This window comes from Magnolia sinica, chromosome 12, assembly GCF_029962835.1.
Source record: "Magnolia sinica isolate HGM2019 chromosome 12, MsV1, whole genome shotgun sequence".
Taxonomy (NCBI): Eukaryota; Viridiplantae; Streptophyta; class Magnoliopsida; order Magnoliales; family Magnoliaceae; genus Magnolia; species Magnolia sinica.
The window spans coordinates 34,814,919-34,887,007 of record NC_080584.1 but is presented as its reverse complement, the minus strand read 5'-3'; the positions used below and the strand labels follow the sequence as shown (position 1 = coordinate 34,887,007).

General features: G+C 40.3%; 1 protein-coding gene across 4 annotated transcripts; it reads left to right on the top strand.

The window, feature by feature from the left end:
* Positions 1-20,592: 20,592 nt before the first annotated feature.
* LOC131221217 (uncharacterized) lies at positions 20,593-56,033 on the top strand. 4 transcript variants are annotated; one of them, XM_058216398.1, is made up of 4 exons: positions 20,593-20,718; positions 31,166-31,261; positions 31,348-31,505; positions 55,352-56,033. In XM_058216398.1, exons 2-4 carry the CDS (start codon positions 31,187-31,189, stop codon positions 55,446-55,448), a joined length of 330 nt encoding a protein of 109 aa, XP_058072381.1. In that variant the 5' UTR covers positions 20,593-20,718; positions 31,166-31,186; the 3' UTR covers positions 55,449-56,033. The 4 variants fall into 4 exon arrangements, with proteins under 4 accessions (XP_058072381.1, XP_058072382.1, XP_058072380.1 ...); XM_058216399.1 differs by having other exon boundaries at positions 20,593-20,722; positions 31,179-31,261; XM_058216397.1 differs by having other exon boundaries at positions 20,593-20,722.
* The last annotated feature ends 16,056 nt before the right edge of the window (positions 56,034-72,089 follow it).

Sequence of the window (72,089 nt, the reverse complement as noted above, 5' to 3'; positions counted from 1 at the left end):
CAATGCCTTATTGTTCCACTGAGTTGATCACTCACTCCCACGTTCTGGGGCGGTGTTAAACACCCACCAGACTCTGTCTTAGGTTCTGATGTTGCAGATGTTGATGCGACTTCTGAGGCAGAGCGGGAGATAGATGATGATGAGGCTGCTTTCTCTTATATGCAGTTTTCAGACGGGTTCTAGCGAGCCTTGGTCTGATGCGCGGGATGCTGGGATTATTTTTGGGAATTTAAATGATGTAACTTGATACTTGTAATTTTGTTAAGTAACACTTTCATACGACCTGGTTGGTGAATGTACTTCAGGGATTTACACTTGTACACATATATTTTTATAAGTCTTCTGCTTGCTTTCTTCACTTATCCCTGAATTATATCTGTGTTTTGGCTTAATCTATTCCATGTTTTATGCACTAATACAGTCAACATACATCCATCATTAAATATGTTGCATAAGTGATGTTTTGGAACTCGGGAGCTGAGTTATGCTCGATCCCCGAATTTCAGGGCGTTACAACAATCGCAGTCGATCTCTGCCTTCATCTCTGTGAGCCAATCCATACCGAGAATGACATCATAATGATGTAATGGGGTGACAATCAAGTCGAGGAGCACTATCCCGCTCCTTACATCTATCGAACACCCCTTACAGATCTTAGTAGCATCCGAGAAAGTCCCCGTGGCAGTAAGGATTCTCACCCCAACCATAGGACTAGTTTCCAACCCTAGTCGCTTGACTGTTACGCATGATATGATAGAAACAGTGGACCCGGTGTCCACTAATAAAAAGACCGGAGTACCTAGGATATGTGTCGTAACATTAAAAGCCATAGGTGGCGTATGTGCTATCTCTGATGCTTCAGCTGTAAGTGAGTGCACTCGAGCCTGCTGAAAATGATTGGGCTGAGGTGCCATAGGCTGTTGAGGTGGCCTAAATCGAGGTGGAGGGGGCCTGAAGGAAGGATGTATAGGTGCTGTCTATAGGGGTGGAGCCGATAGAGCCTGAGGCGAGGGCAGTCGATTCTCTGTGGTAGCGAAAACCCACTATCTCTCATGCGTGCAAAACAGCTCTCGGCAGCATGACCTGGTCTCTCACAATACGTACATGTCACACCAGGTCGCCTCATCAGAACTAGTGGCGCCGCGATCCTGGGAGGAGAGCAGGATCTCTTGCTAAGGAATGGTCTGCTCGGCATATCTGGTCGTGGTGTAGGGATCATAGGTCCATGAGAACGTGACAGTCGATCTTCATCCTGCTCCGCCCACATAGACATGTGTACTAGCTCAGCATAGGAGGGTATGCTAGCACAGCACATCTTCGAGCGAATATCAAGTCGCAGGCCTTCAAAAAAACGCCGCATCCACATCTGCGCGTTAGCAAGTACTGTAGGGACGTACCTGCCCAACTCTGTAAACCGGTGCTCGTACTCTGTCACTGACATGCCTCCCTATCTGAGGCGCAAGAACTCATTCTCCTTCTCGTGCCGGTACGTCTAGGGATAGTACTTCTCATGGAAGCGGAACTCAAAAGCTGCCCACGTCGATACATAGTCAACTGCAACGGTCCGCAGGACACTATCCCACCACAAGCTGGCCTCCTTTTCAAACATAAAGGTGGCCAACTCGACCTGCTCCGGCTCTGTACAGTGTAGCATCCTCAGCATCTTAAAGATGCAGTCTAGCCAATATTCGGCCTCCTCGGGTCTGTGAGAACCCGCAAAGGTAGGAGGCCGCAAGCGCTAAAATCGCTTGAGGAGGCCACTCATACCCAAGTTCCCCGTAAGGTATATAGCAGGTGCAAGTGAAGGCACACCCTCATCCTAAGCGGAAGGCCCTACAGTTCCAACAGGGCATACAGATGGTGAAGGTGGAGTCGCACTTCCACCCTGAGCTAGGGCCCTTGCAATCGTGGTCAAGAGCTGCTAGTGCTACTAGTGCATCATCATCATCAACTGCTCCAACCTATCAGTAGGTGGGGCCGACTGAGAGTCATGCTGCGTCAAAGAAGACGCAGGGTTTTGATCACGAATCGGTGGTGTGTAGGGTGGCGGCCCAACCGTAGGACCAATAGAAGGCTGAGGCTCAGGCATAGTCTCACAAACGGGCCCAAACCAGGGTCCGTACGACCATCACTCTGGTGAGGTGCCTGGTCCATCGAATCAATAAGTGTGAGGCGTGCCGTGCTCCGCGTGACCTTAGGTGGCATTCCCTATATAAAATAGGGTGCAACTTGCGTAAGATGTAGCATAGCAATACACAATCCTTTAAGCATTCCACACGACTTCATAGCAAAAGAGACCGCATGCATTTCATTTACCAAAATTGCAATTACATGAGATACGTCATAATATGAATCATGACAGGAAACGCATATGAGCTATTACAAGTAAAGCTGCAAATGTTAAAACAAGCCAACATTAAAACACACTCTCTAAGACAGCAACAAAATAAACTAGGGCGACGACATGGATGACTAGACATCCGAGTCTGGCGATGGAGGAGGGGCACCCTTATCCTGTAGGCAGCACAGGATGGACTTTAAAGTGCGAGTCACTTTCTTAAACTTTTGTTTCACGAGGCCCTGAAGGTCCATTTTATCCTTTCGTAGGACAGCCTGACCTTCCTCAAGTCGAGCTAAGCGAGCTTGAACAGTGCCATGCTCTGGTGCCGTAGGAGGGGAGTTCTCATCCGTATCTTGGGCCTCCTCTTCTTCCTCGCTCTGCTCTTCTTCTATTTCACCTCCCCCTTCTTCCTCGCTCTGCTCTTCTTCTATTTTAGCTCCCCCTCCTTCCTCACTCTCTTCCTCTTCACTCTCTATCTCATCCTCACTCTCATCAAGTCGGGCTTGTGGTTGCCGTGGCCCGATTCCCATCTGATTGAGAGTCGCTTCATTGATGTAATGGATTGGCACCAGCTTTTTCGCCCCAAGTCTGTAGCCAAACTCATGTGCAATCTTACATATGAGTCGGCCGAATGGGAGCGAATCCGACCTCCTGTTAGAGCGTGCAGTGAGAACTATCTGTCGCAGAACATACGTAGGCACACACAGCTTCTCTTCCTGCCCCACTTGATATAGAAAATCTACCATCAGGCGCGTGCACTCACTGCGGTTGCTCCACCTGGGGTAGACGTTGAACGTGAAGATGTGGTGAAGTAAACGGAAGTCGCCAGTTATATTGGTCGCTAGAAGCCTATTGTTAGGTTGCCACTGAACCAGTTAGCCACAAAGGGTCTATGTGCGGCGAGCTCTTTCACGTGCACTCCTTAGATTCTTCTCACTTGCATGTACCTCGCCAAGAGGCACATTCATAAGCCGAGATACTAAACCAACGTCAATTGTGGCTTCTCGATCTCTTCCACAAGGGATCTTAAACTGCAGGGGCTCCAGCGTAGGCTCTCGAATATGGGCATAGAAAGCTCGGACAGTGCTCACATTGGCGCGGTACTCGCCCTCAAATAACGGACCCCACCCGGCCTCTTCCAGGCGCTCGAGCAAGAAGTATTCCCCCAAACAGCCTTGTATCCACATGAGCTTCAAAAAAGACTCTATGGCCCTCATAAACTCCATGCGACAGCTCCGCCAATAGAGTCCTTCTGACCGGAGCCTGGGGATCAAGATCCCGTTTAGTCTGAAACTCCCGAGTGACGCTCGTACTCACAGTGGCACCTCTCGGTCTCCTCGAACAAGTAGAGCGACTAGGCCCAACTTCTTCCACAGGAGCTCTTTTCTTTCCCATGATGGAAAGAAGGGCGGAAAGAGAAAACAGTAGTCACAAGCTCAAAAAGAGCCATTGAAATGGAAGGAAAAGTGGGAATAAGATGGTTATGGGCTCACAAGATCGTTGAAGCACACAATGATATTTGTGTGTTCCAAAAAGAGAAGGAATGAAGAAAGGTGAAGGAATGAGGAAGATTAGAAGAGGGATTGTTGAGTTTTGGAATCTTGAGCTACAAAAAGGGGATGTGTAGGCTCAAATGAAAGGGGATAAAGAGGAAAAATGATGGAATATGATAGGTTAGTGAGTTTACATAAATTTGAGACTCAAATGGAGGGTTTAAGAGCTCAAATGAGAGAATGAAAAGGGTTGGCAGCTGTGGTGAAGGTTTTTTTTAAAGGGGTGATACAAGGGTTGCATGAAAATGAGAAAAGAAGCGTTTAGAGGAGGGGTTTGAATGGAAAATCTGAGATTTTTTTGAGAAAAGGAGAACTTGGGGTGGTGGTTTGTGAAGGAGAGGTAGCATAGGAGGGGTTTTAATCGACCCCACATGCGTGCGTGGGCCCACAGCTCCCAGGACCCGTCGGCCCGAGCCGGCCTGCCCAGCCAGGCCCGTTTGGTGGCGAGGCCTCGCCAAACCGGCGAGGTCCTCGCCAGTCGCTGGACTATCCAGCAAGGGCTCACCCTTTGGGCGAGGTCCTCCTGCCCCCTGGGTCCCAAAAAGGTGTGGGTCCCACCCTGGGTCCCCCTGGAAGTGTGTCGTTTGGCCCCCGACTCCGTTTTGACTCATTTCGGGTCATTTCGAGCACTTTCTGATGTAACCTCGTCTTTTCTCGATTATTGAAGGCTAGGATTGGGTAAATCATGGTCTAAACTCATCGATTGACGGTCTAGGGATGATCTGGGGTCGACTCAAGCGATCACGGATGTGTACAGACCCGATCTCGGCGATCATTTTTGGTGAACTTTGCCAATTGGCAAAATCAAGGAAACCTAAGCTTGTGTTTACATTTCTCTCGCACCCAACTCAGTTTTAAAGCTAAGTCTTTGTCTACGGTAGATTGGCAACCTATAGCATAAATTAGGTTAGCTATTTCATAACTTACACTATCTAAAACCCTAAAATAGATTAGGGTTAGGTTTTCTTACCTAAGAACGGAATCGAAATCGCCTGTATAACGATACAGGAGTGGTGGTTGAGTGCGTAGAATAGCGAGATCGAATCCCAGGAAGAATCTCCAACTCTCACTCTCACTTTCTCTCTTTTCCCTTCTCTTTTCTCTTCTCTCTCTCTCTCTCCTAAGGTTTTATCAAATTCGTATGGGGTGAGAGGGAGAGAGTTTAAGGTCCTTATATAGGCCCAAGTTTGATGGGAATGGCCCCAGGGCCAACGTATACTTAGGTTATATCCAAATATGGACTGTTCCTGTCCAACAGAGCACTTATGGTGGCCCCTTTTTCATGTGCAGTCGGACTTAAGCTCTCTAACCATGGATCTAGGTCAGGCTGAGTTTTCGTTCCGATCGGATTTACAGATCAGCCGTGGCAGACCAGTTTCAGTTCAGCGATCATGGTCACTCGATCGGGGTCACAAGTACACCTACATGTGTGGGACATTTCTCCTGATCCAAGGGTGTATTTGGGTCAGATTCTGACGGTTTGAATCCTTTTATTTGGCCCGCAAGTGACACGACTCAGATTACTTAAATTTGGATTTTATTTCTAAATATTTTCACGTTTCTCATACTCTTTACTCCGGGCTCAAGTTGTGCAGTTCTAGACACAATTAAAACTTGATTTCAGAGGAATTTTTCAAGTCCAATAATGCGGTCATATCCGTATAGTTTCGGGGTAATCGGACTTTCGACGTGCGGTCTAGGTCCGATACGGAGTTTCGGTGTGCTCCCGAGAGCAACCAGGTTTTGAGATGGATTCTAGATTTCAAGATAATGTAGCGTCAATGATTCTGCACGTTTTGGGTCTTGCAGATCATATTTAAAGTGATTAGTGCTAATTTCAAAAGCACTCTAGTTTAGCACTTGCTAGCATTAACCTAATTTCTAAAAGGTTTTTGGTCCTGGGTGATTTCTACCTTAGGTGGTACTCGGGTCTTTGTACGGATTTTTATGAGACGTTACACATGTCTAGAAAATACCAAGCCTCATTATGATCTTTGTCAAGAAAGGTTCTACCACACATCATCTCTATGAACTGACGGGTATCCATGGTGAACCCCTTTCGGAACGCATCAATCACCTGTCATGGTTCGTAACCATGATGTGAACAAGTAAATAAAAGGTCTTTGAAGCGCTCCTAAGCTTGGAAAAACAGTTTATTCCCCTTTTGGGAGAACGACATGATTTCCTGTTTAAGTGCATTTGTTTTGTGCTTGGGAAAGAATTTTTTCAAAAATATCTACTTAAGACTTGTAATGTAGTGATGGTATTAGGTCTTAGAGAGTTGAGCCATGCTTTGGCTCAATCCTCTAGAGAAAATAAGAATAACCTAAGCTTAAGTGTATCCCTATTGCCATTGTTTGCTTGTAATGTTGTAATTATTTTCTCAAAGTCCTTGAGGTGCAAGTAGGGGCTTTCAGAATCCAAGCTATGAAATTTAGGAATCAATTGAATCACACCTGGTTTAAAATCAATGTTCCCTGTGTGAGCATAGAACACTATCCAAGATGGTAAAGTTGATCTCTTAGGGTGTAGACGTTCACGTAAAGTCCGTGGTTGGTTTAACACATTTTTATGAACTTCATTCTCATCCTCAAGAGGAGGATTAGGTTGATTTTCTCTGTTTTGATTTATAGTTAGATCTGGCATATTTGGATTTGGATTATTAACTGGGTCCGTCATGAAATCCAAGTGATGTTGAGTGCCTCTTCTAAGTGAATGATCAAAGCCTGGAACTAGTCCGCCTTCGGAGGAGAGTCGATTGTTTTAATCCCTACTCCAACCGGAGATAAACCATCCACACTACACAACACAACAAATACCAATAATTCAAATAGAAAGTATGATACTTAAAATAAAAATAAAAACTTAACCAACAACCTAGGCGGCAGGACCAACTATAAGGGTTCAATCCACAAAGCAAAAATAAATCAACAACCCGGGCGACAAGGCTGATCATAAGAGTTCAATCCACAAAGCAAAAATAAATCAACAACCCAGGCAACAGGGCCGACCATGAGGGTTCAATCCACAAAATAAAAATAAATCAACAACTCAGGCGGCAGAGCTGACCATAAGGGTTCAAACCACAAAGCAAAAATAAAAAATAAATCAATAAAAGTAAAACTAACGCAGAAATTAAACTATGTTAATTTAGAAAATAGATTCAGTGGATGATCTTTATGATTAAACAACAACTCTAGGACAACCATAGCACTTGGGTGATAAAATCCCAAGCAGGGCAACCATATGTCATAGTTAGTGCTTGAAAGACCCAACTGAATTTACTTTCAAAGAAAAACAAAAAATCTATAGAAATTTTGGAGGGTTTAGAAGAGAACTTACCTTAGTTATCTTGCACAGATCTAATCTATCTCAGTCTCTCCCTGGCAATGGCGCCAAAAACTTGATTGCTTACTTCCAAGTGCAGAGGTTCGTAAGTTATATCCCGTGAATACAAGGTCGATCCCACAGGGAGATGAATTGCGAGAAGGAGAAAATCAAATACAAAACAAACTATGTAATAAAAATTAAACTGATGATTTGATTTTGGGAGTTTTGAATGGATGTAATTCAACTGAATTAAAACGACACCCAAGCTTCAAAGTTCCACACATAGGTTAATGTTCCAAAATCATGATGACTTGGATAACACAGCTAGGACCCGAGCACTATGGTCAGCCTAATTGAAAAATAAAATAGTTTAAACATTTTAAATAAATGATATAAAAGATTAGAAAATCATGGATTTGCACCATTAATATATATTCTCATGCGCCAGTGATTTTAAGTATTCAATATCCATGAGATAACGAAATAAAGAAATGTAGCAGGTTGAGAACATCTCCCATCTAAGAAATCTAACTAATCCAGGTTAAGCTTATCCATCAATATGGATCTCATATGATGGAAACATATGAATTTTACATGAGGATAAAAAACCTAAACCTAAACAATAGATAACATGCATACACCATTCTTCTCATCATTAAAATAATCAATCATCATAACTATGAAAACATTAAACTAATGTACTTCCCTTCTAGCTTGGGCTAGAGGGAACTTAAAAAAACATAATTAAATTGTAAAATAGAAAAGCAACAAGAAAGAAATAAATGCAAATAGAAAAGATCTAAGAGAAAAAATAATTTATAAAACTTTAATAAAATTGAAAACTCTCTAAAAACCTTAAATCTTTCTCTTAAATGCTTTGAATGATGCTTAGGAATGCCCTAGGAAGCCCTATTTAAAAGTGGGGAACCTCAACTTTCGTAAGAAGTTGGAAAACTCTAGAAACCACCTCAAATTTACGCAGTTTCTCAAAATAGACCTCACACTGTGCAGTTTTTTCAAAATAGACTTCAAAGTTTTAGAATTTGCTTTTTCAGGACAATTTTAGGATTCTTCACTTCAAATCTTTGATTCTCTTCATTCCCCACTTGGTTTTCTTGAATCTTTGGCATGTAAATTTTTCAATCTTGGTCTCTTAAAATCCATCCCTTACCTTAGTGATTCTTGAGCATTAAATCAATACTTTTTTCAATCCAAGCTCTTAAATTTACCTTGCAACACAAACATGAGTAAAATAAAACATTAGGCTGATTTATGTTCATAAAACCAAGATATAAATGGGAAAAATTATGCAATATTTGAGTCTTAACAACATGCAGCACCCAATGTGAAGGAATACGACAACAGATCGCCTTAAGGGCTCATAAATATTATTCTTGCGCATGCTCCTGAAATTCGGGAAGCACCATCAAAATACATTTGCAATGAACTAGGGGATTCAATCAACAGTACTTGTTCATCTATTAGTTCGTCAGAGATTATTTCATTATTTGAGATAGGATGAGCTACTAAGAAATCTACAACTGCTTATCCTTTCAATACATTTGTTGGTTCATAAGAGATTGTATACTCCGAGAGGAGTAACATCCATTTAGCTAGTCTTCCAGACAACATTGGCCTTGTCATTAAGAACTTTATCGAATCGACTCGCAAGATGAGGATTATATCATGGGAAAGATAGTAATGCCGCAATTTCTCCACTGCAAATATTAAAGACACATATTTTCTCGATGGGAGAGTAATTACACTCTGCACCTATTAAGGTTCGGCTTAAGTAATAGAGAGAAATTTCTTTCCCTTGTTCACTTACTTGGGCTAATAAAGCCCCCAGGGAATTTTCAGCCACCGATATATATAAAATCAGAGGTTTGCCTTTTATAGGGGCTAATAATTCCAGAGGTTGCTTCAGTATCTCTTTAATAGAGTCGAATGCATTCTGACATGTCTGGTCCCATATGAATTTTGTTCCTTTCTTCATCAAATGAGCGAATGGTTGGCACCTTCCAGCTAAATTAGAGATAAAGCATCAAATATATGCCAATTTTCCTTGTAAGCTTTTTATAGTTGTTTTAATGTCTTCGGCCATGGCATATCTTTAATAGCCTTGATTTTTCCTAGATTGATTTCAATTCATTTATGCCCGATGACAAAGCCAAGGAAATTACCAGATGATACACCAAAGGCACATTTTGTCAAATTCATTTTCAATTGTTTCTTTCTGAGCCGACGAAAAACTGAAGACAAATGTTCACGATGTTCTTCATGATTATTTGACCTGACTACCAAGTCATCGACATAATATTCCATATGTTTATGCATCATGTCTTGGAATATATTCTGCATTGCCCTTTGACATGTAGCATCAGCATTTTTGAGACCGAAAGGCATGACTTTACAACAATAAATTCCAAGAGAAGTTCTGAACGCGGTCGCTTCTTCATCTTCAGGTGCCATTCATATCCGATTATACTCAGTATATCCATCCATAAAGGACATGACGACATATTTTATTGTGATGTCAATTAGCAGTTCCGTTATAGGCATTGAAAAGTCATCTTTCAGGCATACTTCATTAATCTTTGAAATCAATGCATACACTGATTTGTCTGCTTTTCTTTTTCACTCGGACAATATTGGATATCCGCTTAGGATATTTGACTTCCCTTATGAAACTGACTTTGATAAGCTTGTTCACCTCTTCTTCTATTAAAGGAATTAAATATGGGTGGAATCGTCTTTGGGCATGTTTGATCGGTTTCTTATATTTGGAAATGTTCAGTTGGTGCATCGCCACTAATGGTTCTAAGCCTGGCATATCTGCATATGTCTAAGCAAACACATCCTTATTTTCTTCTAATAATTTAATATATTGATCAGCTTCCTATTCGGATAAACTAGCATTTATGTGTGTATGCCGTGGTTCTTCTGTTGTTCCCAGATTTACCTTTCGTAGAGTGTCGACCGTTGGCTGCCCCCCGTCTTCTATCTGTTATGGAGCTATTTTGGGATGCTTGATTATTTCAGGATCTGTCTCTTGATTGGTTAGTAGATCAGTAGTGATCATATTTACTTGTGCATGAGAAGATGATGCTCCCAGTCCACGAAATTTCTCTTGTTTCCTTTCATTCACACCAACCGGGATCTATATACCTTTGGCATTATTTTAACCCAGTCGATTCTTCACAATCAAAACCCATATTTTGCATAATTTTCCTATTGATTGGACTATATCTCTTCAGATCTTCTGACGTCAACCTGTCGTGATTCACCTTGTCATTAGTCTCTACTTCTGTTCTTTTTTTCTGGAGGAACATAAAATTCAATTTGTTCGGGATTCTTTGAGCTGGACTTGACGTAAAACCTTTTTGGCATAACAGGAAACAACCTACTTCTTTCAGCATGCAGTATCGGTACTGTATAATTTGATTGTAATACCTACATACGTTCTAGCGACAATAATATTAAAGGGGGCTACCTAGGCTGTCTTAAATGTTTCAGAATGAAATAGAATTTCTTTTTCTTATCTGCTTTCCCAGACAATTCCATTTTTAGAACTTTGTTTTCTATTGCCTGCGCTTAATTGTCTTCTATTGCTACACCTCCATCATCTCTTTTCTTGTCTTCTATCGCGAATCCATCATAATAGCTTCCATCTGCGAAAAATGATTATGCCTCTGTATACGGTTTCGTGTTGGCCATCACTATATATTGAATTTCGTTCCTATAATATTTGAAGCATTGATGCAGAGTAGATGGTATGATGTCATATTAATGCATCCATAGCCTTCCCAAGAGGAGGTTATATGTTGTCACGGCGTTAATAACATGGCATACAACATTTGTATTCGATTCTCCTATTTCCAATGTCAACGTGATTTTCCCCAATGCTTGTTGTCCGTCCTGATTGAAGCCCTAAATCATCATCCCACTAGGATGCAAATGAGAATGACGGTATCCGAGCTCATTTAATACCTTTAATAGTAATAAATTCACTGCAGAACCATTATCTAGCATAATTCCCTTGACTTGCTTATCAAGAATATGGCTGATAATCATCAACGGCCTATTATGTTCTTTGTCGCAGATTAGATCATCATCAGAGAAGGTAACAATGGACATACAATCATTTTCTTCCATTGTTTTGGGCACATCCAGCCTTGCTAATTCTGTACTTTCCATTTCAACGAGTAATGCCTCTCTAATAATATTATCGGACAGAGCTTGAATCAATGTCTATCTAAAGTCCTTTGACAGTCGTAACGCGTCATATATGCTTAAAAGAGTGGGGATGCATTTCAAATGACTCACAACGTCATAGGTTACTCTTTCAACTTTGTTCTTCCCTTCCTTTTCGTTATTGGGTAGTGTTTCAGATGCTTCTTCTTACATTATTTCAGGCCCCTGCTTCCGAAGCGAGCTTGTTATCTTTCTTCCCGAATGCAGTGTGATTACCGCTGCCTTACACGTATCTGTCAGCGGTATCTTGGTTGATTCATCAGAAGTCTTGACAGTAATTGTATTGCAACTTTCTCTCATCTTTCTTTTATAGTATTCATGTGGCATGCATTGTTCATGTTTGCTTTCTTCATATTGTCCTCTTGTGTGCAATGTCTCGGACAGACAACATATTCACAACTACTTTTCTATTTCTTTCTCTCTCTTTCCCTATTATGATTTCGTCTCTGTTTATCATTCTCTGCAATATATTTTCCAGCACGAAGCAATTTTCTATTGGGTGTCCCAGCAAACGATGATAATGGCAGTAGTTCTTTTCTTTCGTCTTCTCAGCTTCGTCGGAGTGCTTCAATATGCATTAGCATAATTGCTTGAATTCATGCATGATCATGACATACATGATGATGGAAATACCACAGTCATGCCGTATAACATGAGTTGGATATTGATGGCAAAATGTGCATCTATGATGATGACTAGGCTATTCTTAAAAAAGGATGGGACACCGGAAGTGTGAAATAGTAGGGGTAGATAGAAATCCCTTAGGTTGAAAGTTCCTAAACCCTGATGTTAGCTAGGGATTCCTCACTATCGGGCTGAGTGGATACATGGGTCATGGATTTAACTCCCACTGATGAGGTCGAGTTGAGAAGATGTGGGTCCAACCTGCTTAAGAGTTGAGGTGCAAACAGGGACTGCTCTGACCCACCAACGAGGAGAAGCGCGAATGAGGTCTGCTACTTGCGTGCCGGGTGAAAGTCCACCACGGGACGAGTATGCGAGGTCAATTATTGGTGCCCTGTGTGCATGCATGTGTGTCGACCATGGTGTTTCTCGAGATATGCAGTTGCCGTGATATTGCATGATAGCATGATGATGATGATGTGATTATAGATACGTGTAATACAGTTATGGTCGTGGTAATAGAGATATGAAAATATGACTTAGTAGTGCTGATAGCATTGACTTGGAGTATCATTATGATGCATATGCATTGCATTGGTATTGGCATCATACCTTATGTGCTCTACATGCATTTCATCATATGTGACTTCTTCGTGGCATATTTTGCTTATATGTAGGATGCACCACACACACGTGTGTACTCACTGGGCTTTAAAAGCTCAAGATTTCCTTTATAATTTTTTCAGGACAATACTAGAAGCAAGAGTAGAAGATGATGCCTATTGCGTTATTTTTAAACACTATGTTTCCGATTCATTTTGATGGATATATATCGTTGTGAAACAATTGTATTGTAAACATATTTTATAGTGGGAAACTGGTTAATTTGCTTATGTTGGAAATGTCAATCTTTATGCTTGATATCTATAAAATAAATTCCCCTAAATTTTATAGACAGGCGTCGAACTCAAGACTTGATGTATGAGCGCCAGGTGCCGAACTCGGAGTTCGATGCGTTGCGATCTAGGCTCGGCCATCATAGATCGGCTCTATGGGAAGCCGGTTTGGAGTGCGATAGCTTAGCCCTCCATCATCTTCCGCATACTTTGATATCTGTATTCTTGTTTTATGCATTGTGCAGGCGCGCGCGTGCACACACACACACACACACACACTCTATTAAGCTTCATAAGAGGCTTATACATGTTTGTTTACGCTGCAGGTGATGATAGGGCGTATCAGCAGCATTGAGCTTGGAGCATGAGCCTAATTTTTTGAATTTTGGTTATATTTTGTATTTCCCTTTCAGCACTGTACTCAACGATTATATTATTGGATACGTGGTGATAACGTTTTTGTGACTTTGGTACACTTATACTTATGCTCCTTTACAAAAAAAATCACCTTGAAAATCTTTTGTGTAGGATCCCAGAATCGAAACTTAGCATATGGGAGCTGGGAGCCAAGAATGTGGTACTACAGAGGCTATCGACACTGAATTCGGCGGTTGGTAATTTAGTGAACTCAGTTCCCGAGTTTGGGGTGTGACAAGAGTTGGTATCAAAGCATAACTTTGGAATACCTGTGAACGACATCACATATCTACTAATAGTCTTAGATTAGATACCCTGCACTTGCACTGCATGACTGTTGCAAACTTAGAATGATTAGGAGACCGAGTTCGAATACTTAGAAACTCACCTTAGGACCCTTTTACAAACTTAGTTTGAAATCGTATTCACTATTGCAAGCTTAGAAACTTTTTGATATAGCTCCCTAACGTGGGTACATTCAAGAGTACCCAAGGCTAAAAAGGTCCATTATTCGTTCCTGTAGGACATGGCACCCAAGAGGTTGAGGAGTGGGGCTGTCACATCTCAGTCAGGTGCGGCCCTAGCTACATCAATGAGTGCGAACCAGTTTCAGTAAATACTGCATGCGATGACCTCTATGCTTAGGGGTGCACATCGAACCAGTAGAACCGTGGAACCAGACCGGAACCGACCAAACGGTCCGGTTTGGTCCTATTCTAGAGTGCACCGGTTCTGGTTCTGGTTCCAAAAATTAAAGAACTGTTCAATTCTATTCAGTTCCGGTTTGGGGGTATGTAGAACCGAATCGAACCGTGGATCCGAACTATTAATTCGAATTATGGATCCGATCCATGGAACAGAACTTGGAACTGAACCGTGGAACCGAACCTGGAACCGTGAGTTTACAATATATTTTAGTTGTATATTTGACTCATTATTTATGGTTCACAATGCACTCTTTGCTTGTTTTCATAAATGTATTTTTTCACACCATATACAATATCTAAATCATTCATTAAGTAGATCACAACACGAATGGACATGGGCTAAATTGTAAAATAGAACATGCAATTGGGCCGAGTTATAAAAAGCCCAGAACCGTGGAACCGATCTAGAACCGAACCGGTTTTCACAGTCCGGTTCCGGTTCGGTTCTAGGGTGCTAACGGTTCGATTCTGATTCCGAAAATCCTAGAACTATAAGGAACGATTTGGTTCCAGTTTCACCTCAGAACCGGACCGAATCGAATCGTGTGCACCCCTATCTATGCTATAGAGGCAAGATATGCGATCCACTGATACACTCGCCTAGACCGAGTAGGAGCGCGCGATCTCCCTTTTATGCGACTTTAGACGGCTTAATCCCCCATGCTTCAGGGCGAGCCAAACCCGATGGTAGCAGAGCGGTGGATATCGGAGGTAGAGAAGATCTTTAACACGATGAAGTGCATGACATAGTAGTGAATCCCTCTGGCAATATTTCTTCTACAGGGTGAAGCTAAGCATTGATGGGAGTCGATTACCTGATGTAACACCCCGGACTTTTCAATACCCGAGTATTGAAAGTTCTCGAGTGTTACCATGGAATCTAACTTAATACATACACGTGTACGATGCCAACTAACTATCCTAAACCTATACCTATTCTCGAACACGAATCTTACCATTAAGAATGATTTTTATCCATAAATCAGGTCATCCGACCGTTGATCATGTGGTTTGGTATATGTACCTTCCCTTAAATGAAATGAGTCAATAACTCTTCATACATAATGATTTAGATGTAAGTCCTTTTGTAAGAATTGTTTATAAAAGTACATACAACCATGTAGAACCATTAGGTTTCACAAAACTCTTAGATTAGCAATAATTATGAAAATGTTATTGACCTAGACCCCTAAGTTCTAGATCACATGGTTCTCATGATCCATTTCATGTAAAATTTTATATCAGGCCTAATCATCCTAAATTAACCATACACATCAAATTTCAACCATTAGATCATAGTAAAATAGCTACTTGACCTCTACATCCGTCCGTACGCTTATCAGATCGAGATTCCGACTCATTCATCTTGTTCACCCCACATGAATATGCTTAACTCACCATTAGAATTACAATCTGAGGAACTTGCAAAGGTGAACAATCACACGAATTTAACGGTATACGTGTTTTACCCCTAATCACTCCAAAAACCCACTTTATGTCCATCCATTTACGAAATTGATCGTACATCCCCCTACATACATGGCCAGATTGCTAACCATCAAGTCCCCTGATTTTTAGCAAGTCATTTGACCATCCGTCTTATATGGATCTTCCAAACGAGTCACACAAATATCATGGTAAACCGATCATCATGAAGATCTTAGGGTCTAGGTCCAAACCACCCGGTAACTTATCAATCAGAGGTGTAAAATATTATTTTGAATTACGAAGGGTGTTAGTCATTAAAGGAGCATCTTGGTCATCCTTAAGAGATCGGATCCCAAACTTGACCAATGAGAAGAGCACGAAAAACGGGAAATACCTGCCCAATTTTAAAGTAATTGAACGGTGCATTCCAGCAAAACAAACATTAGAAGTTAGTTGGGAATTTGATGGCAATTTTGTAAATATAATTAATACCATGGAAGGCACTATTTAATCAAGTCGTATGAAAAAGGTTTCAATGGTGAATGTTTACTGATAGTCGGTGAGGTGGTGTGGCCCACCAGAGACTTCGAATTACTTCATCTTTTGGGCCGATGCCTAACATGACCCCACAAAACTTATGGATGGAGTGGATCTTCTAAAAACACATCTTAGTGGGCCCCACCAGAATCGTAAACCAACTAGTACCTCCACTCGCGATCAAAGTCGCGAATCAACCTCCCGTCCGCAAAGTCGAACTTCCAGGAAGCTATAACCGGACGGACCACATCTGTTTGAAACGTGTCATGGCCCATCATAGCCGTTCCTTAAGGTGATCCAAACCGTTCATCAAGTTCAGGGGCCACCTCTGTCTCAACCCTAGGTAGTCTCACATGAGACCGTACACGTGTGTGTACATGATTCCCAGCAAATAGCTCTAATCTATGCCATTGACCACACACGCACGCGTGCGCCGAGCCGAGTCCGCACCTTTGTAAAGGGTGCTTATGCACCACTTCGGTGTCTATATAAAGACTTCCGATTTATGTTTGCAAATACAAAAATTCTTCTCTCTTATAAAATACTCTCTGATATTCTGTTTTAAGCATTTTGATTGCCGAGTCAACTCAGCCTTGACTCAATTCAATAAGTCATCTTTCTCAAATCTTATTTTCTTTTTTGGTTCTCGATTTTAATAGTCTATTTAATTCAACCAAATATTTCAACAGTCCTCACGCTCCATAAATCCAACCTCCTTCCTACGTTAGAGGGGCCAATAACTCTAATTTATGCCATTGACCACACACGCATGCGCGCGCCGAGTCGAGTCCGCACCTTTGTAAAGGGTGCTTATGCACCACTTCGAAGTCTATATAAAGACTTCTGATTTATGTTTACAAATACAAAAATTCTTCTCTCTTATAAAACACTCTCTGATATTCTATTTGAAGCATTTTGATTGTTGAGTCAACTCAGCCTCGACTCAATTCAATAAGTCCTCTTTCTCAAATCTTATTTTCTTTTTTGGTTCTCGATTTTAATAGTCTATTTAATTCAACCAAATATTCCAACAGTCCTCACGCTCTATAAATCCAACCTCCTTCTTACGTTAGAGGGGCACAATAGGAAAAGAAACGTGAGAGAGAGAGAGCTCTGTCCGATCAGCGAGAAAGCGAGAGAGAGACAGAGTAATGGCCAATTCTCCTGTTGGACGTAGCAGGAGGAAAGGAAAGAGAAAAGAAAGAGAGAGAAGGGAAGAAAGAACTGACAATTGACAGCAACTCGCTGAGTTGCCTGGACCGGGCTGGATTCCTCTGAAGTTTCAGGTAAGCTCTCATGTCCACCTGCGTGCTAAGATCCGGGTTTCAACCATCATGTGAATGTTATCAAGTCTAACCTTGTCAACTCGGTGAGGAAATTCTAAAGGTTTGGGATTAGTTAAGCTGAGTCAAATTGCTGACCATGGTAGTCCTTTCATCTACTAAAATCATACCCATGGCCTTCCTTAGTGAGCCAAGTCCTAAGCCTAGATCTTAGGTCAAATCCTAGTCGTTGGTATTAACAATGAGAGACTAACCACTCTAAATTGTCTAAATTCATGATAGAACTCAATCCCACAAAGTGTACACAAAACTCTAGCAACCCTTGAGGAAGATATGACATTAAAGATTATGCAAGTTATGTACAGATTGAAGATCTAGTGAACGATCTCCCTAAAGAAGATTATGTTGAAAGATTAAGAAGACAATTCGTGATTTAGTTTTATACTTCCACTGCGAACTCGATAAATGTAATAAACTCTCATTGGGAAGGCATTTGATTATCCTTTTTATTTTGATGAAATATAATCAATACAGTTGATTTTATTCTTGTGAATATTACCTTCATGAATGTATCTGGATGCGATCCAAATGGAAAAAAAAAATAGGGTGCGATTTTCAAAAGCATCCAAGTTTATACATTATTAACACCTGGTTTTCTTGGACACGAGTATGAACTTTGGCTGTGAAATTTTGGGCTGTTACACCTGAGTAGCAAGGGCCAATTTTGAGTGGATCTAGGAGGATTTTGTGGACTGGTTCGACCGGAAGTTCTTCCTCAAGCATGTCCCTCAACAATGCAGGTTAGAGTTTGAGACTTTGGTCCAGGGAGATATGACTGGTCTTAGTATGGGGCTCGGTTCATTGAGTTGTCCCGATTTGCGCCATATCTTATGGCCAGGGTGGGGCGAAGGGCCTGTCGTTTTAAGGGTGGGTTGCGCCTTGGCCTTCGGAGTCATGTCATTGGGCACAATCTCCCTACGTTTAAGGAGGTCGTGGAGCGGGCCCAGATCTATGAGGTGGCGTGGGCCAATGTGTAGCAGATCCACAATCAGGGTGAAGACCGGAAGAGGAAGACTCCCTCTAGCAACAGCTTTGACAACCACAAAGGTGCACAACTCGTCCATCCTTCCAAGCGCTAGTAGCACCAGTAACACCCCTAACACCACCATAGAGACAGTTCTCTAGTGTTTGCAACAGATGTAGATGAACGAGGAATCATAGGCATGAGTGCCCCCACCCACAGTAGCAGCCAAGAGCACTTTAACGGCCTCCATAATAGCCTCCCCCAGCAGCAGCAGCCGCAACAACATTAGTATCAGCTGCGAGGCCCCAATAACAGCAGTGGCAACTTATCATCCGCCGAGACCTCCCCCGCAGCAGCAGAGGTAGCATTATAGGCCGCCACAACATCAGGCTTAGGGCGTGGTAAATGAGGCGTTGCCACATGTCCTACAGAACAGCCACATTTATGAGGGGTCACACGTCGCTTTCATTTTTTACCAAAGGTGAAGTGGTGTGGAGGGTAATGTTGTACCCTATTTTTAACTGTTTCTTTGAGAGCCAATTAAAGAAAGACGTAATTTTTCACGAGATGTGTAGTGTATTTAAAATCTATGGAGATACCCGAAGAGGATTTTGCAGGTATACAACTGGCATCTATTGAGCGATGCCACATCATTCATAAAGCAATAGTGGCCGAGCATAATGTGGTCGAGTTAGCAAGGAAGCTTAGAGTGATTATATGTACGATGACAAACTAAGAAGAAAAAAAAAAGGCTCAAAGAGGTCGGTAGTACTAAAACAGTTATAGCAACCGTCAACACGTGGGAAGTATGTAGGTGGTTGTGTTAAGGCTATAAATAGCAAATGAGTTCAGTAGAAGAAATCGTCCTATACCAACCAAACCAAACCAAATTAACTTTTCAATTATCTATCATTTACATTCCTTAGTGTAATCTTTACATTTATCTACCATTTTGATTCTTTAGTATAATCTATAGCAGTAAACAAGTAGTTGTTAACTTTAGTTATAATTTAAGTCTATGCTCATACAGTGGATTTAGTTCAAGTATCAAACAAAATTCTTCGTCTAGATATGTGCTTTGCAGTTGTTCTATATGGCTGATTGTAAGAATTTATCTTTTGTTTTATCTGTATTAAAGAGAAAAAGTCTTTTCATATGGAAGACAGATGTGTGACCCATTTTTAGAGGACGAACCCCACCCTCTGACAATCACAAAATCATCTTAAGCAACACCGTGCAAGTGGTTGAATAGGCAACCGATCTTATTAGATTGTATCTATTTATCTTGGCGATTGGGGTCAAACTGTTCGATTTAAATTGAGCCACACATGAATTTAACACACCTACACTAATTGGGTGACCAAAATTGAATAACAATAACAGGAATAAGTTTTTTAATCAACATGATATATGTTGTTTCCCTTCATGGAGGTCTTAATGCCCTTAGGAACAAGTTATATGGCAAATAAATATTATAGTAGGCCTAAGAGGGTTTCAATGCCGTCGTACTATTTTTAGTGGTGTGGTCCAATTGAGATTTGGATCTGCCTTATTTTTGGGATGATAGGGTAAAATTGTCTCCCAAAATGGATGGTGAGCATGGATATACCACATACATACATTAAGGTGGACCCACGGAATCTTACCTAGTCAACACACCACCAAAGTCAATGGTATGACACACCACGGAATGGGCTTCGCAATGGAAGCAGATCAGGTACCGAGTAAACTTTGTGGAGCCCACCATCATTCATGCATTGTATCAACTCTGTCCATCCATTTTATCATATAATTTTAAGATTTTAAACCAAAAATTAATCATATCCAAAGCTTAAGTGGACCACACTACCTGAAACAGTCTACCGTTGAAAAGTTCACGGGGGCCACAGAAGTTTTAGATCAGGATGATATTTGTGTTTTCCCTTCATCCATGTCCGTGTGATCTTACAAACAGTGTGGATTACAAATAAACATCACTGAGGCCTTAGAAAGGTTTCAACAGTGGAAATCAATGCTGACACTGTTTGGTATGGTCTACTTGAGCTTATGATAGACTTCAGTTTTGGGCTCAACCCCTAAAATGATCCGGAAAAACGGATGGTCGGCGTGGATAAACCACATGAATTCACAGTGGGCCCAACAGAGTTTACTCAGTACGTTAAGAGCGTACTGAGTCAATCCGATTTCGTCCCCAATCCGCTTCCTTCTTCGGTGGTGTGGCAGTCGGCTTCCGCGCTCCGCCTCCTTGTTTATGTAGAAAGGCTACGGTAGAGTTAGAACTCAAAGACGTCTGGCTGCCGTTACCATTCTCCTGTAAAAGCTGGGTAGGTCAGTATTGATTCCCGCCTCTTCGCCTCCTCCCTCCAAACTTCAATTCCTTCTTCTCCATCTCTCAATTTTAGCCCTAATCCCTTCTCTTATCTTCTCTCTTCTTCTTCTTCTTCTTTTTTTTTTTTTCGGTTTTTGTTTTCTTCTTCTTCGTTTTTGCTTCCTCCCAAATTGTAGTTTCCCAGACGCTATCATAGATGGGGCCATCTCTTAGTAATCAGAATCATTCATTCAGGGATCCCATGGCGAAAAGATCTGGACGATTAGATAATACAGTGGGGTTTTGTTATTTCTAAGATGTAGATTGGGAAGAACTCTCCATGAATTTTTACTAGTGATGCTTTTGCAAAGGTTCTGATATTGTCGAATTCTACTGCTCTATTGTTCGCTAGTTTGCCATTATGATGCGGTTCCTGCAGAATAAAGCTAATGAAATACCAAATCTTTTGGGATCAAGTGGGCCCCACAAAGCTTTTGTTGCAGGATCCCCTCGTTCTATGATGCGTGCCTTAACTGGATGTCTGGAGGAAGTAGAAATGAATAAGGAAGAAGATGAGATTTGAGAGATAAGGGCGAAAGATCAGAAAAAAAAATTAAGGAAGAAGATTGGGAGAAATAAGAGGGAAGGCAAAATTGAAGGATAATTGTTATTTCCCCACTCCTCAAGGGATTGCATTGCATTCTCTTATATAAGCATTACAATAAAGCTACAATTAAACAACAACAATAATAGAAAAAATAGCTGACAATTTAAAAGAAATAATTAAAAGTGTTGCCCATCGGTTTTAAAATTCGGCCACATTTGATATGTGTGGGCATGCTAGAACTGACTGTGCGGCTCGATTCCAACCGAACAACTTTGATCCCAAGCGCCAAGATAGGCAGATACGTCAGGCTTGACCGTATATGATCGAGATCTGAGAAGACCGGTTGCTATTTAAGATAATCAGGAGATTATCGGACGGTAGGGTTTGTCCTCCGAAAATGGGTTGCACCTTGCCTTCCATACGAAAGGACTTTTAGATTTAAAGATAAACAAAAAAGAAGCATAGTCGACCACAGGGAGTAACTGCAAAGCACATTTATGAAAGAAGAAATGCTTGTATTACAATGGAAATCGTTTGGCATATGAGCGTAGACTTGGATTAATGTCAAGGATTACAGCTACTGGATTCCTGCTACTCCTAATGTAGGATTACGCTAAGGAACGTAAATGATTGATTATGCTAAGAAACATAAAGGATAATTGATATCATAGATTTGTTCGATTGAGTTGGTATGAGACACCTTGCTTCATTGGGCTTCTTCGCTATTTATAGACTTCCTTGACACAACCATCTAGATGCATTTTCCCATGCCCAATGTTTACAACAACCACTTTAATTGCACTATGACTTTCTGGACTCTTCTTTGACACCTGTCCTGGTAACCGCTTCTCGTTCGACCATGTTCCATCTTCGGATGATGTATGTTTAAGGTATTCAAAATTGGTTACGTAATGACCGTAACAATCGTTACATAACGGTAACGGTCATAACCATTACGCGTTACAGGGTCGAAATGGCCGTAACGGATGTAACAATCGTTACAGAAAAAACACGCCGTAACGGCTCTATAACGGCCTTGTAATGGACCGTAATAGCCTTTTAATGGTCCCATAACGGTCCTGTAACTGTTTTTTCAAAAAATAAAAAAAGGGCAGTAACGGCCGATACAGGGGCTGTAACAGTCGTTATGGCCCGTATCATAACAATAACGGTGGTGGTTACCGTTAATGCCATCGTTACCGTTTTGGAACACCTTGTGTGTGTTACCCAACCAACGCCAGTTGTCATTTCTGCAACACGCTCTAAATATCTTTGCAGATCTTATGCATACTGTATACTTCTCGTGCAATGACACATGTCCTTTCCTAATTGGCTCTTCTAGGAACGGTAAAAAATAGGGTACAACAAAAAGCAAAAATTTGAATTTGAAAATAAAAATTTCAAATTCAAATGAGAATTGAAAATGGAATTTTCAAATTCAAATGGGACCCCATCATGCCATTGACCATCAAAAGAACCTTGTCCTCAAGGTTTAAAATTAAGAAACCGAGAATAGAGACTCGCCCAAGCCTCCCACTAATTGACCCAATGAACCAAGACCTCTAAGATAGCGGTGTTGTGAAGCTTGACCATCCGATGATCGAGAATATGTAACGACTCTTCTTGTATAACGCCCTTGTTTGTGATTGGTGGTAGATTTGGCACATGAATAACAGGCTGGCTGATGCAGGACAACTAACCACTTTCTCTGAAAGCTCGAACTGATAGAGCTTGGTGAATCGATCCTTTTATCTCATAACGCAGGCCCCACATCCCGTGGGTTAGGTCCTCAGCCGAACCCCCCCTCGTGGGCCCCACATTACATGAGTTCCGCCTCACATGAGCTACTTGCCTCACACGGGCCGCCCACCTCAAGTGTGCCCCTGCATCCCACAGGCCACCCCACTTGAGCCCGGTGTGAAAATGCCCCAGCATTAATCACCCTCGGTGAGCAGTCTCGAACACAAGACCTCCCGCTCTGATACCATTTAATGTATGTCAACTAACCCCTTGCTTTAAAAGCTCGAACTGATAGAGCGTGGCGAATCAATCCTGAGCCCGGTGTGAAAATGCCCCTGCATTAATCACTCCCGGTGAGGAGTCTCAAACACAAAACCTCCTGCTCTGATGTCACTTTAATGTAGGACAACTAACCACTTGCTCTAAAAGCTCGAATTGATAGAGCGTGGCGAATCAATCCCCTTATTTCATAGCCCAGACTCCACATCCTATGGATTAGGTCCTCAGCCGAACCCCCCTCTTGGGCCCTACATCACATGGGTTCCGCTTCACACGAGCCACCCACCTCACATGGGTTGCCCACCCTGAGTGTGACACTCATCCCACAAGCCACCCCACTCGAGCCCAGTGTGAAAATGCTCCTGCATTACTGGTCTAATTTATTCTTCAAAAGTGTAACATGAAAGACAATATGGATCTTGGACAAAGGAGGCAGATCCAACTTGTATGCAACTGGCCTGACACGTTGGAAAACCTGATAAGGACCATAGAATCGGGGTGAAAGCCTTACATTTTTACACATTTGGACCAAAGCTTGTCGATACAGTTGGAGCCATAGGAAAACCATATCGCCCACATCAAATTCCCTTTTAGTGCGGTGTTTGTCTGCAGTTTGTTTCATGCGGTTTTGGGCCATTAGCAGATTTTCTTTAAAAAATCACAAAATACAATCCCTATCTCAAGCTTGATCGATGTGGTGTATGCTAGTGGAACCAGGTATATATGTTGTGATTGTCAGGAGAGGTAGGTCGAGTATTGCCTCGTAAGGAGTCGTGAGTGGATGTGTGGAATGAGTTATTATACCATCATTTTGCCCAAGGAAGCCAATGGACCCATTGATGCGGTTAAAGACCAGAGAAACAATGCAAGCACCGATTGACTACTTCGGTTTGGCCGTCCGATTGGGGTGGTAGGCCGAGCTCATATGTTGCTCCACCCCTTGCATCTTGAAGAATTCCTTCTAGAAATGGCTCATGAAGACAGGGTCACAGTCGCTCATAATGGATTTGGCATTCCATGAAGCTTAAAGATATTCTCAATGTGAGCGTGGGCAACTTGGGCTGCGGTGTAAGGATGCAGCATGGTGACAAAATGGGCTGATTTGGAAAGGCGATCTACAACCACAAGGCACAAGTATAAAACTTTTTCCATTGGAAGGGGGAAGCCCATCGATGAAGTCCATTGAGACGCCCATCCAAATATCGTCTGGTATTGGGAGGCACTACAAGAGGCCCACCGGCCCGATGGGGCGACTGACTTTGCCGTATTCCGTTGACAAACTTCGCATTTTGTCACAAATTTCTTCATTGCTTGTTTCATTCCTTTCCGATAGAAAGTATTGGAGAGTCGTCTGCATGTCTTGTGGAATTTGGAATGGCCAGCAGTTGGAGAGGAGTGAAGGTGATGCAACAATTCATCACATAAAGGGGATGAAGGTGAAAGTACAACCCGGTCCTTGTAGCCGATTAAGCCATCCGATGGTAAATACTTGGAGAGGCAGGAGGGTTCGAATGAAGGGTGGAGAGTAACTATTGAATAGTGGCTTCCTGATGATGGCCGTCTTTGATGCGATCCAACCATGTAGAGACTGGAAGGGATATAGCCGCAATTGTATCATCTTCATGCTTTTGTGACAACGTGTCGGCCGCCTTATTATGACTTGCTTTTGATAGGCGATAGTAAAGTCATATCCCAACAACTTCGACATCCACTTTTGTTGTATCATAGTTGCACCCGTTGGTCAAGCATGTACTTGGTGCTGTGTTGATCTGTTAAGATCGTAAAATGGTGCCCAAACATGTAGTGTCGCCATTTGCCACGGCATGGAGATGGCGAGTATCTCTTTCTCGGACGTTGACAGCCCCCGATGTTGATTTGCCATTGTCTTACTTGAGAATGCGATAGGACAGCCGCCTTGCATGAGAACCGCTCCAATACCCATCCCACTTGCATCGCATTCAATGAAGAAAGGCTGTAAGAAATCGGGTAGAGTCAATACTAGAGCAACAGTCATTGCTGTCTTCAAGGAAGCGAAAGCACCATCCGCCTCATCTGACTATTCAAAGGAACCCTTCTTGAGGAGCTTAGTTAATAGGGCAGCAATATGACCATAGTCTTTAATGAACTCGAGGTAGTAGCCTGTCAATCCCAAAAAACCGCAAGCAAAGTCCTTCTAGTGAATGAGGAGTTGGCTAGCCAAGCATGGTGAGATTTTCTTTGGGTTGGCAGCCACACCATGTTCAGATATGATGTCTCAAGTAATGGACTTTTGGAGCAGCAAAAGTACATTTAGATAGCTTCACCCTTCACGAAAAGGCGATGGGCCTATAAGGTACAAAAAAACCTGCTTGAGATGTTGTAAATGTTGTTCTAGTCTCCGGCTGTAAATCAATATATTATAAAAAATGCCAAGACAAACTTGCGCAATAAGGGTCGGAAAATCAAGTTCATGAGTCTTTGGAAAGTCAAAGGGGCATTTGTGAGCTCAAACAGAAACAACATCACCAAAAACTCATAATGACCCTCATGAGTTCGAAAGGCAGTTTTATGAACATTTGATTCATGCACTTTAACCTAATGATATCCGGATCTTAATGAAGTTATGTAAAAATGGAAGAACCATGCAACTCATCAAGTAGCTCATTGATGATAGGGATCGGAAACTTATCTTTTACTATGATTTCATTGAGAGCTCGGTAGTCAACACACATGCGCCATGTGCTGTCAGATTTGCACACTAGAAGGACTAGCGAAGAGAATGGGTTGATGCTAGGATGGATGAAGCTAGCTTGGGATAGCTCATGAACCATTCTTTCTATCTTCGCCTTTTGAAAGTATGGATCATGGTGTGCTGTAACGGTCATTATGGGGCTGTAAAGGTCGTTACGTAAAGTTAATGGGGTTGTAATGGCCGTTTTGGAAAAGCTGACCCGTAACCACCATTACGACCCTGTAACTAACGGCCCATTACGGGGCAGATATAGGTTTTTTGATTTTTTTTTTCGATAAAAAAGAGACCATAACGGCTGTTATGGGGGTTGTAACGACCGTTACGGCTTGTATCACAAGGGCCTGTTTGGATTCGCGTATAGGATTGTTCTGCATTGTAAATATGTACGGAGATTGCATCCATGACACTGTAGCTCATATCCATCCATTTTGTCATTGACAATCACACTGTTTGGTTTAGAGTAAAGTTGTATACTTATACATTGCGGATTTCACAGTTGATGTTTGGGAAAGGAGGCTTGGTCGTGTTGGATGGTTTGTAATCGAATGAAGTACGACAAACCTGCTGGTGTAATTTACGTTCACATGCTACCATTATAAATTTGTATACATACAAAATAGTTCTGTACCGGTTAATAAAACACGATTTTAGAGGATTAATACTTATCAAAACGTGTGATCGGATGTAAGTAAAACGTATGAGGGTGGGTAGAGGACCATTCCCACCCTCACCTGGAACATCCTGACCGTCAACCGCCAACTCGCAATGGCCAGTTTAGATTCTTCCTAAACTTGGGTTTCATAAAAAGTATGCAATCAAAGACATACTGGAATTAAGAAACGTGCATTATCTACCAAAATTTCTGACAAAATGAGACAAAATATGAAATAAAAAACACCTAAATTAAAAAATGTATATTATCTACAAAGAATCCGACAAAATGAGACAAAATATAAGTTTGACAATTGTGCAAGTCCACAACATAACCCTTCCTTATGATATGAGAGTTGAAACAATCCAGCTGACTACTATATATATAAGCAACACCCCAATCACAACTTTGAAGAGAGCATTCATCATCCTTGAAGAATCATAATCTCCATCCACGTCCGACTTGGAAGCTTCGGATACGTGCACCCCAACAAGGTCTTCTTCAACTATAGCCGAACCATGAACCTGAGAAGCTTCATACTTGAATCTCCTGGAAGGTCCCTCATAATGAAATCCCGAGACACTGTTGTTACTTACAGGGATGCTGCAAGATGATGAATTCTGCCTTGTGGCCTACAGTCATCATTACATAAAAAATCAGAAAGCTGAAATGGTTTACAAATCTCTGGGACAGAAATTACACATCCCTTTTTCCTTCTAAAATTATGAAGCTTTTACCATACCTAAAAATTATCTCATGTTGTCGCAGCCTCATCGTATGACTTATACTATTGGTGTCTACATCCACAGTAGCGATCTACCTATGCACGAGCATCCTCCCACTTGTCATATAGGCTTGGAACTCTGCTCACAAAGACCACATAATATTTTCCCATTCGTTCCTGAAAAAAATATCAATATGAGACGTACAGATCTAGCTGTTCTAATGGGCGGAGGGAGGATGGAAAAAGGGCAAGCTTCATGGAGACACAGTGATCTAGCTGTGAAATATGGACCGCAGAACCATCGCCGAGGACGAACATGCATTACCGCTGGCGAACGTCTCAGATCTAATGGCAGAAGGATGATCTTCTCTATCCGAGATTGTGAGGACGAAGAGATACCGTGAACGAGAGAGTAGCTGTGAAAAATGGTCCACAGAACCATGAGCTCCAGAGTGGGAATTTTTTTTTCTTTTTTGTGGCGGTGTAGTGCAATGACAACACTGCATTGATCAATGCACTGTATTCTGACACGGGAGACGCGCGTAACCCAAAAAGTGGTTCAGCGACGTACTCGAGTGGGACGTGGACGACAAGTTTGAATTCGAATTCAAACACATAATAATGTAATATTTACTATAAAAAACAATACTATACGATCTGGGCCGTTCATCCAAACATGCCCTAAAGGTAACGGTGGTAGCCATTACGACCACCGTTACTGTTACGAAATACCTTAGTATGGATACTGGCGAGGTCAAATGTTGGGTGGTTTGGATCCAAGAAGTAGAGGAATGCGATGATCTTCTCGATGAGCAAGAAGGTTGGTGGGCTCTTGAAAATATCAACATATTTGGAAAGGAGTTGCTTGAGAGGTTGTGGTTGCTGTTCCAAAGGTGGAGAAACCTGAGTAGCATGAACTTGGACCACTAACCCTTGATCTCCTCTACGTAAGGCATTTTTAATGCAATGCATGGAGACACCAGTTGTTGGTTTAGATTTGATATCTTGCACCTCACGTAGTTCCCCTTTGAAGTGAAATCGCAACCATAAATCGGTGAAGTTGAATGTAATTGGTCCTAAGGTATGCAGGCATTGAGCACTTAAAATTGCATCACAACTGCCAAGTAGTAGAAGGAACAAATCCACCAGTATCTTAAGACGACCAATGTGGATGAGAATGTTTGGACACGTGCCCTTGCAAGGGCATTCTCCACTGCCCACCACCATCACATTGAAGGTGCTATCATGTATTAACAATCCTCCTACCCATTGCACGATCTGTAGGTCAAGAAAATTGTGGGTACTTCTAGTATCAATCAAGATAGGCATTGGATGTTGTTTCAACATACCACATACATGAATAGTTTGTGGAGCGTGTGAACCACCAAGAGCATGCAGAGATATTTCTGGTCTATCATCATGATCGAGTTCCTCTTCAACAACACCATCAACAAGCGTGGGATCCTCTTCTGGCCAATCTCCCTTCACGAGAAAGAGTAGTTTTGTTTTACAGAGGTGGTCTTGATGGAATTGCTCATCGCAATTAAAACACAAACCCTTATTACGTTGTTCCTCCATTTTGGGTGGTGTAAGGCGTTTGATGGGAATGGTACGGGGAGTTGTGGATGTCTTGGGTTTAGATTGTAGAGCGGTCGCTGATGGAGGAAAGCCACCACGTGCGGGAACAGTTGGGTTTGTGGGCTAGGGTAATGTTTTCTTCCACTAACAGTGCTAGTTTGATTGCCTTGATGAAGGATGTTGGGTGAAAAAGTTTAATCTCGCCCTGAATGTCGTCGCGTAACTCTCCAATGAAGCAATCAATCATAAAAGATTTCGGTAGTTTAGTCATGAGGTTCGTGAAACAATCAAATGTCTTATATTCTTGCACCGTTCCACATTGTTGCAGTCGTGACAATATCTCACCTGGCCGCGTATATTTTGTGGCACTAAAGCGAACACAGATAGCAGATTTGAATTAATCCTACATCCATGTCAATATGATATCTTCCATCCAATGATACCGTTGAATGGCTTTGCCTTTAACGTGGAAAGTCGCTAATCCAATCTTATCATGTGCTGGGGTTTTGTTATAATTAAAGAAAAGTTGAGCCTGATAGATCTAGCTGAGAGAATCCTCCCCATTAAAGTGGGGGAAATTCACCCGTATATATTTAGTCTGCAATGTGGAAGAAGAGCTGGATGTCATGGGATTATAGGTCATTGGAGGTGTGGGTAGTGATGGTGGAGGGTGTGTTCGGGGAGGATTTCCCCCTATGGGATTAAAGGCCGTTGGAGGTGTGGGTAGCGATGGGGGTGGAGGGTGTGTTTGGGGTGAGTCCGTTGTCTTAACGGTGTTAAATTGCAGAAGTGTCTGTAAGGTGTCCTTCTGCTCTGCAAAATTATGGTCACTCCTCTCCTGAAACCCAACGAAAGTAACTTGTTGTTCCTTAATATCAGCCATGTTTGAGAGGTCTGTTCTAATAGTTTTTCGATTTGTTCCGCCATGGTCACCATTTGAAATTCCAGGTGGTTAACGGAATCCTGTATTTTAAACATAATGGATCAGTATTCTCTAATACCAAACGATGTGTGCCTTAACCGGATGTTTGGAGGAAGTAGAATTGAATAAGGAAGATGAGAATTGAAAGATAAGATAGAGATAAGGAAGAAAGATTAAAAAAGAATTAAGCAAGAAGATAATTGGAGAGATAAGAGGAAGGCAAAATTGAAGGATATGTGTTATTTCTTTACTTCCCAAGGGTTTGCATTGTATTCACTTATAGAAGCATTACAATAAAGCTACAATTAAACAACAACATTGATAGAAAAAAAGCTGACAATTTAAAAGAAATAATTAAAAGCAGAAATTTGACTTTGAAAACAAAATTTTCAAATTCAAATGAGAACTGAAAATTTGAATTTGAATTTTCAAATTCAAATGGGACCTCATCATTCTACATGTAGGCTACATGCAAAGAGGAAGGGAAGTGGGAGCGGGCTCTCCCCCATGAATTGAAAAGATAAATTCATCCCTCAGTTGAAGGGCCAGTCACAGCCAACATCTACTTGTTAACACCCCTTCCCCAACTAATTGTAGGGCCAAAACTGTCCAAAAGCTACTCGCGTTATATATGGTGTAGATGTATATGCAGTATGGTGGTAACATTACCAATGTGGCATTCCCCTAACAGAGTGGAACCGTGCCTTACTAGTCATGAGATAGATCTCCCAAAGAACAAGGCTTTATATGTATGTATGTAACTATGTATCTATACATACACATAGGTGCCTCACGTGCAGCTAGTTCTAGATGGGGATTTTATGCAGCTAACTATGTGTTGGGCACACCGTGCTGTGTATGGCATTGAAGAATCCAGCAAGGTCGCTGCATCATGAAAATGTAACTCCCTAGAATTCAGCTCGATCCAATCATCAGGTAGGCCATGCTATAGAAAACAATGGGCAACCACCTAAAAACCTCTGAATTAGCACCGGAGCCCATTTATGGTTGGATCAGCCTGATTTTTTGGAGCATCCCATTGTAATTGTTGGGCTACCAATCTGGATGGTTCAGATGCCATATTATAACCATGATGGGTTCCATGCACTCTCAGCGTCTGATCCGAATTCACATCTATGCATGTTGCATGCTCTTGCGAATATGATTTCTTTCAATGCATGTGGATATAGCATTCTTTGGCATCTAATATATGATAAACTTAATTTTCAATTCTTTTCTGAAGGCTTTTTAATGGATACTTCTGGTCACAATGATATATCGTCGACAAAAGCTGTGCTATTGGGGGCTTTGGCTTCTGGTGTTAATGTGCGTAATGTTTCTCACCTTCTGTTTTACATGCAATCTTCTGGTTGACATGTGGAAGTTTATTTCTTTTCCTCATTGGGTTTCAGGGTCCCACATGGTCAGCAATCAAGATTACATTTTTGACCCTTGGTGTTTGTTTTGCTGCCATTTTGGCTCTGTCATTCTTATCAAATGACTTCATTATGATAATTCACATTATCTTGCTTGTTGTCATAAGCGGGACATTGTTTTTACTCCTTAGCAAGTAAGTTGTCCATTTCTCTCTTCACTTGTAAAATTATGGGATGGGGGTGAAAGCCTTTTAAAAAGACCTTTTAATTGTCTGTACTGTTGAAGGGGGGGAAGGAAGGAATGCACTCTCTTAGTCATCTTTTAATTTTAGGGCTTTGCTGTCTCAGAATTTCCATTCCACAATCTACTATTTCCACACTCATACTCTTACCTTGGGGTGTGCTAGATTGCTAGTGGAGATTTTGAGACTCATTGCTGTTATCACCCCCCATAAAGTTTTTGTTTTAAAAACTTGTACTGAATGTTCTGTGGTTTAACCTGGTATGCTTAGTCAATTGATTTCTTTATATTCATGTCAGGCTACTGACATGGTGTTAAATTGCATGTTTTCAGTTTTTTACTTTTCTTCCTATGACTATTTAGGATATTATGGGGTTCTGTGATTTTTTTATGCTCTCTTAACTGTTTTCCTATGCTTCTCGTCTGATTTTAGGTGTTTAAAATCAGATGAAGAATTTTTTGCACTAAAGCCACTATATATTTTTTACTTTTTGCTCATATGGAATGTGGAATTATTAACCGCACAGAAATTACTAACAAGATAGATACAACCTTTGTTGCACATTAGGCATTTCATGCGACACCATTCAATATTGTGTTTGACATTTATTTTTGACTTGTTAACCTAAGACTATGTTCCTGATGATTTATGGAAATGTCCAGCTGGGTAAAGGAGTAGATTGTTCCATATCATGTTTACTGAAAAATAAGCTTCAAGTGTCTTTTAGCTGTACCAAAACATTAACAGAATCTCCCCCAATGAACTTGGGTCAGTCAAGGCCCACTGTGTGGAGACTTTTGGAGGATTGGGTTGGTTGTGATGGATGTCTGTTATGACCCATTGTTCAGGCTCTATTGAGGTTGGTGCAGCTGTAATCCTTTGCACACGCGGTGCTCACTCGTGGTTATGCATTTATTGTTATGAGGGGGTATTCTGTTTAAAATCTGAATCTAAGTTTAGAAAGAAGAATTTTCGGATGGTATAACAAGACATCGGTGTTCGGATTGGTGTGAATTAAAGGTGATAATCTTGCAAGAGATTTGGGGAGAAAGCAAGGGACTAGGAAAAAAGTGTTTCATTTGAGTTGGGAGGAGAATGAGTTACGAGGCCTTCATCTTGGGCTAATTCCACACGTATGGTCCTATGCAGATGAAAATGAAGCAGACTGTTAAAGATATGATAAGTATGTATGGGACAGCTATATATCTTGGAATGGTAATTAGAAACACATACATTCAAGGTGTGCCATTGCGGTAACGGCGGATATAACGGTGCCCACCGTTAGCGATACCGTTACGGCCTCGTAATGGCTGATGCGCCCCCTGTAATGGTAAGATTTATTATCATTATTTTTTCTTTTTTTGTTCTAAAAAAATATGAAAAAATATCTATTAAATCTAGAAAATTCTAAAAATTCCAAATATGCATTCATTTATAATTTTGAACATGTTTATGGTGGTGTAACGGTCCACTCTTTGGTGAGAAAGCTGTATCGGGTGGTTTGATGAATTTATAAACCTGATAGTCTGGAATTGACTACAAAACTCATAGATTTAATTTTCTAACTATCTAATACCAATGATAGATATATTAGAATGAATTTAATATCAAAATATTTCACATGTGTAGGTGTTTGCTATTATTTTCCATAATTTACTCTACAATTTTACATTACATAAGGTGAGGACTTGCATGTTAAACGTGCTAGAGATTTCTCCTCTTGTAATTCCCGTCCTGCCATCAAGATATAAAAAGAAGAAAAAGTAGTTGTCTGATTGACTCCCCTACAATTTGATTAAGGATTACTTGATTGGTTGTCAGGGGAGTTATTTTAAGCACAAGTTCGACAGTGTCAAGTGTGTGCTTGGTGAATGTGTGGATAATGGGTATAGAAATACTTACCTTACATGTAAATAATGTTTTAAAAAATATACTTACCTTAATAAAACTCTCGAGTCACCACCAAAATGAAAATCCGCTTTATTATGGTTGCTCGATCTCCTCGTCCTCGTCATCATCAGGTTGCGGTTGTGGAGTAGGTGTTGCATATCCATAATATCCCATGCTAGAGAGAGATTAGGTCAACAAAACTAGAGGACGACCGATCTGAATTAGGCAATGACTCTGACCCTGAGTAAGGATATATCCACCAGTGCCCGTTGCATAGTCATATTGGTGCACGTACTTGGGTTGTTGGGAATAACCAGGATTTTGATTTGGATCTGGATATTTGTAATCATATGGAACATGTGGATTAAGACTACTTCAACCTGAATGTGACTGAATAAGCTCCGTATAATTCCATTGGTAGTAAGAATATCCATAATGCCTAGGACCATAAGCTTGTTGATGTTCCGGACCTGCCGGTGGTGCACCACTGGAGCTAGCCTCCTCCCACTATCTGTATTGTGACTCAGTAGACTCATAAGTCCAACCTCGCATATCCTGTCGATGCTCATCGGCCTCGCGATTTGTAGACGGTTGTATCCGGTGTGTTGAGCAACACCAGAAGTGGGACTAACATCAGGTGCATCATTACCATCACTACCATGATCATCTGTCTTGGTCTCGTTGTTACTACTACTTGTACTCTTTCGCTGAGCTAGACTTGCATGAAATCTGCCTCTCTTTCTGGGTCCAACACAGTTGCATGACTCTCTTGCTGATGTTCCGGACCTGCCGGTGGTGCACCACTGGAGCTAGCCTCCTCCCACTATCTGTATTGTGACTCAGTAGACTCATAAGTCCAACCTCGCATATCCTATCGATGCTCATCAGCCTCGCGATTTGTAGATGACTGTATCCGGTGTGTTGAGCAACACCAGAAGTGGGACTAACATCAGGTGCATCATCACCATCACTACCATGATCATCTGTCTTGGTCTCGTTGTTACTACTACTTGTACTCTTTCGTTGAGCTAGACTTGCATGAAATCCGCCTCTCTTTCTGGGTCCAACACAGCTGCATGACTCTCTTGCTGTATCGTACGTATTATTAGGTGATCCACTTCCAATTCTTCACTATGCTCTTCTATTTGTTGTTCTCTTGCTTCCAATATCGGTATCGCTACAAGTTTTGTTGGCTAGGGATACGGAAACAATATCGATATCTCCCATAATATTGCCGATAACTGGAAATGTGGGAAATTTTGGGGGAAATGGTGGAATTTTTAATAAAACTTCAGGAGATGTTAAAATACACATATTTTTATATTTAAGAATTAAAAAATTACGAAAAGAATTCATACATAATAAGTTTCCATTTAATGGGGGCCTAAAAGCATGTGCTGGAAGCTTTGTTTTTCAATTGGCAGAGAGAATCTGGTGGAGAAATCGGGAGAAGTGGAGGATCATTCTTTTGGCCGTTCTTCGGGCCATCTGGACTGAAAGAAACAATCAATGCTTCTATAATAGTAGTATCTTTGCGGCTGGGGTCTTCTCACGACTCCTAGTCCTGTTTCGGGATTGAGCTTCGTAGGATTTTTTTTAATAGTTTGGGGAGGGCTTCAGTCGTGAGACTGCGTTTTGTTTATGCTTTGTTGTTACGTTATGGTAGCATTAGTCTTCTCATTTGTTTTTTCTTTGTCTTTTCTTTGTTTTGATTTTTCTTCTTTTTAAAAAAAAAAGCATGTATTGTTGTAAGAAATCAGCCCAACCATCCCATCCATCCATCCATCTATCATCCATCCAACCTTCCATCCAAACATCCATCGATATTTCGGAATACTGACAACACAATATTTTGCCAAGAAATTGCCGACAATTGGAAAGGAAATGAAAGATTGTGGTCTTGATATCGCCCATGTTGCGATAACGCTAATATTGCAATATTATCGATGTTATCATCAACAAATTGAACATTGCGTACAACCATGCACCTATAAAAAATTTGAAATGGAAAATTTTTTAATAAATAGATTTTTGGTGATATTGATATATTGGCGATAATATCAAAATATTGCCGATACACTAGCCATACAAGCGACACATGGAATTTACATAGTCCAAAATATTAGCAATACATTGGCAATACAAGCAACACTTGGAATTTACATAGTCGAAAATATTGGTGATAAATTGGCGATATTGTTACATTGGTGATAAATCGGTGATACTTGTAATTTTTGATACTATCAGTGTTATTGGTATCGCCAAGCTGGAGATAGAGAATATATATTTTGATAATATTAGAGATACTTCGAACAATAGAAGCAGGCCGCCCTTATTATAAATATTGTCCAAGTTTATTGGACAATAATCTGTCACCAGCGGCTGTTGCAGTAATGCTCCTATGATGTCGTTGCGCATTCTTAGCCTCATGTTGTAGTGTATGAAGACAAGTCTATCCAACGTCCTAGTTTGCAATCTACTCCTGTTCTTCGAATGAGCAAGTGCAAAACAACTCCAATTCTTTTCACAGCTAGAAGATGTTTTCTGGCTCAAAACTCTTATTGCAAGTTTTTGGAGAGCCTTTGCACTCTCTCCGAAATTCATCCACCATTCCGAAGGTGACAACCTAGATACTGCATGTTGTGCAAGAGCATCTCCAAAGCTACCTTGGCGATTTTTATATGTATCTAATTCACTTAACGCCTTTATTTGCATATCTAAGTCAGGCTCTAATCTCTTTATCACATTGTTTAGCCCGACATGAACCTCATCATCCGTAACAAATGATTGGGTATATTCAATGTTGTCAAATCGCACACAATCACATATGTAGTTGCACAATTTTTATTTTTTTTAAAACATTTTTCAAAAAAATAAAATAAAAATCAGAAAAATAGGGATAAATTAAGAAAAAAAATGAATAAATTATTATATGTCATTGGCCCTTGAAATACATTTAAATAAAATAAAACCAGTTACTTAATGAATTAAATATTAAGTCATCATTCATCAACAATTCTACATTCTAAAATATATTTAACTTAACATTTAACAAATATGAAATATCAACATTCAACATTCAACACTACATATACATCAACAATCAACAATTCAACATCAACACAATTAGTAAACAAAATGAAGAAGTTATTTATTTATTATTCATCTAATCATATACTATATACATTGATCTAGTTGCCATTGTGGCATATCACCACCAGGTCTACCACCACCACCACCACCACCACCATCATCATCATTCGAGTCATCTCCTTCTTCCACATACACTTCTTCTTCTTCCGTTTCTTCATTATCTGTACGTACTAATACTTCATCAACATTCAATGGTGGATGATCTTCAGCTTGATCATCATTATCATTATCTCCTTCTTCCATCTCCTCAATCTCTTCAACAGGTTGACGGCTACTACTCACCTCTCGGCTCCCCCCCATCCTTCACCTTCGAGTGGTACCTTCACTAGGTGTTGATTCGTATGCGACATCTTCAACTTGTGCCCATATTAGGTCATTTCCAGCAAATACCGGGTCCTCGGTCTCTACGAGCCACTCGTTATCTACATCCAACTCATCTAAGCAGATAGGGTCAAAGAAACTGAACTTTTCTTTCCTAGTTTGAAATCTTTCTCGCAATTTTTGATTGTATTGAATGAAAACCAGATCGTTGAGCTTTTTTTGCTCAAGGTGATTCCTTTTCTTGGTATGAATCTGCAAGAAAGAAGGCGCATTTGTCATTAGCTATTTAAGTAATTAATTTAGCTTAGGCCTTACACTAAAAAATTGAAGTTTACATTTACTAAACAGTCTAAACTTACCGCCTTGAACGTGCTCCAATTGCGCTCGCAACCACTGGCAGAACATGTGAGTCTGAGAATCCTCAGAGCCAGCTTCTTTAGAGCTGGATCCTTCCTGTTCGGGACCACTCCATAGGCAGCCGCTAGTCAGCTGAGAAAAATAGGTTAAGTAGGTTAGAGACACTTTGTAGAAAAACTATTTGTAAGACACTAAGACTGACATTCATAGTAGTTACTGGCTAATTTCATTGTCCGACCTTATTATGATATCCCTTGAGAATATCCTCTCATTTTTTGTGTAGAAGTCCAGCAAAGTTGAGATCTTGTCCCGTTCTCCTCTATTTGGAATCATTCTTTCCAAGACATCAATAAATCCAACCATATGCATAGTTAGTGCTTCTGCTGGATTAGCAGAAGCGAATAAACAGGCTGGGTTAGGGACGTAAGCAGCCGAACATAATGGAGATGACATTTGGCTGCCCCATCTTCTATCTATAATATTTAAAATTGGCTTGTAATTACGGTCTATATAGTTAAAATAGTCCATGATCTTATTTTTCACCATCTCCATCGCATCATATATGTAGCCCATTGCAGGCTTCTCATCCCCGTCCACCAATCGCAACACAGTGACTAAGGGCTCGGATGCTTTTAACGCCTTTACCACTTGTGTCTAAAAACTTTGAGAAAAGATTGTTTGTTGAATTTATTTTCCTTTAGCCTTCTTTGACCAAGGCCCACTTGTAAAATCGGCCGACACTACGAAGCTTCTAAGTTCTGATTTCGTTGCATGTAATCTTTGTAGTGTTAAAAAGGCTATAGCGAAATGGGTGACTGCTGGACATAGCAAGTTACCCCTAATGTGTTTTCTCATTAGACTGATAAGAAGGACGTGTTTGTACATAAAGACCGTGATTCTTCTAGCCCTTGCAATCACATTTATAAATAATCTACCTATATCTTTTAATATAAGATCAACACAATAGGCCACACAGGGGGTCCAAAATAAACGTCGCCTCTTCTCCATAAGAAGATGACCGGCCATTACATACGAGGCTGCGTTGTCTGTAATTACTTGTATAACAATTCCTCACCTATTTTTTCAACTACATTATCTAGTAAGTTAAACAAATATTCTCCTGTGTATGAATGACCCGATGTATCCACGGACTTCAAGAACATTGTCCCAGCTGGACAATTTACCAAAAAGTTAATGAGAGACCGGCCGGATCTATCGGTCCATCCATCAGCCATTAGTGAACACCCATATGTTTTCCACGATTCCTTATATTCAGTTATAAAGGATCATGTATATTCAACTTCGGTTTTTAAGCATATCTCCCTCATTTCATAATATGAAGGAGGTTTAAGTCCAGGTCCAAATTGACCTATAGCCTCCACTATTACTTTAAAGCTTCTCGATTTGACGGTATTAAAAGCAATGCTGGTTTGGTAAAACCACTTAACAGTATATTGAATAGTGGTTTTCCTATCTTTTTGTTTATACCGGTTCTCCAAAGTTGTTTGAGCCATGCCTTTGCCTCGACCCCTTTGGTCGATCATATCCTTGGGGTGTGGTTTACACCATCTATCTATGGGCCCATGCCCTCGAGGTCTTTTCGAGGCCGTTTGTTGTACTTGTGGTTATGGTCTAGACGGGCCTGTTGAAGTAGGGGGAGTGAGACTAGCTTCATCTATATTAACTACGTTTATATCTTCATAAGCATCTTGTTCTAAATATTCCTGACGTAGGGCACTATCGCATCTCTTTCTTGATTGTTTTTCCATATACTCCATGATCTCCCTTCGGATTTCTGGAGTAATTTTGTCGCATGCCTTTGCATTTGACCTTGGTAAATGTTCAAGGTGTTGCTTATGCCTTGCAATGCCACCGGAACCCACATATCCACATAACTCACATACTATGTGAGTCTTATCTGAAATACTACGATAGTGCACATACTTCCAACCTAGGTCATTTGACTTGGGTTTCAAAGAAGAGGATTGGGAAGAAGACATTATATTGGTGCCTTGGTGGTGTGTGTGTATTGATTGCTAGTATAAAAAGTAAACTAAAAACTAAAGTAAAATTACTAAAGTAAGAGACTAAAGAGTAAAGAGATGAGAGAGAGAGAGAGAGAGAGAGAGAGAGAGAGAGAGAGAGAGTTATACACACACACACACACTTATACTAGTAGACTAGAAAGGGAGAGGGAAAAGAAAACGAGAGAGAGAGAGAGAGAGAGAGAGAGAGAGAGAGAGAGTTACACTTACACTTACAACTACAAGTTACACTTGTAGAGTTGTAGTAAAAGAGAGAGAGAGAGAGAGAGAGAGAGAGAGAGAGAGAGAGATTTACACAAACACAACAATTACAAATTTACAAAAAAAATAAATTCTTCACTTCTTGATCTTGTCTTCACTTTTGCCTTGGCCCTTGACCCTTGAGTCTTGAATAGTGGAATATTGTAGACTTGGAACAAGTTGTGTTGTACACTTGACACTTGTACTTGTAAACTTGTAAGTAACTTGTAAGACAAAGTAACAAATTAAAAAAAAAAAAATGTTAGAAGTTAGAACTTGGGTATGAATATGTATATGATTATGAAACTTTAAGAGATGATGAGAATATGAGATAAGAAAGAGAGATAGAAAGAGAGATTGAAACTAGAAAGAGAGATAGAAACTAGAATATGAGATAAGAAAGAGAGATAGAAACTAGAATATGAGATGAGAAAGAGAGAAAGAGAGATATAAAGAGTCTAAGAGAGAGATAAAAACTAAAAAGAGAGATAGATACAAGAAAGAGTTGTGTGAATATGATTATGAATTTATGATCTTTAATTCTTTAGAACTTGAAAAAATTAGAAACTAGAAAGAGAGTTCAATGTATGGAGCTTGGTTGTCTTGCTCTTGAATCCTTGTAGCTTGTCTCTTCCCTTAATTGAAACTTCAATCTTGAAAGAAATATGGATGGAGGAGTGGAGCTTGGGGCTTGGAATTATGTAAGAGAGAGTGTAAAGACTAAAGAGAGAGCAAAATAGAGATAGAGAGAGAGAGTTTTGAGCTTTGAGTGCATGTAGGAGTGCTTAGAACCCCTTTTTATAGAAGAAAAATCGAGATTAAAAAAAAAAAATTCCAACAGTCAGAAAACGGTCAGATTTCTGACCGTTGGCCCATATGCGATCGCATATAATCGCACATGTGGCATATGCGATCGCATATGTGCAGTGATCGCATATGCCACTGTCGCATATGCAATCCTAGCATAAGTGTGCGCATATGCAATCACATATGCGAATGTGTGATTGCACATGACAACATTGGGTATATTTGTATCTGGGATTTAGATAGTAACCTGCTGTATGAAGTTTATGATGGAGTTGTCTTTTCCATCTCTTGTCGATCATCCTCCAGTAGACCTCTTAGTTTGAATAATCACGTTGAATTGCCATCTTCGCCTTATTCATGGCATTGTAGAGGAAGCCCATGGTAAGTACTTCTTCGGTTTCAACAAGACAGAGTACCATCGTTAGTGGCTCCATCACCTTTAGTATCTTTGGACCTTCTTTCAATATTTGTTGTCCCTTATGGTCTTCACAACCTCAACTAGTGTCCTTGATATCTTCTTCCCATGTTTTGTGTTGAGCCAATCTTGGGAAGCGAACGTCTCACTCAACTCCTCCCTATGCTGGTACAAACTCTCCAGGGCTATAAAGTTAGTTGTAAATCTAGTCGTCGCAGGCCTAAGCAACTCTCTTTCCTTCGTAAACCTCCTCATTATTGCAACTACTTAATTATGATTGTAAATAAATACTTAATTATGATTGTAAATAAATGTCGTCACTTCTCTTGCCCTTTAGACCATTTCTTTAACACTCTTCTTCCCAATATCTTCCAATATAAGATCAATACAGTGGGTAGCTCATGGTGACCAAAATATATGTGGTCTCTTTATCATCAACTTTTGTCCTGCAACCTTATATGTTGCTTTGTTATCTATAACAATTTGCACCACATTCTCCTCTCCAGTCTCATACACCATTTTATCCATCAGGAAAAAATATTAGTAGCATTTTATTTTTTTTTTGTTTCATCCGATGCATTGATTGACTTATGGTACTCCGTTCCCAAGTGGCTACACCATAAAGTTGATCATGTTGCGTCTGATTGGGCTAGTCCAACCATTGAACATGATTGCGCATCCTCTGGCCTGTCATATGGGTTTAAAAGTAGCTACGTATCCTTTCACATTCCCATACTCTGCATCTGTCCATTTCCTCCTAATCTCTAGCCATGGGAGTTTTAATTCCTTTACCTGCTTCTGCTGTTGCATCAACTACCACCTGCAAATATGGAGAATTGGCTGCATTAGAGGGTATATTTGTATATATAAATAACTTTTGCTGCTGCCCTACCCAGCTTCTCAATGGAAGTTTTACTCCACATTTGTTTTATCTTTTTTTGTTTAGTTGATTCTTTTTTAAATAGGATCGGATCAATAGAGGGTCTCTTTGGCTCATCTTCTTTCATATCCACATCATCATCCACATCAGCATTACATGAAGATGCTTCTCATTGACTGTCAAACATACGTTGTAATCCACCCAACCTACCCCCACTTGCAGATGTAGTCGCACTGTCAGCTGCACTCTCACTCTCACTGCCCCCTCCCTTTATCACGTATAGATCCTATGCCAAACATGCACTGATGTTCTTCTTCTTCACAAGCAAGGTGCATGCTCTCTCTTCTAGCCATAGTTATTTCCCGATCTGAATCTTCGTCAGAATCAATGATCTCTTCATCATGAACGCCCATATATTCAGGACTAAACACCTTCTATCGGACCACTTCCAAAATCGCATATTTCTTCTTCTACACAACAACCCGTTTCCCTTTCGACTCATCCAAATTGGCTTGCATCAAAATCATTCTCTTTTGGTACTCTAATACATCCTGCAACTTGACCATTTTGATGTGCCAAATGTTATTTGAGTTGTGTAATTCCACCGGTTATTAGTCTATCACAATAGTTGCACTTCATTTGGTGGCTACCACTACCTACCCTCTGACAATGTTGCCATCCAATATCCTCACTTCCTTGTTGGCTATACATTTTCTTAGCTAGATATGGCATATGTGAGAGTCTACTTGAATCTCTACATCTAAATACAATTTTTATAAGAGAGTGAATTAATTAAACCTCGAAACTTGTAAATAAATTAATGAAATAATGTTATAACTTCTTCTAAATCTAATCAATAAAAATGAAATTAAATACTAAACTCTACGATTACGACGCTCCAAAACCTACCCAAAATAAGAAAATATAAACATACAGTGACTAATATGGAAAAAAAAGATTGAACCAATAATGACAATATGACATTCAAGCACATCTTGTCATCTTATATTAATACCACATTCTTATTCAATCATCAAACAAGAAAAAAAAAGTCATGCTTTTCTTGATTTTTAATAATTGGCCGAAAATAGTCCGTAAATACAAAAAAAATACCAAATCAATTACATAATCTGTAAAAAGAACATTTGTATGTTCAACTATCATTAACACATCATATTCAACCATTAAAATAGAAAAAGACCAATTTTTTCCTAATTTTTAAAAATAGTTTGAAAATACAAAAGAATACCAAATCAGTTGCATAATATGTGAAAAGAACATTTATATCTTATACTATCATTAACACATCATATTCAACCATTACAATAGAAAAATATTGAATTTTTTTCCTAATTTTTTAAAATAGGCCGAAAATAGTTTGAAAATAAAAAAGTACCAAAAAAAGAAAATCAATTGCATAATCTGTAAAAAGAACATTTATATGTTCTACTATCATTAACACATCATATTCAACTGTTAAAACAGAAAAAAATTGATTTTTCCTAATTTTTAAAAATAGGCCAAAAATAGTTTGAAAAAAAAAATGCCAAATCATTTGCATAATCTGTAAAAAGAACATTTATATGTTCTACTATCATTAACACATCATATTCAACCGTTAAAACAGAAAAAGATTGAAAAGAATTTGATTTTTCCTAAATTTAAAAAATAGGCTGAAAATAATTCGTAAATACAAAAAGAAAAAAAAACCAAATCACTTGCATAATCTGTGAAAATAACATTTATATGTTCTACTATCATTAACACATCCTATTTAACCATTAAAACAAAAAAGATTAAACATTTGATTTTTCCTAATTTTTATAAATAGGCCAAAAATAGTCTGTAAATACAAAAAAAAAAAAAAAAAAAAAAAAAAAAAAAACCCAAATTAATTCCATAATCTGTAAAAGGAACATTTATATGTTCTACTATCATTAACACACAATATCCAACCATTAAAACAGAAAACTATTGAAAAAAAAATGATTTTTCTTAATTTTAAAAAATTGAGCGAAAAAATAAAATAAAAAATCAGTTGATTAATCTCTAAAATGCACATTCATATGTTCTAATTTGAATAACACATCATATTCGACTATAACAATAGAGATTCAAAAAAAAGAGAGTATAAATACTTATTTTTGAAGATTTTCTTTAAAATGGCTTATGGAGCTTTGATTCAACAAAATCCTTAAAATAACTTGTGTCGATCCTTAAATTCAACCTAAGAGTGGTTGTAACTTGCTGTAGAATAGTTTAGGAATATATTTGGAAGAGAAAAGTGTCTAAAAATGAGAAAAATCGCAACTGAAAAAGACGAAACAAAAACTAGCCATTTATAACCTTTATGGGACAGTAACGGCCGTTAAGGGGCGTAACGGCCATTATGGCCGATTCGAACAAAAAATTGGGGGTCACTGTTTTGACCCCCATATTGTGTAACGGACTCGGCCATTATAGTTACATTGGTACACCCTGCATACATGTAGGTAGATTAGCATAGATTCATAGATTCACTCATCTCTGTGAAGAAAAATTAATCTTGTATATATATATATATATATATATATATATATATATATATATATATATATATATATATATATATATATATATATATATATATATATTCAATTGAAACATGTATTTTTTTAAGTTTCCACCATGTAGTCTCTAAGGGCCTGTTTGATTTTCCAAGATACAAGTAAATCCTGGTAAATAATTAATTATTACTTTTTCACCTTGTTTGAAAATGTGAGAGTAATTCCACCTCGAAAATCGATACAAAAGTGTTGACTTAAATATGTGGGCCCCACCGCCGTAATGTATATGATATATCCGCACCATCCATCTATTTTATTAGAACAATTTGAGGTATGAGCCAAAAAGGGAGGTAGATCCAACACTCAAATGGCCTACATGAAAGGAAGCAGTGGCCTTAATTCGTCCATCGTTGAAAGTTGTTTCCTTCATTGGGCCTACATTGTGGTTTTGTCATCATCTAACTCGTTCATAGGGTCACACAAACATGGATAAGGAGAAAACACAAATATCAGCTTGATTCTAAACTTTTAAGGGCCCCAAGAAGTTTTTAATGGTAAGCGTTCGATTCCCGTTGTTTCCTGTGGTGTGGTCCACTTGAGCTTTGGATCTGCCTCATTTTTTTTTTTGCTCATGGCCTAAATTCAGTTGGCATAAAAAATGAGCGGTGTGGATAAGTCACATACATCACGATGGGCCCCACGTTGATTTTGTAAATTTTTCGATTAAAGTGTTAAAAAAGTAAGTTGTCACATCTGCATTGGGAAATATGCGGTAATTACCTAGGTAAATAATTATTACTCATTTACATGGTAATTACAGTTGAGCCGAAAAATCAAACGGGCCCTAAATGTAACACAGACAAGGCCTCACTGGTTATTATGGGAATGGAAGAGGACCTAGAAGAGGACATTGGTCGGACTATTGAAGAACTTGATCATCAATTCATCATAGAAATCTTGAAGTAGGTGAAAAAACTATTTTGCAATAAGTTAGTCCACAGTATTAGCATCTGCTGATGGATGTTGGTACAAATCATCTTGCAAGCCCCAAGATCACAGGTGGGAGGAGAAACGAAACCCACTTAAGGGCGACAGATCCCTTCCAAATGGTAACTTTTTGGTTTAAACAGTAATTCAAATTTCGGATAACTTTGAATAAATAATGCCCATGCATGTATGCGATTTAAATTAAATTAAAATTTGTTTTCCTAATTTTATAACGAAAATTAAAAAAAAAAAAAAAACCCAAATTAATTCCATAATTTGTAAAAGGAACATTTATATGTTCTACTATCATTAACACACAATATCCAACCATTAAAACAGAAAACTATTGAAAAAAAAATGATTTTTCTTAATTTTAAAAAATTGAGCGAAAAAATAAAATAAAAAATCAGTTGATTAATCTCTAAAATGCACATTCATATGTTCTAATTTGAATAACACATCATATTCGACTATAACAATAGAGATTCAAAAAAAAGAGAGTATAAATACTTATTTTTGAAGATTTTCTTTAAAATGGCTTATGGAGCTTTGATTCAACAAAATCCTTAAAATAACTTGTGTCGATCCTTAAATTCAACCTAAGAGTGGTTGTAACTTGCTGTAGAATAGTTTAGGAATATATTTGGAAGAGAAAAGTGTCTAAAAATGAGAAAAATCGCAACTGAAAAAGACGAAACAAAAACTAGCCATTTATAACCTTTATGGGACAGTAACGGCCGTTAAGGGGCGTAACGGCCATTATGGCCGATTCAAACAAAAAATTGGGGGTCACTGTTTTGACCCCCATATTGTGTAACGGACTCGGCCATTATAGTTACATATCGGCCGTTATGGCCGATATGTGACTGATTTGGTACACCCTGCATACATGTAGGTAGATTAGCATAGATTCATAGATTCACTCATCTCTGTGAAGAAAAATTAATCTTGTATATATATATATATATATATATATATATATATATATATATATATATATATATATATATATTCAATTGATCTCAATGGAATACTCACCTAAGTTTCCACCATGTAGTCTCTAAGGGCCTGTTTGATTTTCCAAGATACAAGTAAATCCTGGTAAATAATTAATTATTACTTTTTCACCTTGTTTGAAAATGTGAGAGTAATTCCACCTCGAAAATCGATACAAAAGTGTTGACTTAAATATGTGGGCCCCACCGCCGTAATGTATATGATATATCCGCACCATCCATCTATTTTATTAGAACAATTTGAGGTATGAGCCAAAAAGGGAGGTAGATCCAACACTCAAATGGCCTACATGAAAGGAAGCAGTGGCCTTAATTCGTCCATCGTTGAAAGTTGTTTCCTTCATTGGGCCTACATTGTGGTTTTGTCATCATCTAACTCGTTCATAGGGTCACACAAACATGGATAAGGAGAAAACACAAATATCAGCTTGATTCTAAACTTTTAAGGGCCCCAAGAAGTTTTTAATGGTAAGTGTTCGATTCCCGTTGTTTCCTGTGGTGTGGTCCACTTGAGCTTTGGATCTGCCTCATTTTTTTTTTTGCTCATGGCGTAAATTCAGTTGGCATAAAAAATGAGCGGTGTGGATAAGTCACATACATCACGATGGGCCCCACGTTGATTTTGTAAATTTTTCGATTAAAGTGTTAAAAAAGTAAGTTGTCACATCTGCATTGGGAAATATGCGGTAATTACCTAGGTAAATAATTATTACTCATTTACATGGTAATTACAGTTGAGCCGAAAAATCAAACGGGCCCTAAATGTAACACAGACAAGGCCTCACTGGTTATTATGGGAATGGAAGAGGACCTAGAAGAGGACATTGGTCGGACTATTGAAGAACTTGATCATCAATTCATCATAGAAATCTTGAAGTAGGTGAAAAAACTATTTTGCAATAAGTTAGTCCACAGTATTAGCATCTGCTGATGGATGTTGGTACAAATCATCTTGCAAGCCCCAAGATCACAGGTGGGAGGAGAAACGAAACCCACTTAAGGGCGACAGATCCCTTCCAAATGGTAACTTTTTGGTTTAAACAGTAATTCAAATTTCGGATAACTTTGAATAAATAATGCCCATGCATGTATTAGAAGGGGCCAATTGCTAAGTTCATGAGAGCTGTGATTAGGAGTCCATGAATTCCTTTATGGGGGCATGTGAGAAAACTTAAGTAAATAGGTGGCAAGTTAAGAGTAGCTTTGTTTGCTCATTTTGCTTAGGGAAAGTCATCCATCTTGATTGTGGTTGTCTTCTTGTGTCATTCAAAGGTTGGAAAGAACCCTCAGATAAACTGTCTTAGAAAAGTCTAGTGTCATTCAAAGGGTGTAAATAATCCAAATGGATTTCCTTTGTCTACGTATGTAAGAAAAGAACAAGTTCCATCTCTTTGGATTGGGGAAAGTTTGCAAGCTGAAATAGCTAGGAGGGTGGGTATGAAGTCACTAAGTCCATGAATGTGCATTGCTCATGAAATGGCTTTTAGAGGTTTTGGGGGGTGAGAAGGACAATCCATTGAGGCAAGTGTTCTCCTGCAATTATTGGACCCGTCCAAGGGAGTGGAGTTGAAATGTATAATGTATGTGGATGAAAGGAAGAATAGAAAAGAGAGAAAGGGGAAGAAACATCCTTATTCTTCCGGCACTCCCCTTCAGTTTGGAGCACGAATATAAATCATGCCTAGCTTGTTACATGCTTGATAGGGCTGATGATGGCCAATCCCTTTCGACAAAAAATCTGCAAGCTGGTCTTCAAATCTTTGATCTGGCATATTAACCTTATGAATAGAATGACAGCCATCTCAATATTTTTTCTCCATTCATGGTAGAAAAGATTAGAAGAAATATGGATAGCAGCCAAGTTACGCAATGAAATGTCATTGGAAGATTAGCGGGGACACTCAGCTCTGGCTACCATTTCTTCAACCAAAGTAGCTCACAAGCTTTTGAGCCACAACACAATGCTCAGCTTCAACAGTGGCCACACTGGACCAAGCAACAATTGTTTTTTTACTCTCCCATGTAACTTAGGTTTTCACCAATGAGAGTATAACCCATTGTAGACCTTTTGTCCATCTGTGAACCAGTCCAATCCACATTTGTGTATGCTTCTCCATCTAGATAAGCATGCTTTCCATACCAGATACCTTGCCTGGGGGATTTCTTCCAAAAATAAAAATAAAATGATTAACCACATCTAAATGACATGTATGAGGAGCATGCATGACCTGTCTAACCATTTTGATTGCGTACAAAATATGTAGACTATTAATCGTTAAGTGATGAGCTTACCAACCAGATGCTGATATGATAGTGACTGGAATCATGCTACTAATCTCCACTGTCCAACTAAAGACGATGATTCTGTGTGATATGAGAATTAACTGGTTATGCACCAAGATGACCTGTGTCACATAACAAATCCGGAGCGTATTTCCATTGTGAAATGATGATCCCACACCATGATCCAACAATCTAATTCCCAAGAAATATGGACCAAGATCTTTGCTATCAAACTCTAATTTAGACATGTTTTTGACTTGCTAATCCCCTTTGAGTTATTTCCTTTGACCATTATATCATCAAAATACACACAATTGCCATTGCGATTACAAGTTTACAACATCACACTTAAAGAACAAGGTATGGTAAGCTCTGTTGCGAGATTAACTAAACTTCAACTTTGTAGTATTTGTTCAAACCTTGCACAGGGAGATTGTTTTAAGTCATAGTTGCCCTTTTTAGTTTGCAAATTGTATTTGGACCTGTTGATGGATTAAACCATGGGGGAACCATATACCCGTTTTCTTATAGTTCTTCATAAAGGGAGGCATTCTTTACATCTAACTAATGAAGAGGCTAGGTTGGCAACAAGAAACAATAAAACAGGCACAAATTTCAATTTCCCTACCAGTCAAAGGTCTCATGTTAGTCAACGTCATCAGTCAAGGTATACAAAAACAGTTACATAATGTCCTAACTGCCGTAACATAATGGAAATGGGGGTGCTCGTTACATGAATGGGATTGTAACACCCCATTCTTAAAAAAAAGGGGCCTGTAACAGGGTTGAAGATGCGGATATGGTAGTGTAGCAGCCGGGGCAGTTACACATATATAACCCCTTTAATGATTTTTTATTTTTATTTTTTCACATTTTTTACACTCTCCTCTACATTTGTCATTTTACCTTCATGGGATTGTTTTATACCTACTTTTGACTAGAATCGCATTAAATTTGAAGATTAAAACATAAGACTTGAGCTTGATTTAACAAAGTGAGGTTTTCAGGAAAATCACCAAAAAAGTTGAAAATTCCATTTTTTTCCTTCCCTTCCTAGATTTGTGTTGATTCAATGTGTTATATGAGTCTATGACCAAATTGACCGAATCTACCTATATTTGTGTTTGATATGGGCATATTTGCATATTTTCTCTAAATTTTTTTTTTCTATGTTTTCGTATTAAAAAAAAATCGAGACATGTTTTTCTTTCGAAAATGTCTTTAGTCTAGATTGATAAATAACATTAATGGAGTTTAGATCTAAAAATGCATGTACTAAATCAATGATTTGGGCTCTTTTTCTATTTTTGGGATGAATAGTAACATAATTTTTTTCCTCAAGTTTCTTGAGGTAAATGATAATAATTAGGGATATGCATTAGTTGGAAATTCAACAGATTGCATGAATTTTGGGCCATTTTGGGGCTGCTTGAGCATACAGAAATTGGCCCAACATTATTCATCCGGATTTTATGTTAATTTTTTTTTCTCAAATTTCTTGAGGGAAAAGGTTTCAAACGATTACGGATATGCATTCGTGGGTTGAATCCCATGGATTTCATGAATTTCTGGTCATTTTGGGGCCATTTGATTGTTGCCAAATCGGCCTGACACTATTCACCCAAAATTTATATTAATGTCCCCCAATTTCTTGAAGGAAATGATGTAAAATAGTTAGGCATATGCATTAGTGGCATGAATGCTCAAATTTATATTGATATTAGACATTTAGAATATTAAATATAGGATTTTTAGAATCAGTCTTATCCTCTCAAGTTGACAGTATCATCAGGCAGCCTAAGACAACATTCTTTCCAAAGAATGACTCGTTACACCATCATATACATGTTCAAAACCAGAAAAGATTACATATTTGGAATCCTCCCGTTTTTCTATTTTTAAAATATTTTTCACATTAAAATTTTTAACCATTACAGGGGCTGGTCCAACTGTTACGGCCCATATAAATCGCCATGATGCTGGTCGTTCCAGCGACCATTACTGTTATTGAATACGTTGGTTTGGGTAAAACTTTTAGCTATTAATTGTTCCTTATATTGCTCTATTTCTCCATATGGCTTGTATTTAAAGGTAAATACCCACTTAGAGCCCACATATTTTCTAAGATGTGATTAAACAAATTACCACATCTAATTCTTCCTGGGAGCTCAATTTCATCAATCATAGTATCCTTCCACTTGGGATGAGATAAAGCTTTGTTGACTCTAGTGAGCGAAGGGACGAGAAGAAATACCAAACGAAAAAACATGATATGACGCAGAAAGGGACATGAAACAAAGTTAGAAATGGGATGAGCTGCTCTCTCTCTCTCTCTCTCTCTCTCTCTCTCTCTCTCTCTCTCTCTCTCTCTCTCCCTCTCCCTCTCCCTCTCCCTCTCTCTCTCTCTCTCTCTCTCTCTCTCTCTCTCTCTCTCTCTCTCTCTGCTTTTTTCCCTTTGGTTTTTATACTCTCTTCCTCTCTTGATATTTTCTTTCTTTTCTCTTCCTCCCTAACTGGCTACTTTTTTTTTTCCCCTTTCTATTTCTTGGCCTTTTCTCTAATTTATTTCCTCTTTCATGTGTTTTATTATACATAGGAATGATCTCATTCAGCCCCCAGCATGCTAAGCTCACCACGCCACGCCTATTTTCTGGCTAACATGTCACGTGTATAAGAAATCCAAGCCATGCAAAAGGTGGCTCCATATGAAGATCATCTGAATAAAGAAAGGCCAATTCACTCATCAGGTCGGCCACACTATTAAAATATATGGTTGGCAAATGATCTGACCAAATGGACAGGTGTGGCCTATCTAATCAGTGGATTGGCATGATTTCCAAGCCGGGTGACATTTATGATGGTTCCACCTTTTGTATGGTTCAGATATCCCAAACATGACATTTTTTGGTGGGAAAAAAAGTGATGCGTGGTAAGCTTAGCATGGTGAGGGCTGTATGCTGATCATTCCTCTATGATATTAGCCTCACTAGTACAAGCTGTAGAGGAGCTCTACACTGACATACTATATTAATTTTTTTGTTATATGCCCTTGCTATTTTCTTTGTTTTCCTCTCATCAGCTAGTGTTTTTTTTTTTTTTCAAATAAAATAAAATAAAATCCCGTGATGTGCTTTGTTATGCTGACCTTTGCTTTAAAATGCCTGGTTTTCTGATTCTGGTCCAATTTCTTGATGTGATTCATGTTTAGGACTTTAAATGCATCCATATTGGCATGGATTGCATTTCATGCTGTAGATATTGTCATTTGTCACGATGCATCTGTATACATATTTTCACATCTTTATATTTTTAGTTTTGTCTTTTGGGTACTGGGTATGCATTGGCCCAGGCAGACTGAAACCACCGAAGGCAAGACTCTCAAGTCCAATATTTAGAGAGGTGACTTAACCTACTCGAGCACAAACTGGTCATTCACATCTCTAGTTGTGCTATTGTATGCCATGTGCTTTGTACTCGTGGAGGTGTGTTGTCCTTTCACATACATCATGCATATAATTGCAAGACTGTTTAATATGTGGTGAACTATTATCTCCATTGCTTCGTTCTTCTTCCTTTTCTTCTGTGCACAAAATCTTAACATGGGGTAACTGCTACATGTCTCAACGTGCAAAATCCTTTGAAAATGCATATTAAATCACTATGGTTAGAGTTTCCTCAAGTATTACACAATATTCTGAAGTCTATTGTTAGAGTTGCTTGAAGTTGAATCATCATCAGAGCCTTTCTTCCACCAACTTGGGTTGATTTTTTAAATGGTAGCTTGGCAAAAGTTCTATGGTTGGATGCACACCAGACATTATCCTCCTCCTTTTACCTGGGTTTGTGGTACCAATCATGGTAGATCCCCACCTTGACACCACTCACATGCCAACACGCTCCTGCCCAGTATTGAACCCCAGCCCAACCATTATGTGCACACCCCAAAGGGTGAGCAGGAATAGTTAGGTCATGCTCGGGTTGAAACATGAAAGGTCATGCTCAAGTTGTTGGCTCCACAAATAACGGGAAGCCCACTGATACATTCTTACTAACATGACTCACATGCCAACACAGTCAAGCCCCACATTGCACCTTAGTGCAACTGTTTTGAGCTACCCATGAAGGGAATTTGCAAATAATGAATGTCTAGGAATGGATGAGCCCACTCAACTTGGGCATTGAAATTGAATCCATCTTAAAATATTTTTCTTAGTTGGTAATATTGATGATTGGAGAGAGGTGCACGTTAGGCTCGGTCCTCTGGATGTTCTGTGAGTGAAGGCCTGGGAAGTTCGACCTCAATATTGATTGATTGCTCTTTAACCTATTCCACCAGCAATTTTAGCAAGGTTATGTAATCAAATTGTTTCAATAATAACAGAACATGTTCTTCCACAAGAATTAACTAGTAAATCATGATCTTTCGCTGCAGTATTGTTCTTTTATGAATGAACTTAATAGATGTTCATCAAGTACTTAAATTCTCATTTTTGGTTAATGGATCTCTGAACATATTTTTTTTTCTTCCTTGAGAGGGCTGCACCAAGGGGATCCTTTATCCTCCTATCTATTTGTGGTTGTAGTGGAGGCTTTCAGCAGAATGATTGATAAAGGTGCAGAGGTGGTTCTTGTGAAAGGATTCTCAGTTGATAACTCTGAGTTTCAGATTACACATTTATAGTATGTGGACAACACTCTTTTGTTATGTGAAGCCGTGAATGTGATGGTGGACAACTTTCATAGGATTATAATATGTTTTGACATGGTCTTGGGTTTGAAAGTTAATATCGGTAAAAGTGAGTTATTGGGAGTTGGCATTTCAAGGGAGGTGGTGGCTTCTTTTATGAGTTTGTTCGGGTGTAGGGAAGGTTCCTTTCTTTCTACCTATCTTGGCCTCTCCCTTTGTATAGGGAAGCTGGCTGAACACTTATGGAACGAAGTTATCGAGAAGATCGAAAAGAAGCTATCTCAATGGAAGAATAGGCATTTATCATTGGGAGGGAGGTTAACACTAATTAAGTTCTCAATGTCAAATCTTCTAGTGTATTTCATGTCCATATTAAATGCCCGAAATCGGTTTCGGTTAAACTGGAAAAAATTAGGCGGTATTTTTTTTATGGAGGGGAGTGGGAGAGGCATAGGTTTCATCTTATGAAGTGGGAGGATGTATGTAGGCCATAGGGTCAAGGGGGAGCGGTTTGAGTAGTTTGGAGGACGTGAATTTAGCACTGCTAGGAAAGAGGGTTTGGAAGTTTGGAGTGGAAGAGGGTAGCTTATGGAGGGAGGTGGTGGGTAGGAAGTATGGGATTGATAGGGGTGTTGGTGGACTCATTTTTCGTCGCTGTATAGATCATCGTTTCTTTGAAAATCGGTGGCTTCAATAAAAAAAAAGTTTGGGAAGTTATAGGTTTCTCTCTAGGCAATGGGTTGAAGATTAGGTGTTGGGAGGATATTTGGTTGGGGGAGCAGAAGTTGGGTGAGTTATTTCCTAGGCTAGCAAGGGCATCGGTGGATGTGGATGTGTTGGTTGCAAGTTGTTTTGAGATGCAAGGTGAGGAGGTTATTTGGGCTCCTGCCGTGCGGAAGGAATCTAGACAATTATGAGTTCAAGGAGTTGGTTAGCTTTCTGGAGTTGCTTTCTAAGATGCATCCTGTGCTATCCGAAGAGGACTCATTGCTGTGGTTAAAAGAAAAACTGGGGAAATTCTCAGTTAAATCATTCTTCAAGATGCTTACTGGTGTAGGGATAAGCGAAGGGGTTTGTCGGTTTGCTTATGTATGGCAATATGGTACACCACCTAAGGTGGCCATGTTAGCATGGCTTGTGGGATGCAACAAGGTGTTAATGGTCGACAACCTGTGTAAGAGGAAGATGATTTTGCCTAATGTATGCTTAATGTGTTATCAAGCGGAGGAATTGGTGGATCATTTATTTATCCACTGCATTCACAAGGAAGATGTGGGAAAATATTTTCAGCTTGTTTGGAATGGAATGGGTGTGGCCAGGCTCGATTGGTCAGTTTTTTCTGATGTGGCATGGATCTAATTTTCCAAAGCTGGGGAGGCAATTGTGGTGCTAGGTTCTGGTTCTTATGGCTAGAGAGGAATAATCATTGTTTTAGGAATTGGGAGGGGAGAGTTTTGGAGGTATTCAGTTGTATCTATGTATATTTGTATAGTTTGGCTGCGGCCTTTGTTAATAAAATCGTCCAATGTTAAAAAAAAATAAATCAAGTACTTAAATGGCGAGGTCTGCGTTATTAGCCCATGCTAGCATTCAAAAGAAAATGTTGAAAACTACTTGTGACCAAAAGAGTTCAATAAAGGACACCACACAATCTGCACTGGCGTAATATATTCTTGTCTGTTGCATTATCAAGTTTTCTCTGTTATGTTTGTTTTGGTGGATTACTTTCTTGCATGACTTTGTGAAAGCTTAAGGGATGTATATATACCATAGAGCGAATGTGCATGACAAAGTCGAATTGGAACACTGAATTTCTGCCATGGTGATCTTTGTGATGCCCAATTCATTTATTGTACTCATCTCAGATGGCTTCTATATCCAAAATCATTACAAACACCGTGAGCTTGATTTGTTTTGTGGTAGTTATGCCATGTTTGGCTGCAATGGTGCAATGTGAGTTAGTGATTATTTCCTTAAATGGATCTTCTACTGCTTGGCTCTGAAATTTCACAACATGCCAAGAGATGCATTGGGTGCTTTTTGCAGCTTTACTTTAAAAATCATCCAAACTAACAAAAAACTAAAGCTTTGGGATTGTAGTTTCAACTGAGTATTGCATGCTTGGAGATGCTTCTTATGAAAGCTCCTTTTGCTCATGGATTTCTATGCAGTTTTCTTGCACAGACGGGTCTTGTATCGATCGAGCAACAAATGGAGGAGATGGGTTTGGGACCACGGGATCCCATCAAAGTGACCAAAGATAATTAGCAGCATTAGTAGTATTTCACAAATTTAAGAAAAGAACCTTGATGCCATATTATTTCAAATGCGGCTAAGAAAGATGTGTACAATTGATACCATCTACCCAATGAAGAAGCTTTAAAGAGATGGCGACAGGGTTCCTGTCATTGCGTGAGGACAGAGCATGGCGAGCAAACACATGCATTCATTCGCCTTTTGCTTCCTTCGCCTTTGGTTTGCGCTTGGCAGGCTTCATGAAGCAGAAACACGAGCAGCATGGTAACTGGAAGAGGAACTTCATCACTTAGCTCTCACGACTCGGAACATTAAAAAATTTTCAAGGCCTGCCTTGGTTTGTTTCTTCTCTCTCCTTTGTTGCTCTTATAATGCAAGTCACTCCTTGGATCCCATTCCTGTTACTTTGAAAAAAGCAGATGCCTGCCTGCCCATGTAGTCCAGCTGTAGGGATGGTGGTTGGGTTGGAGCATTGATTGGTGGTGGGCCACAAGGTCCACTTGAAAGGGGGTGCTTTATTCTTTAATATTTTCTCCGAGTAAAGATTTCATGGTTGGAAAGCAATAAAGAAAAAAAAAGAGATGATGTGATATTCTCCATCTTTTTTCTATTCATTTAGCTGATATACTAGCGTTGGTGAAGTTGGACTTATTAGTAGAGATTAGGTAGGGAGGTAGTCTTTATCTTGGTACTACTAAGATGTGAAAGTGAAGGATCAATTCTCACGTAATTCACCTTCCAGAAATTTCCCTTTATTGTTCTGTGGATGGGACATGTTCCAAAACATGGTTTGACAAATGATCCCAACTAGCCCAGTAGTCATAGGTTGTATCTTTTTTCTTTCACATGGACCATTGGCTATTACTATAGATTTTTCTATTCTATTTGCTGGCCAATTGGATTGCATTGTTTGACAAGGGTGTTTTTTGCATAACCATGCTCACAAAAGTCCTGCCTCACTGAAACCGTGAGTATGCATCTTCCAACATTGTTTATATTGTTTCATAGCTTCTGGTCCATTAGGTTTTGCCCTCTTTGAAGGTTTGACACATCTATGAATCTCATATATACCTCTCTCTCTCTCTCTCTCTCTCTCTCTCTCTAAAATTAAAACTAAATGGAATCAGCAAGAAACTGTGAGTTGCGCTGACCAGCAAGTTTCGAGTGGAGCGATTGAGTTTTAGAACTATGGTTTGTGAGACCCTGAGCTGGTACTCCTCGAGGACCTCCTGAATTGAATTGTTAACACTGCAAGACCTACTTGTAAAGAAGTTAAGGGCCTGTTTGGCCGGGCAGATTGGATGGGATTGGATGGTATTAGAGGGGATTGCACGGATTTCAAGGTAATGATAGCTGCATCAGTGGATTGGTGCAAGATCTATGGGATTGCTATATCGGGTCTGTTTGCCACGCCCAGCCAATCCTGGGATTAAACCTTCCAATCCCTTTCAATCCCTCAAACCAAACACATCCCAGGGAATTTTGAAGGGATTAGGGTGGATTGGATGGATTTAAAGGTAATGATGGTGATGTCGGTGGATTGTGTTAAGATCCATGGGATTGCTATATCCTGGGATCAGGATCCCGTGTCTATTTGGCACCCCTGGCCAATCCAGGGATCTATCTTCCAATCCCATCCAATCTGCCCGGTGAAACAGGCCCTAACAAAAGTGTGTGTGTGTGTGTGTCTATATATATATATATATATATATATATATATATATATATATATATATATATATATATGGGAAAAGGGTCTATGTGGTCGTGCTCATGGGAACTTCCCATGAGGTCTGAGTTGTGTGGGCCCACCGTAATGCGTGTTGAACATCTACCCCATCAGTCAGATGCACCATTCCATGGTGGGCCTAGGGCTTAAAAATCAAGTCAATCCGTGACTTGTGTGGGCCACACCACATACAAAAGTTAAGAGGTGTTATCTTCCATTAAAACATTCATAATCATTTGTTTGGCCCACCGAGATGTGGTTCACAAATCCAGCCCATCCATTATGTGTGTCCCACTTGGATGAGGGGTGAGACCAAGTTTCAGATGCATCCAAATTTCAGGTGGGCCCCACCAAGTGCTTTTATATGTTTTAGGCAGGTCTTCACATGATTTAGATATCTTTTTTTTTTTTTTTTTTTCAGTATAAGCAGCTAGAACGTGGGTGGCGTGTCCTTTCTCTTGATGTATTCACGGGTTTGCCCGGCTGTTAGCTTTCAAATCGCTTTCGATCTTCAATGCCGATGCAGACCGTTTGTGTTATCTCTATGGTGACCGTTCTCAGGGCCCCCCCAGTGTAAAAAATACGCACAACCAGCGGTTTTCATTGAAAGTGCATGTGTCGCTGGCTTTGTGAGGGGGCTTGCCTGATATTTCGCAGCAGACTTATAGACCATGGACCGATATATTATAATATTAGTATGAACCTTCAAATTTTAATAGCCATTAATTTGATTGTTAGAATCATCAATTAAAATCAATCTTTTGGGATGGATGGTCGCTCAAAGTTGGGCTCATATAATGGATGGCTCCAATCGATGATTGGATCTTCTTTATTATAAGCTGTCCTAGACATTGATTGATGGCTAGGGGCATCTAATTAAGTGACTTTTAAAGGGATAAACAATCAATGGTGGGCCTCACATGATGGACAGTCCAAATAATTGATTTGAATTGTCCATCATGGGACGTCCATCACGATGTTCCCACATTTGAATTCCATTGCATCTAAGTAATTTCTAGATTGGAAGATTTTATTAGGTGTCTCGAACATTCAGAATGCTAAAATTTAGATAAAATTATCTTTACAGATAAGCTGGCCGCACATTCAATAAAACATAAAACAAATTTTTTTACAAGATTTTGCTAAATAAAAAATATGTTAATATGTTATTTTGAATTATACAAAATGGAGTGTTGGATTTTTTAATTCCTCAAAACAAGCAATTCATTTATAATTCATGCACCCCTCCCTGCACTTCAAAAGACAATCCCCACGCAAAAAAGAAGATGTGGAGCCCTGCATGATGTATGTGACTTATCCACACCGTCCATCCCTTCCACAATCTCATTTTAGGGCATGGGCCAAAAAATAGGAAGATCTAAAGCTCAAGTGATCACACCAAAGGAAACAATGGGAGTTGAGCACTTACCGTTGAATACTTTTTGGGCCCTCCATAATTTTGGATCAAGGTGATATTTTTGTTTTCCCTTTATCCATGTCCGTGTGACATTATGAATGGGTTAGATGACGAATAAACTCAATGTGGGCCCAACAAGAAACAAAACAGCTTTCAACGGTGGACATTACATAAACCACTGTTTCCTGTGTTGTGGTCCAGTTGAGATTTGGCTGTGGTTCACTTTTACGGCTCTTGCCCTAAAAAGGTTCTGGTAAAACGGATGGACGGCATGGATAAGTAACATACATCATGGTGGGGCCACAAATTTAAGTCAGTGCAGCATTTCCATGTCCTTGCAAACAGATGTTATAACTAATAATGACTCTTTTTCAAACGGTGTAAATTCCTACATGTGGTGGGCCACTACGGGAGTCGATTTGATGATCCCATAGGCAGGCATGCAAACGAATAGCTAAATATGGATCTCCTTTATTTATTTGTTTTTATTGTTGTCATCCATTTTATTTTTTATTTTTTATTTTTTATTTTTATTTTTTCAAATATTCGAAGGTTCAATGCATATGCTTCAGCCATTGTTCACGTGGCATACATGGATCTACTACGCTGGACAGTCATGGCACGCCAAAAGCAGATTGATTGACGCGATTTGGCTAGTGAACCGCAACACCAGCCTGCCAGCTGGTGTCAAAGTTCTGTGGGTCCCACCATGATGTATGTGTTTTATCCACGCAGTACATACACTTTGCCACCTCAGTTTAGGGCATGATCTAACAAATGAGGCAGATCCAACTGTGAGGTAGACTCCACCATGGGAAAAGTGGGGATTGAAAACTTTTTGGTGCCACAGAAGTTTCCCGTCATCCAGGTCTCTGTGAATTATCAACAGGTTGTACGGAAAATAAACAGTACAGTGGGCCTTGAAGTTTTTAACGGTGGACGCTCAATCGACACTTTTTTCCTGTGGTGTGGTCCACCTGTGACTTGGATCTGCCTCAATTTTGGACTCATGTCCTAAAATAAGTTGGAAAAATGGATGGACAGCATGTATAAAATACATGCATCATGCTGAGGCTCACGGAGCTTTGACACCAGTTAGCTGGCTGGTGCTAGGGTCATTAGCCAAAACTCGTCCCATATTGATTAGACATCCTAACTTCTGCTCAATCGATTTGGTTATTGAATTTGGACCGTTTAGAACTTTCAAATTTAACCATCCATTAGGTCTCCAACAAAAAATATAATAGAATTTGCGGGTTTAATCAAATGTACGATTCACATGGGCATGCGTCACATTAATCAAATGTACCTCTATGCCACGTGTACAATTCACATGGGCATGGTCCCATCACACTCCGCCTTTATATCAAAGTTCATTTCTCCTCCAGTAAAGAATTATTGATATAATGGAAGAAATAGGGACGCGGTGCATCCCTGGCTGTGGCGCCCACCATGATGCATGTGCCTTACATCCACCCTGTCCATCCATTTTGAAAGCTTATTTTAGTGCATAATCCTAGTAAATGAAGGAGATCCAAATCTCAGGTGGACTACACCACAGGAAATAGTGGTGATTTAATACCCACAATTAAAAACTTCCTGCCGGTTACAAAAGTTTTGGACGAAGCTGATATTTGTGTGGTCCCTTCGTCCATGTCTTTTCGACCTTATCAATAGTTGTGGTGGCCCACAAGAAGCTTGTAATAGTGGTCCGTGACATTATCAATAGTTGTGGCCCACAAGAAGCTTGTAATGGTGGTGTGTGGACGATTGATAACTGATGTAGAGCGGGTCCCGGGCAGTTTCATGGCCGAGATGGATCAGAAAACGCCCGATCGGAAGCGGAGGTGATCTGGACCGTCAGAACTTAAAACGGACGTATCTCGCAAACCAAAATGAGCCATCTGACATACCATATATGATTTTCGGTTAGGACGAGCTAGTTTAGCCACCCAACTTGGCTATGTCAGGTTATGCATGCCAAATTTGTGAAATACCATCAGATCGACGGTCAAATCCGTGTTTTAATTTCATTTTTACTATTTGTAGTAAGTTTTAGTTTGAGTATAACTCTTCATCCCTTGGGCTTTAGGAGTTGCGCCCAACATGAAAAGTTCTTAGAATAATTCGGAGAACATCATGGTTTGGCCAAATAGGATTCTTACTATTTTTGGCCGAAAACCATGCGCACTAATAGGAATCACGACAGTCTATAAATAGTAAGTTTACTATTTACAGTAAGTTACGAATTCTAGGAGTTTTAGTTGTAGTTTAATTTCGAAACTTCTTCCATAGATTAGTATCCCTATTTAATGGGGGTGTAAACTTGTTTATTCATTCATCAATCAAATTATGAATTTTATAAAATTTATTTTCTATTTTCCTTGCTTTTTTCTTCGTGGGTTTGAGAAGTCTCTGTGAGGAGTTCAGAGAAACTCTGTGGATTCGGAGTAGTTATCTTTGAGGAAGACGGTGATCGTCCTCATCACATTTATCCCTACGTCAATTAGTATCAGAGTGAGGAATCCCCTCAGGCCGATGGCAAACAACAAAGGTATGAACTGAAATCTCATGGACGGTGATACAGGGATTTGTTATCTTTCAGAAAGAATTGAAGCTTTCCACTAGGACAGTCAATTGACTATGCAAGGGCTGTAGGCAACTCTCGACTATCTTACGGATGCGTTACTTTCGCCCCAAGCCCTAGACGATGCTTAACCGCCTGTAGTTGTTGTACGGCACAACCCCGATATCCGTACAGCACTACTAGTGGTGAATCGTAGGGCTACACTAGATAATTCGAGCTCTAGCGACGAAGACCTTGATAAAGGCTTTACTTGACGACCAATCCATGAAGGAGATCGTCTAAATCGTGTTGAAAAAAACTATTGAGGTAAGGCCGAACTTCCTAGTTTTAACAGTTTATTACGCATAAAAAGATTTCTTCGACTGGCTTGCCGAAGTAGAATAATATTTTGATTACATAGACGTTCTAAAGAATAAAAAGGTGAAATTAGTAGTGTTTAATTTGAAATCTTGTGCTTCTGCATGGTGGGAGAAATTACAACTCTCACGTGCCCGATAGAATAAGGCACTCATCTCATCATGGCTAGAGATGAGACGCCTTCTTCGATCATAATTTCTTCCTAGTGATTACAAGCAGGTATTGTTCCAGCAATACCAAAATTGCCAATAGGAGAATCGAACTATCACAGACTACACCGAAGAATTCCAGCGATTGGCAACGCGAAACGATCTATTAGAAACCGAATCATAGAAGGTAGTACGATTTATAGGTGGATTACGATCGATAATTCAGGATCGAGGATGAAGTGGTTCAATTGGCAGGCAGGGTAGAAACCCAACTTGCAAGAATTCCTACTCGGCCTTATCCTTCAATTCGACTCCCCATGATGAGTCCTACACAGGATCCAGTGTTGGTATGAGGAAAATAGCCAGTAGGAGAATGTCCTTAACCTCCTACCACCCCAAACCATGATACAAGGAGAGGCTCATCTAGGCCTCAATGTGTAACATCCATAACAGTAGGCCCGAGTAGGATTCCAAATCTTTACATTCGGCTAAGGACGAACAATTGTTACTGTTGTGGCCAACCGGAACATTTATTAAACACCTGTCCTCAATGCCCCACAACCCACTTGACCATAAACGAACGGGGCACTAGAGGTGAGGTCGCGGAAGAAGACCTTAGCTTTGATGAAAGTGAACAAGCCACTGAGGAAGGAGTAGATGGCTATGAATGGACGGACGAGGATCATGGTGAATCTCTAGCTGTGAGGTAATTACTGTACACCCCACGGAAGGAATTACATCCACAACGACACAATATATTCCGTACGCAGTACACCATAAACGGCATGGTCTGTAATGTAATCATAAATAGTGGTAATAATGAGAACATCGTCTCAAAAGTGATGGTGGAAAAGTTGTAGCTGCCAACGATAAAACATCCTTCCCCATTCTAATTGGTTGGATAAAAAAGGTGAACGAGGCCAAGGTAACTGAGCAATGCACTATCTCGTTTTCAATTGGTAAAACTTATAAGGATCAAATACTTTGTAAAGTGGTCGACATGGAAGCATACCATATGTTACTTGGTCAACCATAGTAGTAAGACCGTGATATGACTCACCAAGGATGAGACAATGTTTACGTCTTCATCAAGGATAATCGAAAGATAATCCTTGCCCCTATGACACCAGAGAACCACCCTAAAGCTTCTAAAGTGGAGGGTAGTTCCCTCTTGACCATTTAGGATTTCATTGAGGAATCTAAGGAAACTAGTGAGGTATACACCGTAGTGGTGAAGGGTGAGGAATTGGAGCCCCCAAACATTCCTCCAAGTTTAAGACTATTGCTAAATAAATTTAAAAAAGTCTGGCTTGAAGATTGCCCGATGGATTACCCCCATGAGGGACATCCAACATCACATAGACCTCGTCCCTGAGGCTAACCTGCCCAAATGCCCTCACTATCGGATGATTCTTAAGAAGTGTGATATACTTCAGGGGTAGGTGGAGAAATTGATTCGTAAGGGTCTTTTGAGAGAGAGCATGAGCCCATGTGTCATACCAGCATTATTAACGCCAAAAAGTATGGGAGCCGGCACGTGTGTGTCGACAGCCGGGCAATCAACAAACTTACCATCAAATATCGGTTCCTAATACCGTGGTTGGATAATATACTAGATATGCTAGAAGGGGGGGCCAAAGTGTTCTCTAAGCTAGATTTGAGGAGCGGGTACCATTAGATTCACATATGACCCGTGATGAGTGGAAAATGACATTCAAGACCAAGGGTTGTATGAGTGGCTGGTCATGCCCTTCAGTTTATTGAATGCACTAAGCACTTTTATACATTTGATGAATCAAGTGTTAAAACTGTTTACTGGCCGATTTGTGGTAGTATATTTTGATGACATCTTGATATATATCTAGGATGAGACAGAGCATAGGGAATATCTTAGGCAGGTGCTACAGGTCTTACAAGTTAACAAGTTATACCTTAACTTGAAGAAGAGTAGTTTTTTAACGGACAACCTGTTGTTCTTAGGATTTGTTGTAATGTCAACGGGCATCCGTATGGACGATGAAAATGTGCGAGCCATTAGGGAATGGCTGATCCTGACAAACATTCATGAAGTGAGGAGTTTCCACAGGTTGGTGACCTTCTATCGTCAATTTGTGCAGAATTTTAGCACGATAGTCACACCTATTACAGATTACATGAAAAAGGGACCGTTTCAGTGGACCGATGAGGCTGACAAGAGCTTTCATGAGATCAAGCATCGGTTGTCCACAACATCGGTTTTGGTTCTTCCTAATTTTAACAAGCTGTTTGAGGTTGAGTGTGACGGTTCGTATGTCAGAATTGGAGGAGTATTATCATAGGAAGGTAGGCCGGTAGCCTTCTATAGCGAGAAGCTCAGTGAAGCTCGAAAGAAGTAGTCGACGTATGAGCTTGAGTTGTATGCAGTTGTTCAGGCGCTGCAACATTAGCGACATTATCTAATTCAAAGAGAGTTTGTTCTGTACACTAACCATCAAGCATTAAAGTTTATTAATAGTCAGACTAACGTGAATCGTGTGCATGCTAGATGGGTTACATTTTTGCATGAATTTACGTTCGTTCTGAATCATAAGTCAGGGCAACAGAACAAGGTGACTGATGCACTTAGCCGCCATGCATAACTACTTGTTACAATGAACAATGAGGTGCCAAGAAGGTCAACCCAATGACCTACATATATAGGACAGTTTCCTCTTCAAAGGGAATTGATTTGCATCCTCCAAAGTTCTCTTAGGGAGCAGATTATTCAGGAGCTACATGGAGGTGGCCTTGGTAGATACCTTAGGTGAGATAAGACGCGAGCTCTTGTGGAGGAGCGGTATTACTGGCCGCAATTGGTACGTGATGTGGAAAAAGTAGTGCAACATTGTCATGTTTGTCAGAATTCCAAAGGACAATTTCAAAATATGGGCCTCTACACCTCGTTATCTGTGTCTGATGACCCTTGGGAGGATTTATCTTTAGACTTTGTGCTTGGTCTCCCACGAATACAATATAGCATGGATTTGGTGTTCGTGGTGGTAGATAATTTCTCCAAGATGGCGCACTTTATCCCATGCAAGAAGACCCTCGATGTAACACACATGGTGAATATATTCTTTAGAGAGGTCATGCAGCTACATAAGGTTTCTAAGACCATTACTTCTGACTGTGACACGAAGTTCATTAGCCACTTTTGGCAGACTTTGTGGACTCGATTCGATACACGACTTCAGTTCACCAGCGCCTACCACCCACAGACTGATGGGCAGACTGAAGTTCTAAATCGCACGTTGGGAAACCTCCTTCGATGCATTTTAGGTGAAAAACTGAAGCAGTGGGATTTAGCCTTGTCTCAAGCAAAGTTTGCATTCAACAACATGGTGAACCACTCGACAGGGAAGTCCCTGTTCTAGATTATTTATGGTCGAGTACCTCGCCACACACTTGACTTGGTCCCTCTGCCTAAGCTCCCAGGCATGAGCATTGTAGCAGAACATATGGCAGACAGGATCATTGGCATTCATGTGGAGGTGCATGTAACGCCTTGAAATTCGGGGGTCGAGTATAACTCAGCTCCCGAGTTTCAAAACATCACTTATGCAACATATTTAATGATGGATGTATGTTGTCTGTATGAGTACATAAAAAATGGAATAGATTAAGCCAAACTGCAAACATAATTCAGGGATAAGTGAAGGACGCAAGCGGAAGACTTAAAGAAACATATGTGTACATGTGCAAGTCCCTGAAATACGTATACATATCAGGTCATACTTACAAGTGTTGCTATCAGAAATATAAGCATCAAATGACATTATCTATTCCAAAAGAAAACTCAGAATTCCCGCATATCAGGACATGGCTCACATGAACCCGCCTGAAAACTGCATAAAAGAAAACGCGGCCTCATCATCCTTGAACTCCTGCTCTGCCTCAGGGGTCGCATCAACATCTGCATCTAAGACAGAGTCTGGTTGGTGTTTAAACACCGTCCCAGAACGTGAGAGTGAGTGATCAACTCAGTGGAACAATACCGCAAAAGTTAACATAATATCAAATCAATCAAGCAGTAATGGTAAAGCAGTACAATTAAACATGTCCTAATTACTCTTGTTAATGCAAGGATGTATGTAGAATGATGCATGCCTTCGCCTTATTCCCTCAGCGTCTTCATCTTATGTTACACATGACATCCTCCCGCAGTGCCAACGACTTCCACGCACATGCAAATGCGGTGCATGAACATGATTACCAAGTTGTTATTAGTCCTTTTCATACAGCAGGATTGGAAAGCTAAAGTACCTTCCTCATATCAATTTCCACACAGTGATCCATTCTAGGGTCGTCAGTCCTAGGCCATCTCATACGATCATATGGTTTTAGGTCGCTGCAAAGGGCTCGTCACCAATCAATGCACGTCTATCATACCTTTGTTACTACTCTAAGGCTCGTCGCCTTAATGTAGTATCCAGGTATGCTCGAGGTCACTACAAAGGGCTCGTCACCAATCAATGCAGGCTGACAGCACGAATATAATGTCCTATACCACCATAATCGGCTCACGAGTCTGGTGTGCTCACTGGTCACTACGGGGAGGCTCGTCACCCCAGCGTAGGCCAACAACTCGACCACGGTGTCCCACACCACCATGTCCGGCTCATGAGTCTTAGCGGATCAAGGTACAACGGTTAATGGGATTTCATCGATAAGTTTGGTACCCTAGATTCAAACAATAGCGTCCATACATGGTGAACATACATCGGACAATCGGGTTACTTGACGAACTCGAATAGCACGAGCGCACGTTGGGTTGAATGACATAGAGTGCGCAAACACTCCGTGTGGCCAAACCACTTCTGACAACTCTAATACGACTCGGGTTCATCAAATCACGTCCTTCGTGGCGAAAGCAACCTCAGCCACGAACTCAAGGCCGATTACCGATTTCCTGAACTATTCCATAGTCCCAAACATATTCCACTGCAACAGATATTCATATCAACAATTTAGAATAGTAATGGAACAACAATTCAAATCATACAGTATGTGAGCATTTGAAGAATATCAACTCAACATGAATTTACACATAAGTAATACTTGAAGTTAAATAACAAATAATGTGACTTGCATGTAGGAAATCATACACACCAATAGGAGAGTTGAGAATCGCTTCTCAACGCCCACAAATAGGATAATATGTTACACCTTAGACCATTCAGACATTTCTACAAACACTTAGACTACATAGTTCAACATACATGACGTATGTTGGAATGCATGCATTTGGACATTTCCTTTTGCCAAGGAGTTGTCACACATACAATTAGCACAAGTCCACGACAAATAATCATGGCAAACACATGTTCATATTTTATACGTATATGATACTTCCTACATATACATAAAATACACAAATCTCAATATAACACATACATATCAGGAACGCAAAATAAACATAGCATTTGGCATGTGAAATTGCACCTACAACAAGAATAAACCATTAACTGACATTGAAAGCCTTGAAAACCATAACCTATACGAATATAGTCCGCACCTTAGACCAGAAAAAGCACACCGAACTGATTCAGACGATATGTCTTCGTCAACGGCGACTAGATAACCTAAGGTAAGAATAAAAATAAGCTACATCAACACATAGACTATTCTAAGCTTTAAACAGATTAGGGTTAGATTAACTTACCCAAGGATGAACTTAGAATCGCCGGAATAACAATTCAAAAGTGATGGTTTAAGGATGTAGAGTAAAAGGAAAGAATCTTAAGATGATTCACCAACTTCTCTCTCACTTTCTCTCTTTTTTCCTCTCTTTCTTAGCTAGGGTTAGGAAATTCGTATGGAATAGAGAGTGAGGGTTTTAAGGTCTATATATAGGCCTAACATTGATGAAAATAGCCCCAGGGCCAAGGTATACTTAAGTTATAACCAAATCAGGTCTCTCTCGATCCAACGGAGCACTTCCACTGGTCCTTTCTCCACATGCGGTCGGACTTAAGCTCACTGACCATGGATCTAGGTCAAGCTGAGTTTTCGTATCGATCGGATTTACAGATCAGCAGTGGCAGACCACACTCAATTCAACGGTCACCGAAACTCGATCAGGTCCACAAGCATTATGACATGCCTGGGCCATCTTCCCTGATCCGAGGGTGAAATTGAGTCAGAATTCAACGGTCAGATTTCTTAAAATCATCGCGCTAGCGGCAGGACTCAGATTTCATAAAATCATATTTAATTTCTCACAGTTCTCACACTCTTCACTCCGGACTCAATCAAATCGACTCAGGACATCATCTGGACTTGATTTTTGAGGTGATGGTCAAGTCCAACATGGTGACCATAACTATCTAAGATCATCGCTATCGGACTTTCGATGCGCGGTCCAGGTCCGATCCAAAACTTCTAAAAATTCCCGAGAGCAACTGGATTTAGCGTTGAATCCCAGATTTCAGAGTAACATAGCGCTAACGATTCTACAGGTTTTGAGTCCTACAGATCAAATTTAAAGTGATTGATGCTAATTTCACAAGCAATCGAGTTTAACGCTAATTAACCCACAAATAACGTCTAAGGAAAATAGAGGTAGTACTCGGGTCTTAGCACAAAATTTTTCGGGTCATTACAATCTAACCCCCCTTAAAGAAAAATTTTGTCATCGAAATTCGTACCTTCTCATATTCCTCAAGGATCTGAGGGTAGCTCTTTTTGACCTCAGCTTCAGTCTCCCAAGTAGCCTCTTCTTCACTATGATGCGTCCATAGTACTTTCACAAGAGGGATGACCTTACTACGCAATACCTGCTCCTTCCTGTCTAGGATACGCGTCGGTCGTAGTACATATGTGGCATCCTCGCTCAACTGCACCTGCTCCCAACTGATAAAATGCGAAGGATCAGGAACGTACTTCTTCAGCATAGAAACATAAAATACGTTATGCATGACCGCAAGGGGTGTGGGCAAAGCAAGGCGGTATGCTACCGCTCCCACTCGATCCAGAATTTGAAATGGACCAATAAATCTCGGCAATAGCTTTCCCTTCTTACCGAACCACAGAACTCCCTTCATAGGGAAAACCTTAAGAAATACATGGTCTCCAACCTCAAATCAAGCCGTCGCCACCTCGTATTAGCGTAACTCTTCTGCCTCCTCTGGGCTGTCAGAAGTCGACGTCGAATAATGTCAACTTTCTCTTAAGTCGCCTGCACCAACTTCGGACCAATCAAACTACGCTCGCCAACTTCTGCCCAGCAATGCGGTGCTCTGCACAGGTGACCATATAATGCCTCATAGGAAGCCATGCCGATACTCGCCTGGAAACTGTTATTGTACGCGAACTCTGTATAAGGGAGACAATCATCCCAACTGTCCTTGAAATCCAAAACACAAGCTCGCAACATGTCTTTCAGAATCTGATTCACACGTTCCGTCTACCCGTCTGTTTGCGGATGAAACGTGGTGCTAAAGTTCAATTTCACACCTATCGCTTCTTGGATAGGAGTCCAGAAGATAGATGTGAAACGCGTGTCTCTGTCAGACACAATCTCCAAGGGAACTCCATACAGACGTACAATCTCCCTGATGTACAATCTAGCCAACTCGTCTGCAGAGTTTATGACTCTGATCGGTAAGAAATGAGCCGACTTCGTCCCTTCCTCGTTCTCGGCAACCTTGAAATAAAATCCACAGAGATGAAGTCCCACTTCCATTCTGCTATGGGCATGGGCTGAAGCAGCCCAGGAGGTCGGCGATGCTCTGCCTTGACCTGCTGGCACGTAAGACAACGAGATACAAACTCAGCAATGTGAACCTTCATGTTGTCCCACCAATAAGATCTTCTCATATCTTGATACATCTTCGTGCTACCTTGATGCATCGCAAGCTTAGAATTATGGGCTGACTCAAGAACCTCCCGTCTCAAGTCAGGAATATCTGGGACACATAGCTGGCCACGAAATCATAGGCCCCCATCTGAACTAACACTCCACTCAGAGTTCTCATCTGTACCAACCCGCTCTCTCATCTTCGCCAATAGCTCATTATCTACCTGAGCTGCAACGATCCTCTCGTCAATGAGGGGCTGTACACGAATGTGTGCGATAACCTCATACGGCTCTTCCACCGTAAGTTTCTGCTCAAAGTCTCACACAAACTTCAACATGTCCCACTTTGCTATCATTAGCGGAGCCGCAAACTCTATAGTCTTCTTGCGACTCAACGCGTCTGCCACAAGGTTCGCCTTGCCCGGATGGTAAGAAACATCAAACTTAAAGTCTTTCAATGTTTCCATCCATCAGTGTTGCCTCATATTCAAATCACGTTGCGTGAAAATATACTTAAGGCTCTTGTGGTCGCAAAAGAGCTCGAACTCCTCTCCGTAGAGGTAATGTCTCCAGAGCTTTAATGCAAAAATGACAGCTGCCAACTCCAGGTCGTGTGTAGGGTAATTTTCTTCATGTTTCCTCAACTGTCCCGAAGCATAAGCAATCACCCTGTCCTTATGCATAAGGACACAACCCAGACCAATGCGAGAGGCGTCAGTATATATCGTATACTTAAGCCCTTGCTCTGGCAATACTAGCACAGGGGCGGACGTTAACTTGTCCTTCAGCTCTTAAAAAGCTATCTCCACTCTCTCATTCCAAGCAAACTTCAAATCTTTCCATGTCAACTGAGACAACAGTCTGGCTATCTTCGAGAAGTCTCGTATGAAGCGTCGATAATAGCCTGCTAGACCCAGAAAGCTTCTCACCTTAGTAACTGAACCAGGCTGCTTCCAGTCCTAAACTGCAGCTACCTTAGCAAGATCGATAGCTATCTCTTCCTTGGACACCACATGTCCTAGGAACTTGACTTCCTCTTTCCAGAAATCCCATTTCTTGAACTGTGCAAAAAGTTGATTCTTCCTGAGAGTATCCAAGACCGCTCTTAAGTGCTCCTTGTGCTCTTCCCGACTCGTAGAATATATCAAAATGTCATCGATAAAGACAATGATGAATCGGAACAAGAATGGCCGAAACACCCTGTTCATCAGATCCATGAACACGGCCGGTGCATTCGTAAGACCGAACGACATCACAAGGAACTCATAATGGCTAAAGCTAGTCCTGAAAGCGGTCTTCTGCAAGTCCTAATTTTTGACGCGCAACTGGTGATACCCTGACTGCAGATCAACCTTCGAAAAGTACCGTGCCCCCTTCAACTGATCAAATAAATCATTGATCCTGGGCAAGGGATACTTGTTCTTCACAGTGACCTGATTCAACCTGCGATAATCAATACATAATCGCAAGGAACCATCCTTCTTCTTAACAAACAGGACAGGTGCTCCCCAAGGAGATACACTAGGCTGAATAAAACTCAAATTCAACAAGCCATCTATTTGCTTCCCCAATTCCTTCATTTTACTCGGAGGCATACGATAGGTGGGCAAAGAAATGGGTGCCGCACCAGGCATGAGATCGATAGTAAAATCAATCTCGCACTGAGGGGGTAATCCAGGAATCGACTCGAACACATCTTCAAACTCCCGAACTACAGGCGTGCTTTCAAACGCCGATCCAGCAATACTCTCCAACAGAGCAGTATAATAACCAAGACGAAAAGGGTAACTGACCTGAACTGGGAAAGTAACTGTCTCGCCCTCGGGTCCATGGATTGTCACCGACCTAGTTTCATAATCAATCTCTGCCCGCATCTTCGTGAGCCAATCCATACCCATAATGACATCGTAATGGTAAAGAGGTGCGACAAAAAGGTCAACAAGAATCGATCCACTCCCTAGATCAATCAAACAATCTATACAACGCTCGTTCATAGCAGAGGAGATCCCTGTAGCGGTAGTGAGCGTCACTCACTTCATAGTGACAGTGCCCAAACTCAGACGCCTAACTATCTCATACGATATAAGAGAGGTAGTGGACCCTGTATCCACCAACATAGAAACGGGAATACCTTGGATGTGAGCAGTAACCTCGAAGGATCTCGGCACCAAGTCAGCCACAGGCGCTTCACTTGAGAGCGCGTGAACTAGAGCCTGCTGCTGGCGATTCGGCGGAGGAACCATGGCCGCTGAGGTGGCTTGAAGCTAGGTACAGAAGGTCTGAAGGATGGATGAACTGGCGCTGAACGAAGAGGTGGAGGTGATATAACCTGAGGCATCGGACGGCTGATCCTCTACGGTGGAGTAAATCCACTATCCCGCATACACGAAAAGCAAGTACGATCCGAATGCCCATCTTCCCACAGTACGAACAACAAAAATCAGCTCGCACCCGCTGAGCTGACGGCACTGAATGCCTCGGAGGAGAATCTGCCCATGGCCTCTTACCGAGAAATGGTGTACTCTGAAAGTCAGGTCATGGTCTGGGAACCATAGGTGCTTGCATACGGGATGACCTGTCCCCATCCTGCTCAGCTCG

Coding starts and splice junctions, on each gene's coding strand:
- LOC131221217 (XM_058216398.1), top strand. CDS start 31,187: ATGGATACTTCTGGTCACAATGATATATCGTCGACAAAAGCTGTGCTA. Junction 31,262..31,347: donor CTTTGGCTTCTGGTGTTAAT/GTGCGTAATGTT, acceptor ATTGGGTTTCAG/GGTCCCACATGGTCAGCAAT. Junction 31,506..55,351: donor TTGTTTTTACTCCTTAGCAA/GTAAGTTGTCCA, acceptor ATTTCTATGCAG/TTTTCTTGCACAGACGGGTC.